The sequence below is a fragment of the Squalius cephalus genome, assembly GCF_949319135.1.
Source record: "Squalius cephalus genome assembly, chromosome: 17".
Taxonomy (NCBI): domain Eukaryota; kingdom Metazoa; phylum Chordata; class Actinopteri; order Cypriniformes; family Leuciscidae; genus Squalius; species Squalius cephalus.
The window spans coordinates 7,602,199-7,653,060 of record NC_137138.1 but is presented as its reverse complement, the minus strand read 5'-3'; the positions used below and the strand labels follow the sequence as shown (position 1 = coordinate 7,653,060).

Here is a 50,862-nt window from a genome sequence, read left to right as displayed (position 1 = left end):
CACACAGGGACTTTAAATTATTGCAGAATACTCAGTGCTGGGTAAATTACTTTTGTAGTCTGTTATTGATTCCAAATGTAGGTCCATTACATATACACATGTTAGGTAATATAATAAGACTACTTTTTGATTACTTTTAGATAACTTGTTTATCACATTGAATTGAAAAGGTTAATACTATACCATATTGATATAAAAAAAGCACAGAGAAAGAAACCATTTTTATCAACATTAAGTGCATTAAACATTACATTACAGCAGGATTTCCCACATGGGGTTTGTGAAGCAACTGCAGGAGGTTTGTGAGTGACAAGCTAAATAAATAAATAAATCATAAAAATTTAATTAAATTATTTTAAAATAATACAAAATTATAATAAATGTGTTTGAAAGACAAAAGCCTTCCATGGCTGGTCTTTGTGTGCAATTTCACAGAACTTGCAGACTTTCTAAATATAGCGATAAGTGATATGCTTTCTCAACATTTAAAACATAAAAGTAAGAATTAGGGAGAATTAATAAATTATAAATGATTTACTGTCATTATGTGAATAATATGTAACCATGCAATCAATTAAAAAGTAAGTATTTTAAAACATAAAATAATTTCATTAACATCCAGATTACATGTAATCAGTTACTACCTAGGATTGATAATACTTTAATGTTTAAAAGGATATAATAAAAATTCTAGTGATATATAGTGTAGTATAAAAAAAATATAGTGATATAAAAATATAGTGATATAAAATTCTAGTGATATAATATAATATCTAGTGATATAATAAAATTCTAGTGATATAATGAAATGCTGTTCACCTGTGTGAACCTGAGGAAAGATGACTTCAAACCCTATTCGGACGGGACTAGTTTAACATGGAGAGGTGGGGTAAAGTTAGCCTGGAAATCCAGACCTAAATCTGAAAGATTAATGGTCTGGCGTCGACTAATGAAAATCGTCCAGCTCGAGGGGCGGCGCCAAGCATGCATTTGAAAATCTCACTGCACGCAATTGGATAACACTACAACCAATCACAACAATAAACCCCATACGCTTAGCTACCAGCGGCGCTAACTGGTAGATTAGACTCTTGCCGTATCCGGTCGGCAAAACAGCAAAAACGTCCTTCTTGCAAAGGAACGATTCGAGCGTCGTCTTCTGTTCCTGTTTTAGATAAAAAGCCAAGTCTAACTCGTTCATTGTAGCAGCCAAAGCCGTTTCAAACAACTGGTGTTCATCCATAGCCATCTTGCAATGTTTACTAATGACTTCGACGTCACAGCGCTGTCGTCATCTCGCCTCTGGCCCGCCTACATCAGATAACCCGATGTGATTGGTGCAGCTCGGATACAATAGCATATTTAATGAGCATCATTACTCGACACCAGAGTAACTCGCTGAGCAAATTCAACTTGTGCTCTCGCGAGAACTCTGGATTACCAGGGTGGGGTAAAGGAATAATTACCAGAGCTTCTCTGTGATTTTAGTCCCGTCCAAATGTGCCATCTCAGTAATCATTACGGACAATGTCTGTAAAGATTACGGCGACTTTTACCATCAGTAAAAAGGTCCGGAAAAATGACCTCAGCTAAAACTAATCCCGTGCGAATAGACCCGCTGTAAATATTATCGTCATTTCCTGTTTAAAAGTAGTTTTCCGCAGTTTTTCAAGTATGGAGACGCTTGGAAAAGCATTCAGAGTCTGTGGCAAAACTCAAGTGTTTTACTGAGATATCGTATCTCGTGCGAATTGGCCATTAATATTACAGATGTCCTGTGGTAAAATTACATCACTCCATCTACCCTTGTAGAGTTAATCCCGTCCGAATAGGGTTTATGAATCATTAATTCAAATTCAAAGACATTAAGCACAAATGATGAAGAAAAATTAAGCTAGTGAAGAAAACAGCTGCATTTGAGCAATTTAATTCACACACACACACACACACACACACACACACACACACACACACACACACACACACACACAGTACAATATAAAGCACATTTTTAGATCTGATTCGTTTTCTCTACTATGACATCACCATCTTTCTGTGTGTAGCCTACCACAGTCGTTTACTTTTTGTGTAATGTTAGCTGTGTTTTGCCGTCCTGTCTGAAACTCTAGCCTGTTCACCCTGCTCCATATTACTTCTTCAAATAAACTGCCTACAGCTTCTTCCTCTACGCCTCATTGCTGGCTGGCTTAGTTGGGGACACTTAATATTCAGCGATTTTACAGATTTGACTGCACTGACACTATTGCATGAGAAGTGAACTGAGCAGGATGATGACCTCACTGTTTTCTACAGAGCTGCTTTATAGCTGAACGAACTCATTTCATATTTGATGCTACTTCACGTTATTGAACAGAATCAACACTGACCTCAGCTGAACAATGACACTCTTGTCTTTTTAGAGGTGCTTTACAGCAGAGCTGAACTCTGTTTACATCATTGAATCATTCCTGTTTATTTCTGTAAAGCTGCTTTGAAACAATCTGTACTCTATAAAGAAAAAAATCCACTGGTTTGGCTTTTCGCAGATGGCGAGAACTGGGGATTTGAAATGTTGTAAAAGAGACATAGAGATGAGTAAGGTATTTTATTGAACAGATAAAGCTCTCAAACAGAGTTCATTGTAAAGCATTTATATATTTATTATGAGGGTCATTTCATTATGGTTGTTGTAGCTGTGCTGGAATAGCGTGTCTATGAATGCGTATTAGCTACAGTAACATCTTCAGTCAGCTTGAGATCCTTTCCATCTAAACTGGTTATATCTCTTACGCCTAATATTGAATGTTTTATGAGCAGTAGGAGAACCATATTCAGGCACAAAGTTTTTATTTATTTAGTTTTAGTCAAACAGCAGATTCCCTCTTCTTACAGTAAACTGATAACGTGGACTAGAAAGCGATTGGCCGCTGATCAGTGTGGGTGTGGTTTAGGGTGCAGGACTGTTGGCCACGCAGGGGAGCAGTAGCCTAATGCTGACATCACTTCCCATCTTTGTTCCTGACATTATTTTCAGGTTTAGGAATGTAATTCCTCAGAGACTGGATGTGAAGGCCCAGAACAGAGTCTAAACTCTGTGAACATCTTGTTTCATTCTTGTCTACCTCATTCAATACCTCATACAGTTGTCATGTAAATGAAATATGGTGTTTGAAGATGTTTAGGTCAGCATGACTCTTCTGCATGTGTGTGTGTGTGTGTGATGGTAGGAAACTACTGTCAGCAGTGAAGGGATTTGTGGGTTACTGCAAATTTTCCACCCAACATCAAAATCACTGTGTGTGTGTGTGTGTGTGTGTGTGTGCATGTGTGCATCTACTTAACTGTATTTTAGAGAAATTTGTACCCAGAAGACCAAAACCTGACAAAATCCAAAAACCTCCATTTAGGGACGTCCTCACTTGTAAATATGGTATAAAAAATAAAGTAATTAAAGTTTTTTTTTTTTTAATGTAAAAATGCCTTTTTTTGTGATGGGTATGTTTAGGGGTCAGGTGTGTATGGGGTTAGAAAATACAGTTTGTACAGTATAAAAACCTTTACGTCTATGGAACGTCCCCATTTAGATTAGCTAATTAAAGGGATACTTCACAGCATTATTAAGCTTTGTATCAGTAGAAACCCGGTAGTATTTTCGAATGACCGTGCTTCCCTCCCTCATGTCCTCCTGAGACGAGAGATTTCTGTATTGTGTGTCTTGAAAAAAACCTCTGATGACGCAAAAATCACCATTTTGTGTCATCTGAGGCTTTTTTTGCCAGAGGCTAGAGACTACAGTCATTTCTTCCGATACTGCCCTCTGTAACCGGTAGGCGTGGCTTGGGAGTGGCCTCTGGGATTCTGGGAGTTACATTTTCATTTTTCAAAATACATTTTATGGCTTTTCTCAGTCTAGAAGGCACCAACTTGTAAAATAATTTCACATTTCTACTACATAAATGACCCAATTTAAATACACATTCATCTTTCCAGCGGTGAAATATCCCCTTAAATGTGTGTGTGTGTGTGTGTGTGTGTGTGTGTGTTTGCTCCTGGTAAACCCTAGATTACGGGGAAAGAGGACGATATGAAAATGAATGTAAAAATGCAGAAAGTTTTCTGTGATGGAGAGTATTGGGGGTAGGGTTAGGATTAGGATTAGGGAACAGAATATACAGTCTGTACACTACCGTATAAAAATCTTTATATACTGTATATATACAGGGTTTCACATTAACTTTTTTTTTTGCTCACCAGCCACTGTGTTTAGTGGTTTTCCAAAGTTACTAGCCACTCAGCATTTTCACTGGCCACAATTTTGACATTGATACCATGGGGAAAAGCTGCTAAATAGATATATTAAATATTATCTTATAACTTGGAAGCAGGTATTAGGCTGCTGTCACTTTAAGACCTGACACACAGATCCATTATACTGTTACACGTTTTCTTTCTCAACTGTTTATGCTCACTTAAAATGTAACTGACTGTGTTTGCATAAATACCCAATAAGATCTGCTTCTTTTTTTTTTTTTTTTACATTATTATGTGTGTGTATTTGACTGTTTAAGTGCAATAAGTCACCAAAAAGAAGTCAATTTAGTACCGAAAGGCAGCTTTATGTCTGAAAAATTGTAATAATTTTTTTTTTTTATGGATTTCTGAAGTGCAAAACACTATTTGAAATGCACATTTTGGTCAAATAATATTCTGCTTTAATATTCTGTACTGATATGAACAGGTTTATGTGAGAGTTTACAGCTTGGGTTTAGCCAATGTATGATTAAAAAACAATAAGGTCCCATTTGTTAACATTAGTACTTATTATTCTTTGTTAACATTAGTTAATAAAAAAAAATACTGTTCATTGTTAGTTCATGTTGGCTCAAGTCCATTAAATAATATTAACATACAACTTTGAACAATTTTAATAATATATATTTTATGTATATTACTATATTGTAATTAACATTTTTCATTGTTTGTTAACTGATGTAGTTACCAAATGCAACCTTATTAAAAAAAAAAAAAAAAAAAGGGTTTAATAATTCTGTCACACACACACACACACACACACACACACACACACACACACAAACACCAGAAGAGTGATTGAAAAATAAGTATGCATTCCCCTAGCATGAGCTAACTTGTTAAAAACTACATGTTATTTGCTTTGTTTCTTCATATAGTTGGACTGATGTAGTAATTCAACACTGGCAGCGCAAACTGAAAGCAACTGAAGGCCATCAATACTAATGTCCCTCAAAAACACATTCACACACTGTGCACCTCATGAAGTCCCATCCAGGGTGCGAGGTTCATTTAAAACGTGTCAGAGCTGTCACCATGTGTGACTTTCGGTCAGCAGAACTATTAACTAAAATAACACGCGTGCACTCACACCTGGGGTTAATTATGCTAATACATAACATACATCACAAACACAAATACACAAATGTTAATATCAGTTGTTTAACTGAATAAAATGAATGACATAAGTCCAGTCAAGCAGATATTTGCATAAGAACACTGATGAACCTCTGATTGGTTCTTTATAGAACTCACAACAGTGCAGTCAGCCAATAATCTGTGAGAGTTACTATTGAAAAGAAATGCCTGACCTCTGATTGGCTGTGTCAACCTGAGCTGCAATAACAGGCATGAAGGAAAACTGAGCGGCCAAACACCAAACATATGTCTGGGATGACACTACCAATTGTATCTGAAAGCAAATTGTAGTGTATATTACTTATGTGGAGTGAACAGAGTTTCTCGGTGGAATGCAAAACATTTGCTAGAGAACGCAAAAGCATTGACTTTTTTTCCTCCCATCTCATATTTTTGATGTCTGCCCAAGAAAAATTGCCATCTTCACCCTTTATTCAAATATTATTAAACATTTCTTAAAGATTTTGTAATGTAAGAATATTGTGGAGTTGTGCTTGAAGTCAATTGTTTTCTTTGTGATAACGCAATGAAACATAATTATAGTGCAGACATATTTTTTGGCCAGACTGTCATACAAAGAAAAAACGAATAGATGCAAAAACAAGAGAGAACCAACAAAATATGAATAAGTGATATGTTGTAGTCAATGTATGCTTTTTCCTGTTAACGTTTTGTTTTTCTATGCATTTATTTTGCATTGTAAAATAAAACCTGTATCTGTCGTTTGCCTTTTGTCAGATAAATTTATATTTTGCCAGATAAAATACCTTAACCAAGTTTAGTGTTTTGTTCTTTTCTCATATGTAAAATATTTTTTTAAAAAGTCGTTATATTTTGATGGTTTAATCGAACTTTAAACAAAAACCCCACTCCAGACATCCCTTTTGGCCACTACTGGACTCAAGGGACGAAAACTGAACTAAACACGTGAGATCATGAGACAACAATTCAGCACACTGTCAAAAAAACTTCTATACTAAGTACTGTTTTATATCATATTTGGTAGGCAGCATATATAGCCACAATGTAGTATAAAGTACAGTAAATATGATGCACGTATTTACTTCAGAACAAGTGAAAGAAACAATGAGAGAGTTCAAAAACCACACTCGTCACAAATGGAAAAATTGTGTGTGTGTGTGTGTGTGTGAGTGTGTGTGTGTGTGTGTGTGTGTGTGTGTGTGTGTGTGTGTGTGTGTGTGTGTGTGTGTGTGTGTGTGAGTGTGTGAGTGTGTGTGTGTGTGTGTGTGTGTGTGTGAGTGTGTGAGTGTGTGTGTGTGTGTGTGTGTGTGTGTGTGTGTGTGTGTGTGTGTGTGTGTGTGTGTGTGTGTTTTGAAGGGAGTTAGTGTTTAAACAATATTCAATGTCTCTAACGTCCAGGAGTCAATATGAGTTCAGGAACAGCCGACAAATGTTCTACTGTATGTAACATAGTTTGTTTCTCTTGTCTCCATCTCTCATTTTCTACCGTCCTCTCCCAGAGGATCATTACTCAGATGTTGCTCTTTAGTTTAGATAATGACATTGAGGAAAGTTCTCTATTCCTCTCTGAAAATCAAAACCGGGACAGATTTTCAGGTCATAATCTGAGGGTATCAGCCCAGATGACTGTGAAGTATTATAAGTGTATTTTTGATGTGTGTGTGTGTGTGTGTGTGTGTGTGTGTGTGTGTGTGTGTGTGTGTGTGTGTGTGTGTCTGTCTGCTGTTCCACTGCTTCCCTCAGCACTGAGGAATTTTTGTTGCTACAATAAATGAGCCAATTTGACATCTTTCCACAAACACTTATACATGTAAAACCATATGTGCCATCACACACACACACACACACACACACACACACACACACACACACACACACACACACACACACACACACACACACAGATTTCTCTTTTCCAGCAGTGACACATGACAGCAAGTTCCTGTTTTTTTCTGTTTTACGGGATTGTGCAAAACTGCTGAATCCTGGAGGACATGTAAGGAGTTTAAACAGTCAGATAATAATAAATCACTAAAACGAGATCTTAATTATATCTGAATGCAGTCCAAGATCAATAAACATCATTTATAAACTATACCATTCAAATGTTTGGGGTCAGTAAGGTTTTTTGGCCAAAAAAATGTTTGGAAGTCTCTTATGCTCACCAAGGCTGTTTTTATTTGATCAGAAATACAGTAAAAACAGTAATATTGTGAAATATTATTACAATTTAAAACAACGGTTGTCGATTTGAATATATTTCGAAATGTAATTTATTCCTGTGATCAAAGCTGAATTTTCAGCATCATTCCTCCAGTCTTCAGTGTCACATGATGCTTAATATATTTTTTGTGGACACCGTGAAACTTTTTTTCAGGATTGTTTGATGAATAGAACGTTTAAAAGTACATCATTTATCTGAAATAAAAATCTTTTGTAACATTATAAATATCTTTGCGGTCACTTTTGATACATTTTTGCATCCTTGCTGAATAAAAGTATTAAATTCTTTAAAAAAAAAAAAAAACATTGACTTTTGAATGGTAGTGTAGATAGAAAGAATATACAGTGCTATGCATACGTTTAGACACCCATGCTAAAGTTGACTAAAAAGAGGAATAAAAAATCATCTTTTGGAAATTGAACTTAATGCCTTAATTTAAAAAATTGGGAAAAATCCAACCTTTAAGGACACCAATTTTCTTTGTGAATGAATAATGTATCGTAAATAAATAAATGTTCTTCCTTAAAATACAGGGTGCATAAGTCTGGACACCCCTATGTTAAATTCCCATAGAGGCAGGCAGATTTTTATTTTTAAAGGCCAGTTACTTCATGGATCCAGGATAATATGCATCCTGATAAAGTTCCCTTGGCCTTTGGAATTAAAATAGCCCCACATCATCACATAGCCTTCACCATACCTAGAGATTGGCATGGGGTACTTTCCATAAGATCATCTCTCAATGCAAATCAAACCAGCTATTAGGCTAACTGAAATAAAACCATGTCAATCTCTAGGTATGGTGAAGGCTATGTGATGATGTGGGGCTATTTTAATTCCAAAGGCCAAGGGAACTTTATCAGGATGCATAGTATCCTGGATCCATGAAGTAACTGGCCTTTAAAAATAAAAATCTGCCTGCCTCTATGGGAATTTAACATAGGGGTGTCCAGACTTATGCACCCTGTATTTTAAGGAAGAACATTTATTTATTTACGATACATTATTCATTCACAAAGAAAATTGGTGTCCTTAAAGGTTGGATTTTTCCTAATTTTTTAAATTAAGGCATTAAGTTCAGTTTCCAAAAGATGATTTTTTATTCCTCTTTTTAGTCAACTTTAGTATGGGTGTCTAAACTTATGCATAGCACTGTATTTGATTAAATAATTATATTTCATTAATAACACTCTGATTATTTTAATAAAATGAATGGCATATAACAGTATATGTTTAAACTTGCTAAGCGAAGACCTGAAATGAAAATCAAAGTAAATCACTGAAAAGATTTTGGCATTCTGACAGAAAACGGGCTAATATCTGTAGTTATTATAATTAACCATAGTAAATGAACATTTAGCCCAAGTGAGCATCTATAGCATGATCACACTGAACATTAAAACCATACGAAATCTTTCTCTTCAGCTCTCACTCTCTAAATCCCCGTCCGCCACTTTCCCGCCCTGCTCTCACGTTGACGCATGACTCTTTCCTTTAAGTTCTTACTCTCATTGTTCCCCGTGACCCAAAGCACAATCTTCCTCTTCCACACACTTCCTGCTTCCTGATTCCCAGGAAGATCTGTGCAGAGCCATTTCCTCAACTTATTTGGACTAATATATTCACAATCAGTCTTTCGTTCTCTAACACGCACTTACTCAAATCAAATAAAAGCTGAAATCTTTTTAATACGGTCTAATGCTGTCACACACAAAATACTATTTTTGTGTGTGTGTATCAAAACACACACTTCACAAACATTGCACTATCAATTTGTCAGGACTGGAAGCATGAATGCAATGTCTACTAGACCTCTTTTCTGGTCTGATTTAATCTGATGGTTCAAATCACCAACCCATAACTCATAACCCCCACCCACATCCATTAAACCAGCCTGAAAAGAATAGCTCGCACAAAAATGGAAATGCTGTCATCAATTACTCACTCCTTCAGGTCGGTATGACTTTCTTTCTTCTTTGGAACACAAAAGAAAGAATTGAGCAGAATCATGGGGACTTCGCGGGGAATGATGTGGTCAAGAAAAAAAGAAGACAAAATAGCATCATAAAACAGTGTAAAAGACTTGTACATTATTCTCTGAAGCCATAAAATATAGCTTTGTGTAAGAAGCGAAGATTTTTGGAAAGCTGTATCTGTTCGAGTCTCTTCAGAAAATTTGGACTAAACCACTCAATTCATTTGGATTAGTTTTACGATCTCTTTATGAACTTTTTGAGGTGTCAAAGTGGTAGTTGCGTAGCTGTCAATGGAGGGATAGAGAAAGCTCTCAGATTACAACACAAAGATCTTCATTTGTGTTCTGAAGAACAAAAGTCTTACGGGGTTGGAATGACATGAGGTGAGTAAATGACAGAATTTTCATTTTTGGGTGAACTTTCCCTTTAAGGTAACACCTGCACCGTTTCACTTTCCATTTTTGGGTAAATAATCCTAATATATATTTCTAATATAATAGGAGACTAAACTCACAGGGCCAAACTCTCGCTGTTTCTACAGTTAATCATAGTGTGTTTGCGGTCCTAGATAGAGACGTGATTACCCGTATTGGGACTTGAGGGGCACAAGGGGAGTGTTTGTGCAGGCCAGAGAGGTTTATCAGCTCCAAACACTTGCAGGATTTCCGGTTTGGGATTGTCCGTCCAATTCCTGAGTTCCACAGGAAGCGCTGAATAAAAAGCAGGAGAAAAACGCCCAAAAGCATCTCATTCCTCGCCAGTCGGTTCACGGGGAGCACCGAGACGTTGACCACACGCCACTCTTTATCAGAGAGAAGAAGAGTTTATAAGAAATGCTGGCGATGGAGAAGCGCGTCAGAGCGCGCGACAGGTGGATCGAATGGCCTCGAGCTCAGCGCGAGATCACGTGATTTTATTAACTGGGTGAGTGTGAGGACATTACTTACATACTTGGCATGGCGATTTTCTTTGGTTACACTTCAGTAATAAGCCATTAAACATTATATATAGAGTATTTCACTTACAATCAAATGAGGAGATTAAAATTGCTTGACATAATAAACGATGTAAAATAAAAAATGAGGGAAAATTAAGGTTCAGTGTGTTCTGTCTTTCTGGCAAAACTTTATAAATATATAAATAATGTTTAAATTCACGACAAAAACGTTCCGGCCTTTTTACTGGTAGTAATGTTGGCTACTGATCAATTAACACTAACAGTAAATAATATTTGGTTCAGGATGTGATTTTAATTTGAACTACTGCGCGTTAAACAGACAGGGTTTAGCTTCATAGCATTTCTATTTTTTTCCCCCTGCGTTCTTACACGTTTCCCGGTATTTCACCCTGTGTTTTACGTGACCCGGTAAACTGAGCCGTTGCGCGTGAATTCCTGCAGCGATGACGTCACGCGGAGCGAGGGAGAGCTCTTGCGTGAGTGTTTCTCTCGGGACGTCCCGGTGAAGGAGGGGCAGTAGTGGTGTGGTTACCCCCCTGCACGCTTTGACAGTTGTGAGGGAACTCAACTGAGTGTGCAAAAAAAAGAAGAAGAAAAAAAAAAAAAGACTCCTAAACACGGAGAGCTGAGCTACGGGAAGCGCGCGCAGGAGTTTCGTGCCAGTGCAAATTTGGGCACATGCGTGTTTTTTGGACTATTTATAAAATTATTCCACGTCTGTCCTCAGAGTTTGCTGGGAAACTTCGTTTTTGGCAACCGCTGGGGGACCACTCTCTTTCTTTCCTCTTTTGCATCCACGCACGAGCGGTTAATCTCGTGAAGAGGAGTAATCCAGTGAGTCATTGAACAAATATATGTTTTTAATAGTTTATGTAAATTCATGCATGCATCATCCATCATTATTATCTTTTTGCTCATGCAACATTTTGGTACAGGTCATAATGTGTGTGTGTATTACTATAATTGTCATTAGATTAGACTGAACTGGATCAACACTGGAATCTGTGAATGGTCACAAATAATGTTGTGAAAACAGCGCCACCTGCTGGTCGTTTACCGTTAAAGCGGCCAGACTGCAAACTATACTTAGTACACACAATGTTCAGAATAGCATACTATATCTGAATTATTTAGCATGCATACAGTGCATAATGTGCATAAAACACTCGGATAACCTACTTATCCAAAATGCTTGATCTTAATTTTCCAGTGTGATGAAGCGAAGGTAATTGCTTTTTTAGGTAATGGAATACTAGTTTACTATGAATACTGCTCAGTAAGGGTTTTTTTTTAAACCCCCCACAGTTTTAAAGTAAACAAATATGCCAAATTTATGATCACTAGATATCACTTACTGAATTGAACATATAGGCATTTCATTGTAGTGATAACATTGTAGCCAACTACTTTTATAAATGCATAGCGTATTGCATGATATATTGCACATTGTTTCACATACTACTTTTTAAGCAGTAGTATGCAGTATATACTGCACACTAAGCAGTAAGCTAGCATTCCATTCCAAATATAAACACACACACACACACACTAAAGGCTGGGCCTCCATTAGTCTTAACTGCTTCCGTTTCTAATTAGTGCCATTATTTGTGATTATATGCAGTGATGTGGATCTAAATGTCAGTGTGTTTATATACAGAGTTTTACATTCATGTTGAGGCTTTTTTGTGGTTTAGCATTTGTGTTTAAATGTACACTTTGCACGTACGCAAATGTACTACGCGTTGCTTTGTGATTCAATGATTATTGTTTGGCAGAAAGTGCTGAAAGTTTGCAACACTAATACCCTTTCTCTTATTCTTTTTATCATCCTTAACCATAACTAATGGACAATTAACTTAATGCAACATCACTAGCAAGTAAACTAAAGTTTATTTTTGATGGGTTACGCACACTGCTGCTCAGAGACCGGGAGTCCGAGATCTGGCAGCGTTTATATAAGACACGTGGCAAGTGTTTACATATGACGGCAATCAGATGAATTGTGAGAGACACACACATATACAGTTTCTGTAACTCATACAGCCTGCAGGTATGGACCTGTAGAAACCATTAAGTGTTTGGCAGGAGATCAGTGTGAAAGTCATCCAGAAGTCTTAAACCACTTTACTGCCTCATTGTGGTGTCAGACGTTCTGCGGTGGGTCGTCCGACTCAAACTGCAGTCATGTGAAAACACTATCTGACCCACAATCCTTATGTGGAGATTTCAGAGCTCACCAGCTGCTGTAGAGGATGCTCAGCGCTGTGGAAAGTGTTGTTATCTTAACAAATCCCATATTAACAACCAAACACAGTAACAACAGTAACACACCCAAACACAGTAACAACAGTAACACACCGGAGATGAGAATCGCACATGATTGGCAGTTGTGCATCAGTCCTGGCAGGAACATCAGACTAAATTCATTTTCAGTTGAATTTCTGTGAGAATGTTGCTAAGCTAACACAACAATGCTCAAAAAAGCATTAAATGCAGGGTATGATTTGTTCCAGAAACATTTTTTGTTATGCTGGTTGAAAGTGTCCACATCCATAGCAATCACTAAGTTATGATCTAAATGTATTTTATATATCGTCTGTGGAAGGCGTAGGACCATAAAATGTTTGTCTAATCATTGAATTCGGTCCGAATGCAATGATACAATGTCCTACCTGCCTGTCAGCGTATGTCCCAGACCCGTCACTAGCGCGTTTCATGCTCTGCAGAATTAGACAGACGTCAGTCACCGAGCAGCGCAAACGAAACAGCAGACGCCTTTTACAGTTCCTCCTGAACCAAAACAACCAGCTTATGCTGCGTTCACACCATAACTACTGGAAGAGATTAAATGCAAATAGTTTAATTTAAGAATGTTTTTTTGGCATATAAGGACTTAAAGGGATAGTTCACCCAAAAATGAAAATTGAAGCCCGTGATTTACATCCTAGGTGTATATGACATTTTTCTTTCAGACGATTATAATCGGAGTTATATTAAAAAATGTCCTGAAAAAAATATATATAAAAAGTCGATGTGTACGGCCGTTTGCCGGAAGCTAGGTATTTTAGTCAATAAAGTTTTATATATGAATATTTTTGTTACATGAACAAAAGCTTCACTTTAGAAGGTCTTTATTAACCCCCCGAACCGCATGGAGCACTTTTATCAGGAATGGATGCGCTTTGAAGGACTTCCAAAAACAAAAATCCATTCACTCCCATTATAAAGCTTGGAAGTCTGAAAGAAGAATGTCATATACACATAGGATGGCTTCAGGGTGAGTAAATCATGGGCTAATTTTCATTTTTGGGTGAACTATCCCTTTAAGTACATCTTTATTCGTAATTTCATAATTCTGTTGTCTTTGAAATATCCTGCATGGGAAACAAAAAATTTATGTAATTTATATTGAAACTTATATGTCATGTATTTAAATATGTTTGTAATTACACATTTGCAATGATTAAGTTGCAATTTAGTACATTTCAAATATATTTACTTTAAATGTAACATTGGATAACACACTAGAGCTGAGCTTCACTGAGCTTCTTGCCTTGCATTCTGGGATTGTTTTATCTGAATTATGTGATTCTGCCTTAGCATTTGGTCAAAATGTGGTATCTTCTATTCTGTTGCCTCATCTGAAACAACCTTTACATCAAGAGCAGTGATGTCTAACAAATTCTGTAAAACTTTAATTGGGTTTAATCTTGTTAGTCACATTTGGACAGTATCTTTTTTTTTTTTAAATGTACTCACCAAGTTTTGCTTGCTAACTTGCTCTGTCACTGAAGTAAAAAAAAAAACCATTGAGTACCAGATCCAGAGTTTACCAGCCTACATACACACAGGTCAAAATCATTAAGCACATAGATCAGGGGTAAAATGGGTCATTAATCTCCAGAAAACATGACAGACCTCGTTTAAAGTGTTTCTTACACAAACACAATGCACACTCATATTCACAGCCTCTTGTTTCACTATTAATGAGGAGGATGTTGCATAGACTTCCACTGATTTTATAACAGGTTAATGATATTTCCTATGACCTAACCCAAGCCTGCCCCTGAAAGCCCTACCACTAGATTTAAATAAAAACATGTTTTGGCTGATTTATAAACCTTTTTAACTAGTGAGGACCAGTAAAATGTCCTCACTTGTCGGTTGTCATAATGTTTCACTATATAAGTGAGGAAATTTGGCTTTCTCATTTATAGCCACACACAGACACACACACACACACACACACAGGTGTGGTATAATAGCTGTTGTCAAAAGCTCTCTAGGGAACCCTGAGACCTGTTTTACACCACGCTTTAAACCTGAACTCATTAAACCAGCCATAACCTAATGATTACTGTAAGCTGTTCAAGATGAGAGAACACACACATGTGTGTACATGTGCATACAGGTTAAAATGAACTTCAAGAAGAGAAATGACTTTTAATATAGTTGACTTTGTAAAGTCTCGTTTTCATCTGAAGCGGAGGTTTGTTCATGCATGTGTGTGGCGGGACGACATGCTAAGTGCTGTTTCAGTAATCGAAGCCATGTTTTTAATAACATGTTCTTATTAAAGTTATATTTAAAACCTGTGTAACCTGAAATCTCCATGTTACAGATGGAAACACAGAAATGTATCTTCATTACACCCAGATGAAAATGAAACCACTTTAGCTGCGTTATGAGTTATGATCACTGTTATAAAGCATGCGAATATGTGTGTACTTATGAAAACACACATTTCTTAGAACCGTGTTTGATTCAATCAGCTGTGATTTGTAACAAATCCACTTCTTGATGATTAATTTTCTGCCTTTAAAAGTGCATTAACTCTCATGTTTAAACATGAAACAGGTTATAACTGTGCACTTATGGGAAATGGTTACAAATTGCATGGGTTTTTTTAATTCTTAATGTCTGTTCTGTGTGTTGTATGTACAGTATGATGGGATCCAGCTGTTCAGTAAGGAAGTATAGTAGAAATAACATTTCATAAAGACTAGTTCAGTGCTCTGTGGGCAAAGATCTTAGATCTGAGGTAAAGACAAGACACTTATTTCTCAAGTTACTTTAAACAGGGTACATTCTTCTTAAAATAGATTATTAAAGTGTCCTACGTTTTAGAAAAAAAACAATTTTTTTTATTATTACTGAAGGGGGTGGATTCTGGAATCCACTGCCGTAAAAAAAAAAAAAGATGTATATATATATATATATATATACTTTTATCAGCATTTGCAAAAGTGAGAAAGTTTGCCATTTAAACCTTCTATACAAAGAATTGGATGTGGTTTCAAGAGGAATATTTGTGATAAATACTGTTTCCCCTGTATCGATCATCATATACTATTGCTATTATTATACTGTATATTGTTTTAAATGTACTATTAAGGATTGTTTTATATTATTAGGTACTATTGTATACGACTCTGTATATAATGTAATGTTTCCTCTCTCTCTCTCTCTCTCTCTCTCTCTCTCTCTCTCTCTCTCTCTCTCTCTCTCTCTCTCTCTCTCTCTCTCTCTCTCTCTCTCTCTCTCTCTCTCTCTCTCTCTCTCTCTCTCTCTCTCTCTCTCTCTCTCTCTCTCTCTCTCTCTCTCTCTCTCTCTGGTAGCTGATTGACCTGGGTGTACCTGAGGGGGACAGACACTCCTGAAAGTCTCTCTTCCTGCTGTCAGACAGACCTGAGAGAGAGTGACAGATAGACGGAGAGAGAGAAAGAGATGTACACAGCAGTCCTGCTCTCCTCTTCTCTGTTTCTCCTGCATGTGACCTGCACGCCTCAGATTCATGGTCACCACGGGTAATGGCTCACATAAATACACACACAGTAGTGACTATACATTGTATATAGTATGTGAAAAACAGTTTGCCAAAAGAGTAGTATGTCCGAATACATAGTATTTGAAAAAGAGAAGGTGAAAAGTACCCGGATGACGTACTTCTTCTGCCGAGATTCTGAAGTGCACATTCGCTGACACTTTCCTATCCCATGAGGCCACGGGAGAGGATTTATGAATGGCATTGAAGCATCATAACTGATGCTGGTAGATCACATGACAGTTATGGCAAATGTAGTACGAATACTAGCCATATTCATACTAGTAGTATTAGAAAGTGTCAATTCACATGCTCTTGGGCCTCATGGGGTCATAAGGTTAAAGGTCAACGCATATAATAGCAGCTAATTTCATCAATCAGCCACGTCCCGTTAGAACTGATGGACAGCAAGCTTTTATACACAAACGACAATATAATGTCTTTCCAAGCATTATATTTAACGCACACTTTTAAGATATTTTAAAGGTATTTATAATGTTGCAAAAGATTTTTTTTGATTAATATGTATTGGTTTCCACAAAACTATTAAGCAGAACAACTGCTTTCAACATTGATAATAATAAATGTTTCAGCAAATCATCATATTAGAATGATTTCTGAAGGATCATGTGACTCTGAAGACTGGAGTAATGATGCTGAAAATTCAGCTTTGTGTCACAGGAATGAATTGCATTTTTTAATTATTATTTTAAATTGTAATAATAATATAAACTATCTTTTTTTTACTCTATTTTGATCAAATAAATGTAGCCTTGGTGAGCAGAAATTTAAAAAATCTTACCGAGCCCAAACTTTTGACTGGTAATGTAAATGTAAGCAATATTTGTGTGTAGGAGTGTGTTTGTTTATAACTGTGTGTCTGTGTGTGTTTCAGAAGGAGAGTGTGTGTTGGAGACGCATGGAGTCATCGTGTGTCCTACAGCACAGAGTCGTTCCTTCAGCCTGTACACAAACCCTACATCACCATGTGCCAAAACCAGCGCATGTGCAGCACATACAAGTAAGATCACACAAAAACACAAGAAATAGATAATACACTGCATAAAGTATCAGCATTTCACTAGACTATGTGTTTTACAGGACAATCTACAGGGTTTCTTACAGGCAGGTGAGCAGAGCGGCTCCAAATGTACACATTTACCCAGAATGCTGTCCGGGGTGGCGACGCATGCATTCACACAACTGTAACCAAGGTAACCGGAGGTCTACAAGTCACGTTGGTCAACGTTAGCTCTGAATGGGTTTTCACATTTGAATTCATACATGCATATGTGTGTGTATTTCAATGTCTCTCTCTGTAGCGGTGTGTGAGAAGACGTGTGTAAATGGAGGGTCATGTATAAGACCGAATCACTGTTCGTGTCCGAGAGGATGGACGGGACGATACTGTCAAATAGGTACTCACAAACACACACTAGCATTCATTTACTGTTATGTTCATGGTGCGTGTTTTATAATATGAGTTGCATGCACAAAGAATTGCATGCTTTATGAGTAGGGATGCACAATATATCGGCCCCCATATCGGTATCGGCCGATATATAAGCGTTTTTAATGTTATTGTTATCGGACCGATAGGAAAATTTGGTCACTGTATTAAAGCTGATAAATAATGTATTATTTCCTTCAGCTGAGACACTTTAGCTGCACGCTGTTCGCCATGATGGTTTTGAATTGCTGGAATTATGATTGGAATCACTTAAAAAAAGGAAAATACAGTTATGAGCAACATGTGCAGTGCAAGTCTGTCATATAGGCTACATAAAATTATAATGAGAATATTAATCTCATATGTGTGTATAAATATGTGTGTATATATATATATATATATATATATATATATATATATATATATATATATATATATATATATATATATATATATATATATATATATATATGTGTGTGTGTGTGTGTGTGTGTGTATGTGTTTTATATTTATATAATTTTTATATATTATTTTATTTTTAATAAAGAGCAAGGAAAGTCCTGTTTTCCTCTTTTTATATAAATATAAAAATAATTATGGGTGGAAAGTAGTTGCTTTGTACACTTATTTTCAAGGGCTCATGAAAAACCATTTCACTGCTCCTTAAAATTATATATATTTGTAAATTAGTTTAAGGGTGGAAAGTGGTCATGAGATACTAAATTTGAATGTTATTGGTGCACGACAGCTTTACTAACAATATAAATGGGCTTTAGGGGAAAAAGAGTGGTTCTTTTAAAAGACGTCTTTCTCTCTCAGATGTGGATGAGTGTAAGGAAGCTCATCGCTGCTCACAGAAGTGTGTGAATACGCTGGGGAGTTATCGGTGTGTGTGTCAGGAGGGATTCAGTCTGGCTGAAGATGAAATAACATGTTCAAGAAGTCCTCCCCCCTCCCCCCCGCCCACAGCTCCTCCAAAACCCGACGATCGCTCATCCAGTAGCGATGCTGGTAAGACATATATACATTATAATCAGCCGCAGACATACTGAAGTAGATACTCATCATCAGCACTCAAGATTTAAGAACCATGAATCTCCACACACACACACACGATGACATCAGGACAAACCGCACACTTTTGCGTATATAAGCATTGGAACACACTACTTTACTTTTAAAATTGCATTGCAATACCACAGATCCCTGTTCGCATCCATCTAAATTCATTATTCATACGTTCATACATTTATAAACTACTGTGGCAGTTTTGGTCTCACATTCCTGACCACTTTTCTGCAACTGAAAATGTGGGAATAGAACGATCTCAGATTCCCCATTTCCATTGCACAAGGGGTTGTGGGCAATATTAACCAAAAAAGCATGAACAGATGCATACTTCACAAATCCACTAGAAAAACCCGGCACTTTTGGCATACTGCTGGCAAAAATACAATGAATAGAGACAAAACTCGCAGACTATTTAGGAAGAATAGTACAGAAAAAGCATTTCGAAAACAAAACAAGTAATAGGCTTAAGTGGTAATGCAATTACAGTGTGTGAAAATATGTCATAATGGGTAAGTGTGGGCTTTTATAGCGCAGTGTATAAGTGTGTTTCCTCTCTAGCGCCCCCTGCAGGTGGAACCCTGACCAGCCTCACGGTTCATTATTACTTTTGGTACGCGCTATGCCACTCTCAACTCGTACCGTGAGTAATAGTGCACTGTGACTGGTGACCACAGCGACCACAAACCTGGACCACATCCGTCTGCCTCCAAACACCAATAACAGACCACCTGAACAACCAGTACCTTATGTGACCCTGGACCACAAAACCAGTCACATGGGTAATTTTTTTGAAATTGAGATGTATACATCATCTGAAAGCTGAATAAATACGATTTCCATTGATGTATGGTTTGTTAGGATAGGACAATATTTGGCTGAGATACAACTATTTGAAAATCTGGAATCTGAGGGTGCAAAAAAATCGCAACATTGAGAAAATCGCCTTAAAAATTGTTCATTTATGTTTGCGATTGTGCTGCATTCACTCACAAAAATAAATGTTTTATATATTTACGGTAGGAAATTTACAAAATATTTTCATGGAACATGATTTTAATGTCATTTATATTTTTAGTTTTAATGAATTATAAATATTTTAATAATTTTTTTTTTATTTATTATTAAATGATAATTATTATTCAAAAAATATAATGTTACTCTATGACAACTAAACTAGTTTATTTATAAACGAAACATTACTGATTTGCTTATAATTTCCAACCAAGTGACTCTCTTGTACTAGTGTTATTTTTGTATTATTTATATACTATTATTGTTTTGTTTATTAATATTTCTGGATTAGCTTTTATTTTATATATTTCACAAGTTTAAATTTGAGTAATTTTGTTATTGTACTTTTGTTATTTTTTTTGTATATTTTTGGGCTTTTTAAATATTACCATCTAGGATTAAATGATTTCTTATTTTAAGTTTTAGTTTTAGTTGAATTTATTTTATTATTATTTTTCAGTTAGTTGCCTTTTATCACAAGAAGTTTTTCATGTCATATTTATATTTTATTTTATTTCAGCTTTTTCAGTTAACAATTAAAAAAAAAAAAATAGTTTTAATGTTATAAAATAATAAAGCTGTTTTTGTACCAGCAATAACGTAATTAAAGTCACAGTCCCTTTAATGCAAGTCCTTTCACTCACAGCCAAAATTTCCAAAGCTGTTCTACAAACGTACGATTAAATTTCATATTTGAAATCACAAATGAAATCTGACCACAACTGTCTAATAAATTTGGTTTCTAAATGCTCAAATCATGACAAAAAAATGCATTTTTCAGGCCGGAGCCGTCAATGCGCCAGTGATGCAACTTTACCAATTGCTGATTGGCTCTTTTATTTTGAAGGCGGGATTTATTCCGCCATACTTCGAGTTGCATTTTCTCTTATTCATATTAAAATGAGTGCACCGTCTTTGTATATCTAAAGTCTTTGTTAAAGTTTGAGTTCTTAAGTGAAGTCCCTATGAGAAGCTACTGAACATTATACTCTCCCCTGTAGTCTGTAGATTGTTAGATATGCCAAAACTATCTTGTGTCTTTAAGCCTGTTGGCAGCGCTCCTCTCACTCCTCTCCTCTGTTTTCTTTCCCTAAACTATTTCATATCTGTCTACGATTTAAAAATAACAGCATGAACAGAATCTCCTCTGGCCCTAAATAGTCATGTTCGCTGTTTCCTAGCGACAGGCTTAAATAGTCGCCACTCGTTCTGATTGTTGGCTGGAGCTCAAACACGCATTCCTGGAGTTTGCTTACTAGAAAGTACATGAGAGCAGCACATTTTAAAATCTCAGCAATAATGTATGAATCCAGGCAGTTGAAAGCTAGCAAGGCAATCTAAATGTAAACCTAGGTTTGTTGATAACCTTGTTTCTATAGGACATGCTTAGTTTCTTTATTCATTTTTAGATATCAAAGGACAAATATTTCAAAGTAAACCTTTAAGTGACCCCACACACTAGTTTCTCTGTTCCCACACTAGTCAGACCTCAGCGTTGTTGAGTTTGACCCTGTGCCACATCTGTCTGGTGGGACGTCCCCTGAGACTCGAGGTGCAGAAGCTCAGTTTACTCTAAACCTGTCATCAAGTAGTTCCCTTACAAACATGTACCATGGTAAACACAGTTTACACCAAATATCTTACTAGTTACAGTTACAGTTGCTACAGTAAAAAAAAAAAAAAAAACTATACATATATATATATATATATATACATAGTTTTTTTGTTTTTTTACTGTAGCAACTGTAACTGTAGCTAGTAAGATATTTGGTAATATATATATATATTACCTATTAATTTAACCTAATAATTTATGGTTTAAACTACTACTAATAATTAATATAAATATTAATTATTTAAACTATAATACTTTGAGATGTCTTTCAAAGTGTAAGCATTTTTTTTCAGTCTTACAGACCAGCAAGAGTAATTCCTTACACTTAAACATCTAGCATAACCACAGTTTATGTTATTTGCTACTGTTACTGTAAAAATAATTCAGTTAAAACACGATTATTGTAAAAAATAATAAAAATACTAATTGTTTAAAATATTTTTTTAATTAAATGACAGTGTAAGCTTTAAAAATGTGTCATCAGTCTTACTGACCAGCAAGAAGTTTCCTTACAAACATTTACACCAAATGTTATTGACCAGTTACTGTTACTACAGTAAAAATAATCAAAAGTAAATGATTTAATAACAAATAAAATTTATTAATTTAATAAAAATATTTATTTAAAGTATTTAATAAAAAGCTTTTTTTATGACAGTGATAGCTAATACCAGATGATTACAGTTTTCTGTAGTATAAAAAACAATCTGTTATTTATGATATTATTCAAGGTTTTTATAAATAATTTTCAGCAGCTCATTTAGTGTGAGCATGTCAACAAACATTTTAAAAAGTCATGTTTTTCTTGCATTAACTGGTTTTTAGTTTTCCATCCATTGTTGTGCCTTTCTACAGCTTGCTGATTTAGCATATTTTTGCTTTTTTTTACTTAAAAAAAAAAGACATACTTCCCCTTTAAGTAAAATATTTCATCGTTTTATTTAAGTCTGAAGGATCAGAGAAAGACAGACATGGAGAGCGAGAGAGCCCTGATCAGTTAAAATTTCATTTTGACCTCATCAACTATTGGACAAATACTTTGTTGAGTTTATGGGGCCCAAAGTCCCTGAAACCTTGAGTTTCAGATAGAAGAGCAGGAAGCTGAGTGTTTAGCTGTACGATGATGGTGATTTCGCATTTAAAGAGGCCACTGCCGGACACGATTTGTAGCCTCTGTTCCCGTTTTCGTTTTGGCTCAATCCGTAGCTCGCATTCCATATCTATCAAACTCAGACTGCTGGGGGTCACTGTTTTCCCTCACACAAATCTTCTCTCGCTCTCTCTCTCTCCCACGTGTCTTCATAACACACACATCTGGGACAGATTGACTGAGCTTCAGTGTGCGTCTGTGGAAACAGCCAAATCAAACGCTGAGAAAAAAAATGTGTGTGCGCGCGACCCATTGACTAGTTTTAAGACTGATAGAGCTCATAACCTAAAACATTCAGAAAAACAGCCAACGGGCGGGACTTACTGGGCTGAGCTCTGATATGATTGGGTCTTAATCACGTCCATTTACAAAACAACCAATCACAGTCACTGTTATCTCATACCGAAGCTTGTGATTAAATATGACCTGATTTAATCTACTGTGGAGTGCAAATGTCTCAAAACACTGGGATTTCTTCATTTTAACCTGGACATGAACAAAGTTGTAGTTTAAAAAAAATCATTTTAAGCAAAGATCTGATGTAACACGAAGAAATGTTTCAGATTCTGCACTCTTTCTAGGTCACAATAAACCAATTAGTGACATGTGACTCTGCAAAAGCTGTCAGATGTTCCTGCTTTCACTGACGCACGCACAAGATGCTCTTTTAGACACAATCATGCTGAAAAATAAGATTTTGATCATCAGATCTGAGTGCTGCTGTCATTAAAGCAAAGGGGGACATGCAAATAGCAAAATAAGTCAATAAATAATGTATTATTAATTAATAACAAATACATAGCAAATAAATAAAACAAATAAATAATTCAATAAATAAAATACATTATTTATTTAAATAAGTGAATAAAATAAACAAATAAATAAATAGCAAATAAATAAAATACATTATTTATTTATTTATTTATTAAATAAATATATATTTTTTTTTTATAAATGCTTAAATTCATATACATTTTGAAGTTAAAACTTTTACTCAAACTGTATAATATATAATAGAATTTGAAGAAACACACACACACACACACACACACACATATTGTATTAAATTGAAAAACAAAGAACAAGAATTTCCTCTAGTTGTCTCAGACTTTTGGACCCGAGTGCATATCAAAGTATTTGCATCATATTCTTGCCAAACCTCAAACTTTCCTCCTTTGTCACCCCCAACACTCAATTTCTCTCTTTCTCTTTCTATTTCTGTCAGTCTTTCTACTCTTCTGTGATCTTTGGTCTGCTCTGGGAGCGCTTTGGATATTAATCATGGATTCATGCAATCAGAGAACATGCACAAATATAACGTAAAACACTGCTTTTGGAAGTCTTACAAAAGTCAGTTTGTGCGTTTGCATATTGTCTGAATAAAAGCGTTATGTTCAAAGCCTGGGATTTAATGAAGGCTGAATGTCAGTGTGTGTGTGTGTGGTCCGTCTCTAATTTATGTGTGTATTTCTTTTGTTCTTAAAGGTGGAGGTTTCGGATTGGTGGAGAACGTTACCGAAGAAGTTCAGATGCTTAAAAACAGAGTGGAGCTCCTCGAGCAGGTCAGAAACACACACACACACACACACACACACACACACCCTCAGGACACATCCTACTTCAAACGACAGGAAACTGTAGCACGTTTGCCAAGAGAGGTTATTGGTTCAAAGCCTTGCTAATGGTTTAATTAAAAGCAGTAGTCAACCTCACACATCACAGGTTCGGAAACATGAAACACACATACAGGTTTAACCGTCTTTGTTTGCCAGGAAAAGAGCGTGTTCGGCAGATATTTCTAGTAGATAATAGTTTGTTTGTTTTTCAGTCAATACCACAGGAACTGGAGGTATTACATAGTCACATTATTAACAACATTAGTTGCCAAAAAAAAAGTTTTTCAGCACTTCCAAAAGGTTTATGCGTAATTTAAAGTTATTGAAAATGTTAATAAACAAGTTTGCACTCATTACCCTCGCTCAATTAAGATATGAACAAAACAATATTCACATACTCTAGAGTATGTACTGTAAAACACTCTAATTTAAATGTAATAACAGTATGTGACGAAGGATATGCATTATGTAAGGATAAAACAGTAGTATGCATATTCAATTTCATATTCCTCATTCGGTGACAAGCAGTTTTCTGTATTATATTTTTTTATAATAATAATAATAATATAATGAAGACATAATTTCAGTGTCTTTAAATGTAAGAATACCTTTCTCTCTCTCTCTCTGTAGAAACTAGAGATGGTTCTGGCTCCCTTCACCACGCTCTTCCCGTTGGATGGCGCGGGAGACGATAACAGCTTCCTGTCCGAGAGGACCAACTTCCTGTCGCATTCTCTGCAGCAACTAGACCGTATCGACTCGCTCAGCGAGCAGGTCGGGTTCCTGGAGGAGCGTATCGGAGCCTGTAAGCATATGTGTATGAAACTTATCTGTACAATATGTTTCAATAGATTAAATAACAAAAACATCTTATGTGTGTCTTTATCAGGTGCCTGCCAGGAAAACTAGACGATCACTGAAAGATGGGCTGGATCCAAGTGAAACCAATATGTGATGTCTAAATGAACAACTGCAGCACTGATCAAAGGGTCTGAACCATGTAAACATGTTCAGTCCACTTAGAGCATGTACGGAAGCGCAATGTCAAACAAACACAATTCTCGGAGTTTTATGGTGGATGACCGGGTGCTTTGATTTTTACGTAATGTTTTTCAACGTATTTCTCTCATTTAATCTTGGTGTAAGTGCAGCTGTATGGGTCTCTCCATGTGTAGGTTTGGGTCAGGAGATATGTAAATTTATATATTTATAATTCCATGTGCTTCTCCTGAGTATTTCTATTGGGAAAAAAACTTCAACATTTTCTTTTTTTTTTTAATATCATTTTTATGTTTACATTTTTTAAATAAAATTGCTTAAACTTTGAATGTTTCTAGAGTTTGTTGTTCACAAAGTTTACAATTTGTTAAATTTCTGTTTTTACTTTATATAGTTTGGAATTTTTTTTTGTTGCTTTTTACTATGGAGCTAAAATAGTCTCAAAATTAATGACAACATTTTACAAAATATGCAAACAGTAATTCAAAAACACAATTAGGTTATATATATAGCAAAGTCCGATATTGTGGGAAGGAGGAGGCGGAAACCGGCCAACATTCACAAATACAAAACAAAATGTGACTACTGTCACATAATAAAACAAACAAAACACAACATAAATCCAGACCTGTTCCTCTCTTGATCTTCACTGTCGTCGCTCCTCCTTTATGCTTCTGCTCCTCCGTGAGAGATTCGAGACCGGAGTGTCGCTCATTATCAATCCCGCCACCGCCCTCGTCCTGCTCGCCACCATGTGTGTGTGTATATATATATATATATATATATATATATATGAAAAATTATATCATTTTTTTTGGTGAATATGAATTTAGCATTTGTTAATCATATTTTGTAAGTACGTTAACTCATGTTTGCACATGCACAACCAAATTTACATTCAACATATTTATTTGCATTAGGTAATAAGTTTGTGAATTGATGTTTGCGGATATATAAACTTTTTATGTGAATTAGCTTACACATTTGTGAATCGCATTTTGTAAATGCATTAATTTTGAAACCATTTTAGCTTCATACTTTACGTGCATTTTGGAACATCCTCAATTGGAAAATGATTTACTATATATAGAATTTTTATTGTACAATATAAAAACCATGTCTGTGGAAAGTCCCCACAAAACATGGACACCTGTGTTGTGTGTAAAACGATAACGAAAAACAAAGAAAAAGATACACACACAGATGACATCAAGAACAAATCCTAACATTTATATTGGAAAAACAGACGATTTTATTAACTCTTTGTCCTAGATGTTTTTAACAGTTCGCATCCAGATTCTACCACAATCAACATTTTTATATATAATCATCGTCTTATATGACTTTACAGATTTTACAATGGGCTTTAGCTCATTTGTGTGTCTGGTCACCATACAAACACATTCAGCACACACAATGGACCACACACACACACGCACACATTCATACACACACGTACACAAGGCTGCCCGTGAAATGTCTGACAGGTTCGTCTAACGGATCTTAGAATCAGAGCTTTTACAAGCTTTCCCCTGTTATACATCCTTAATAGCTTTGGTGAAAATCCCACAACACCTTGTTACACCCTTTCGTACATTGATTCGTGTACGCAGCACGGTTTTCAGTCAGCAGGGCAGAAATTACACTGAAAACAAAGGAAAAGGCCTTAGAAAATCTGTGACCTAATACACAACATAAAAGGGTTCCATAATTGCATCAGTATTTAAATTTGTACAACTAATGGTAATAATTATAATAATAATAATAATAATCACTGGGTTTTATTTGGACATTTAGCAATAACCAACTCAAACATTCGTTCAAATCAAGTTCTGAAAATGTCTTTCAGCTCAGCGAGCCATTACAATGTAATGCGTACAGTTCAGTCCTCTTAAATAACATTGTACATATTATAGCAAGGATGTTATACATTCTTAAACAATAAGAACCGCAACATCAAGCATTAAATATAAGATTCAAAAATGCAGCGCGATTAGAAATGTCTTTGAAATAATTACAAATATTTATATTATCATCATCCTGCCATAAGCTGGTGATACAGTCTGGTTTAATAAATAGATGTTAAATAATTGGTAATTTTGAGATTAAATTGTGAACATTTTTCAAATATATATTTCATCATTTTTCATATGGACTTCCTTGGTAAAAACTTAAAGTTTAAGATAAAGTGTAATATCTGATCTAAGAATGATCTGCGAATATGGTTCATTTCTAGAGTGCAATCATTTTTCTATACGTCAATATCCACTTAAAACATTACAAACCTCAGTGATTTACATTAGAATCATTTCTTGGGATCATATTATAAGAGGTGTTGGAAGAACAATCCAGGTTTTGATGCTACCATCTGCTGACATGTAAGATAAATTCTGATTTTCAATTTCATCCATCAAAAGTCTGAATAATAATGACTCTTAAACACATTTTAGTTAAGTTGGCTCCTTGTGCCATAGTCTATATAATGTGTTAGATAATACTTATTCGATCAGTTATTACAATAATAGTTCACTTGTAAATGGTTTCTACTTTAAACAATAAGATTGAACAATGTTAAATACATCTGTATGAATGAAATCTGATATTTCGTAGCCTGAAAATAAACAAAAACAAAAGAAACGAGCAAAGCAATGAACTTAAGCCAACCGGAACATATTTCTATCCCTAAACGCTAATCAAACTGATCACAGATCAATAATCAATAGCGTTTCTCACAATATTCTAGCATTACGCAGCCACCGGCTGAGACACTTTGGACACATGGCACAGGAAGAAGCCGCACTTGATAAAGCTTCGTTATGAACTAACCTTGAAAGCAGCGAAACGATCTCTTGGCATTTTTTCGAAATCCTTGGTTGTGACGACACAAAAAGCTTTCCTCTGGAGTGTATTGGGACATTTCCGAATTCACTTTTTGGTCAGCAATTTTCCTTTAAATCTATTATCTTAAACAATAAAAGGGCATCTTTGAGCGCTCACCCTTGAAAAATACTCTGGCAACCAATAAGACTTGCATACGAAAAAAAAAAAAAAAAAAAAAAAACGAACAGATATTTGTCACCGATCTCCCATAATGCAAGCAGAGTACCTCGAGAAAAAGCGAGCTACACGAACCAATGAAACGAGTCCTTGTAAAATCAGTGAAAGGAAGAGAAACAGAGAAAGTCAAAAAGGCATGCATGTCGAACGCACATCCACGACGTTCTCAGGGCGTCGCTCCAAAACTCAACCCGTCGCCGACTAAAGCAGTCCGACGTCGAAAAGGACACGGAACAAAGCGTCGCACCAGGCCAGGTGAAGAAAAGAAAAAAAACCCTGTTCCGCTGCTTAGCGCCCCCTGGAGTCCAACGGGAGATCAAAACTTGGCTAAAATGACATCTGTATGTAGTCAACGTGAATGCTTGTGTGTTTTTGTTTGTATGGACATGTGTTCCTGCTTCACGGGCCGTCGGAGAGGATACTAAAGCGCCTGGTTGTCGCGGTTACCGTCACCGCGGCAACGACGTAGTCTCGAGCCATCCTAGTTGTCGGAGCGAAAGAAAGGGCGCGACGGCAGCGCTCAGTGGCTGGAAGGCCCGTTGCACTGGGCGGCTTGGCTGGAGATCTCCAGGAATGCCGAATGCATGGCGCCGAATGATTGGTCGGAGAGAGCTGTGACATCATCTGCCGTCAGTCCCTTTGTCTCGATCTTTGGAAGAATTTTCAGAGTGATGGTTCCTGTTAGAAACAATGTGGAAATGTTCATTAGTCATACATTAATGTATATAGATATTATATACATTAATTGCCTAAATGTTTTAAAATGTAGAAATGGCGGCAATTGTGGCTGTAATGAACATTTAGAAATTGCTTAATTTGGAGTTTCAGCTAAATATTTGTAAAATATTTAAATATGTGAAATATATGCAAAATATTTGTAACCTTTCAACATGCATTTAAAAATTTACACTAATTTATAATTTAATTATTATTATATATATATATATATATATATATATATATATAGTTAATTATTATTTCTTTTATCTTTTTTTTTAAATAAAAGAATAATATGAAATAATCAACTACTAATTTATTTATAAATTCCAAATAAACCAATACATATTTAAAATGGTTTAATTCATGTTTAAAAATATAGTTAAATATATGATACATGAAATTACATTTTAAAATGCATTTCAAATTTATTTATGATTTAACGCCATATAAGCAATGGCTATAAAAAGCATTTTTAAGGTTACAAATAGTTGCCATTTATTTCACATATTTAAATAAATATTTTAGAAATAATTTGCAGAAACCCTAAATTAAGTCATTTCTAAATGTCAGCCATAATCGCCATCACCACTCATAAACACGTCCCACAATGCATTTCAAGGACTAGTTCTTAAAATAATAATTCACTAAATAATAATAACAACAACTCATATTTTAGCTTTCAGAGGACATGGAATAAAGTGCACCAGTCATATGGACTACTATTTTTATGCTTTTTCATGAGCATACAGGTTTAGAACGACAGGAAGATGAGTAAACAATTTTTTTGTGAATTATTTCTTTAATTTACAAAAAAAGGGCTTACTGTAAATTCCAGGGTTTTTTCATTTCAAAATTCCATACTTTTTCAGACTATATTTAACATCTGATAAATGGTTTTAAAGTCCAACTGTTAACATATATGTTACATTCGGAAAATGTATTCTATTACGTTGACAAATAATTGGTGGAATATTGTTCCAAATAACTGGCAGAATATCACACTAAACCAATGTGCAGCATTTTATTAAAACTGCAATACTAAAATACAGGATTCACTTACTTAATGTATTTTAAATTTAATATTGTAAATTCATATAAGTTATAAATAATATTGTCAAAATAATAATAAAATAACATTGATTATATTCACATTTTCAATGACTGCATACATTCTACATAAATGTAATAACATATGTTAAATTTACTCATACATTTTAAAATAATATCAGCACTGATTACATTAATTCAGAAAATATTATATTCAAAATAATTGCAAGATATGCCAGAGTAATAATGTTTGCTCTTCTATTAATTTACTGATGAAATAATGTATTATTTATGTGTTTAATGAAGATATGCGTCTTGAATTCATTTAGTCGTGTTAAACAACCACTAAACTTTTGGCTGCCTGCTCATACAATACATTTGTTTTCCGAAATTCACATTTTTAGAGTTTATAAATCAGAATAGGGGCAATAGTCTGGAAACACGAATCATTTCAAATACTTTTCCAGAACTGGAAATGACATTCCATACTTTTCCACACTGCGCAGGAACCCTGTGTTTCTCTGTAACATACATTTGTAATGTGCATTACCTGATTTGAACTCTTTCTGTTTTCGTAGGTAGAAGTTACTGTAGGACGAGAACACGATGGGTATGATGGGAGCCTGAGAGAGAGAGAGAGAGAGAGAGAGAGAGAGAGAGAGAGAGAGAGAGAGAGAGAGAGAGAGAGAGAGAGAGAGAGAGAGAGAGAGAGAGAGAGATAGAGATAGAGATAGAGATAGAGATAGAGATAGAGATAGAGATAGAGATAGAGAGAGATAGAGATAGAGATAGAGATAGAGAGAGATAGAGATAGAGATAGAGATAGAGATAGAGATAGAGAGAGATAGAGATAGAGATAGAGAGAGAGAGAGAGAGAGAGAGAGATGGTTGGTCGATGTGCAGTAGACAGTAAATCAGCAGGGATTAGAAACGCTCTCACACACAAGAATATGATCAGACACAGACTCAACTATCCTCCCAGACTAATAATAGACGCAGAAGTGGTCGGTTCTCATGACGACACAGCTGGACAGTGTGTGTAAACGGGTGTCTGATAGAGAAAGAATTAACTACTCATTTCTATTTAACAAATAGAAATAAATATAAAATGACAAATACATATTTAAAATCTTCATGTTTTAATTCATTTTTTTTTATTAAAGTTTATATATATATATATATATATATATATATATATATATATATATATATAAAAAGAATATGTATAACATGAAAGAAAAATACATATACATTTTTTAAATACTTATTTAAAATGTACTTAAATGTAACAAATTTATATATTTTTTTATTTTAAATAGCATTTTGAGAGGTTAAAAAATATTTTTCATATATTTTTATATTTTAGTAAAATACACATATAATCAATAAATGAAATAATATGAATCAACTAATTGATTAAAAATTCTAAATAAATATAAAAAAAACACATTGGCAAATAAATATTTTAAATGTTTTACTCCATGTATAAAAAAACAAATAACAGCATTTTTAAAAGGTTAGCAATATTTTGCATGTATTTCACATATTTATGTGAATATTTTGCTGACACCCCAAATTAAACAATTTCTACAAAACATCTCAAAGTCTAGACCAGGTATAAGACTCCGTCAGGTCACATGTGGTGTAGCTGCATAAAGCCAAGATGTTAAACACAGATAAAGAGAAGAAAGCATAGACTGTTCACATATTTTGCCTTAACTAATGAGAACCATCAGGGCTCCATTACTCTGGTCTAGATTAAGTGATGTCTGTCCGCCTTCACGCACATGCTCATCTGGTTTTGTTTATGTCAGCCTGCCATTTTGATATCAGTATGCATCATCACACAAATGTACACACACACGTAGTGACTTTAAGTTCAGAATAAAGTAAAATGACTATTAATAACAACTACACAGACTCACAGCCACATAATACGCTTTCTAAAATATTCGTTTACTTGCACAATTAATGTTACCTCACATGAACTTGTTGCGATTAGAATAATTTCACGTTTCTAATTCATTCCAAAACCTCTTTACACCAACAACAACAACTCTGAGGGGAAAGTGCGGACATAAACCCTTTCCAGCCCAAAGTCAGTCTCAAATATTCGGCTATTGATAGGTTTGTCTAAACATTACAGCAATTATCCAAAATATTTTTTTGTGGCCACAAAAATGTAGTTTTATTATTAGCCTTAAGGCTTTGTTAGCATTGAGCCTAATGTATATGCTAGTTCACTCCTAAAAATGGACAAAATAGCATTTTAGCAGATAAACAGATATACATATATCTTCCGCTTCAGAGAAAATAACCAAAAATATTGATTGTTTAGAGGCATGTAAAAAAAAAATTGGTTCAATCAAATGCTCTCTAGATTGACAACACAATAAAGTAGTTTAGCTATTACAAAACAGGAAAAAAGAAGGATTTTGTTAACATGACTAGCCTAACTTCCTCTTTCGAAAGAAAGAAAGAAGAAGAAAAGAAAAACGGGAAGAAAACTTGCTTTAAAACCATTTCATGAGGTCTATAAAGTAGTAACTCAGTGGGAATAAAAAAAAAAACCTTTGTATAAATAACAGATTATTTGTTAACAAATAAGATAACTGGCAATTGCCTCTGTTTAGCACTCCATAGCTAACTAGCAAGTAAGAGACATTTTCCAAAAACATTCAAAATCTTAATTATTAATTAATATACAGAAACACACAAACACACACTAGTTTCCCCCATTCAAAATAAAGCCTATAAACTGAAACAGGAAGTAGTTTAAGTGACCAAACCGCCATGGGTTTCATTCGTCCAGTACAAATATAATCCAATTGGCTTCAACTTTTTTCACAAGCCACAAAGGAAGAAATGCTGAAGGAATGTTTCATGTGGCTTTGGAAATGAGTTTGTGCAGATCAATTGCATAAGAGTTAAAGTTTCTATGTGGCTGCACTTGAACAGGAGCGAATATAAGAAACAACGGCTCCCTCTGTTGGTGAAGATAACACACAACACTACAAGGGTAAAGCCAGAGTCTCCCTTACGACCTCTGACCCGTGACACAGGTTTCATGGGCTGATGAGGGACCTTTGAGCTCAAGCTGGTAAATTACTCAAGCTTTGTACTTTGCACCAACCCTATGGCACCAACACGTCAGATTAGATCAGGTCAAGTTGTATCCCTTAAAACTCATCTTTGACAATCAAAATGACATTTTTAAAAGTCTTTTCCTGTGAAAACAATTGCTTCATGCCTTCTTGAACTTTAATGTAACTCTACACCCTTGCCTTGTTTAGTATACGCGGAAAAATGAATATGCAAATTAGCCCCGCCTCCACACACTCACACCAGCTCAGAATACCTGATCCATTGTGATAAACGTTAAACAACGGCAAGTGGAAATACTGGTTTAATTCAGCCATACATGTTTGACAGTGAATTATACAGGCTCAATGTATTAGAATGGGAATGCGCTTTACTGTATGTATCACTCCTACAATGTGACACATAACGGTAATTCATACGATTAGCCTTTGCCTTGTCTATGTTATCAAATGTCTAATAGTGTGTTGCCCAAACCATGTTGCTGTTCACCATCTCAGAGTCAGACCACTGTCTTCTAAAAACACTTTGAACATCATCGAATGTCAGTGGAGAAAAGCCCCGGATTGGTTACATGTTTGTAACCGCAGGAAACAGGGACGTTTCAAACCGTGTTTTTGAGACTGTCTATGGTTCGCTGCAGTTTTAAGGAGAAAATACTCAGCAATGGTGTTGACTGGTGAATTTGCACATGGTTTGTCTTAAAGTATATTTTACAACACCAAACAGACATATACACAACATTAAGCTTGGGTCTTTAAACACAGGTGTTCGGGAGTAACACTCACCTGTGCTTGAACGGCCAGATGAAACGCTCCCTTTTTAAACGGCAGAAGCCCGCCGTTCTGATTCCGTGTGCCTTCTGGAAACACCCACAATCGGATCTACAGAAAGTTTAAAACACAAAATGAGATTCTTTGCAGCACCGACTGAAAATGACTAGCAATTAATATATAGATGGATAAATAGATGCAACAAAGTACCAAATCACAATTTAGTATGCAAAATATTAAATTAAATCATTGCTGATGTTAGAATGTTTGGTATTCAGAAATCAACAGAAGTATTTTTACTATTCATTTTCTCAACATGGATTTAAAAAAAAAACAAAGAGGATTTGTGGATGGCAGTGAAGCGACGCAACTGATGCTGGTGGGTCACATGACAATGACAACATGTAAATGTGATTTTTTTAAATCAAAAAGGAAACTACACCTCAATAGGAGCATATACCATCAATTAACATGGTTTGAGACTTAGTAAAGACGAGACCTGGTCGGCTAACATGGTTTTAGCAGCTTCACTCATGACATTCTTGGCGTCTCTGGTCTTTTGGCGGTTGATGAAGACGATTCCTCCCAGCCAGCAAATCATGCCCACCGTCCCGGCCCATACCAGCTCCTTCTTAGCTACCATCGTGCAGCGGTCCGGCAATATCTCCATCATGCCTGCAGAGATGAGGAGAGAATCAGTACACAAGCATGATCATGTGACATCTGGGTGTGCATGTAGAAAGAAGCTAGTTCATACATGATTTTGACCCAGAGCTTTTTCTGCCAGATTGCGATCCCAACCATGTTTTGAAAGGCAAGAGTGGGTTACTTGACTTGACTAAGTGTTGATTGGTTGTGTGCAGAGATGTAAAGTCCAGGGGTCAGAAAGTAAAAGTCCTGCCATATGTTTACTCCACCCATGAACTCAGCCAGCTGTTTTCACTAATTAGTTCTGTCTCCTGGCTGAAAAACTGGGCTAATTAGCAAATCCAGGTAATTGGAACAAAATACTGAGGAGGACTTTTACTTTCTGAACCTGGACTTTACACCTCTGGTTGTGTGTGTTGGTTCACCTAGCACGTCGAGAGATGATTGGTGGTTGGAGATGATGACGTAGGGTCCTTCTGTCTGTAGATGTTCCCAACCGCTGACCTGATAGCGCAGACCCAGGAAATACTTCACATGACGAACCATGAACCGGATTACCCTGCAGGAAGTAAACAGACATTACAATCCAGAGCACGACTGATAACGGTCACTCAATCCATTTTCACAAATATGGCTTCTATATCTCTTTCAATTTCCCACCATTTTATCATTCACCAGGCAGAAATCAAACTTTTTTAGTAGTATATTGTTTTCTCGATTTTAATCATAACAGCCCATCTAAAATGCACATTTTGACGTATTGCTCATGTCCGTAACTTGTTTTTCAAATCACTAGCTTCAAGTACAAGCATAAAGAAGACTATAACACTAATAATATCCATCAAGCACCATTATACAGATTTTCTGCATTCCAAAATGGTTTGGTCAGAAAGTTTATTTTAATCTCTAAAAAACAACAACATGTTCAGACAAATGCAATAATTATCCAAGCTAACATGTATGAATGCACTTGCATGTGTGTAAAAGACAAGGTTCTTATAGTTAACTTAAACTAAAACTACTTTGTTATAAATATAAGATGAAAAACTTTAAATGAAAATTGGCAACTAACTGAAATTATGTTGTTGAGTAATTGAGTTGACATTGAAGAACTAAAATTACTAATTGCACATACATACAAATGAAAAGTAAAATTGATGTGATGTTGCGCGATAGAACAGAGAGATTAAAGATGTAGTATCTGTGAGACCTTTGAACACATAAGAGCTTCATATCAGTAATGTGAATAAGTGGAGCAAATGTGGGCTAAAGACATCTGCGGTTATGCAACACCGCAGCTGAAGCGAGTCAACAAAACTCATTCATTCAAACATTTCAGGATCCTGAAAGATAATACAATGAATCGTGTTCAAATACTTAAGGTTAGTGGTTTAGCACAACACTTCACCCCAAGTAATAAGTACCAAGTATGAGCAATAGTAAAGCGATGCTTGATTTACCAAACAGTAAATCAGGGTTTCTGCAGGTCTCTTCAAATTAGATTTAATGCTTTTCAATGCCCCTTTTAATGCCATTTTTTTATTTTTAATGCCATACATGACCATGACTAACCACAGATTTTTTTATATATATATATATATATATATATATATATATATGCATATATACAAGTATGCTGTCAATCAAAAAAAAAAAAAACCTCTATTACCACAATTTTTGTGTGATTAAATCACAATTAAAAACACTTACATTTTTGTATATATTTAGTTTATATATTTTATAATGTATTAATTTCACAGTTAATCTCCAAATTAATGTAGAACCAACATAAAGACAGTATATTAACTAGCCTGAAAAATAACTAGCCTTAAAAAACAGATGCTGCGTTAATAGCGTTAAATATTTTAACGCTTTAAACTGTCTTCCAGCCACTTCTGCTGGAATTTTTACTTTTTCCCATTTTTCTGGTCTAGTTTTATTCCTGTCCAAAATGCCAGCGTCATCTCCGCATCATGGCAATTTTGCTCCAGCCGGAAGCAATTACCAAACCGGTTCCGCGTTTTATCACACTATCGTACAAATTTTGCAACAGCAAATAAAAATGATTAATTATGAAGGCTATATTCAAATAAATTGATAATATAACATTTTCTTCAAAACTATATCTACATTTTTAATGCCTGTAGGATTCAAATTGAATGCTTTTTAATGCCATTTAAGGCCTTCATTTTAGCAAAATCCATTTAATGACTTTTAATGCCCCGCGAAAACCCTGCTAAATATAAACATTTACTGTTCATTTGATTTGATTTAGCTCTGGTTCAATAATGCACAAAAATGCATGTCTGTTTCCAGAGTTTACACAGGCATTTCCTCAACAGTGATGGTTGTGAAATTACCCTGAGGGTTTGAGTTTGACATGTTGTGAATGGTAAACAACAGCTCTCGCTCTTAGCAGTCACTGCATGTGCGTTTTGTTACAAGAATCTGAGCCAGTTCTGCAATAAATCTGGAATGCTATTTTTACTGTAAGTTTATTTGAATTGTTTGAATTCGTTTAGCTTAACAATCTACCTCATCATTACACAGAATAAAAAAAAAAAAAAATATATATATATATATATATATATATATCGAAAATTGTATTTACTCCTCTGCTCACTCAGCATATATTTGATAAAAAAAATAAAAAACAGGATAATTGTGAATATTATTACAATTTTAAATAACAGTTTTCTATTTTAATATACATGTTAAAATGTTATTTATTCATGTGATGACAAAGCTGAATTTTCACCCTAACAGCATTAACTTGAAATTGATTTTTTGTAACATTATAAACATTCACTTCGCTTCACATTCGCTGAATAAAAGTATTAATTTCTTAAAAGAAAAGAACTTACTAATGCCAATCTTTTGAACTGTAGTGTTTTTATTTTTATAAAAATGCATTTGCATCTTATACTTTCACTGCACTGTTCATTATGCATTCTTATTCAAACAACAAGAATGTACTCTGACAAAAAGAAAAGTACCATGGTACTACCAAAGTAACTTTATGCCACATAGATTTGGTCATCACACATTGGCACATATTTACATCTTCATCTAAACTTCGCTCTCAGCAGTGTGGTCAGGGGCGTATGTTCGCTATCACTGGTCACGTATTTCGAATTTCGTTTTACCCTAAACGAAGAACTAAAAAACTAACGCGAGTATATCAGGGCCTTAAAGGAAACCCCGGGTATTAATATAACGTAAATGATGTCTCTTACTGAAATATGTAGTAGAAAACCCATGAAAGATTTACATTATTTTAAAAAATCCACATCGTTTTATACATATTTTGGACAATGGGGGGCGCCATTTTAGGTGCGCAGTGCATTCTGCGTCGATGACGTCAAATGGTTGCACTGGATGAGCTAGCCTACTTACTGTTGCTATTTTTGCCGCAACACAGAAAGAAAAAAAATACTGATATATTTTGATATATTTTCAGTCAAAGGGCAACAAGAGAAGTGATGTAAGTCTTCGCTGCTTTCCTAGAGATAAGAAGAGGAGAAAACACACAAGTGTATGAAACTTAAATCCATCCTAAAGTGCGTTTTGGTCTAATAAGAAAAGGTCAAACTGAAGGATCCATTGTGTCACAGTGGGATATTGACTGCTAGGGGCTTGTGACGGTTCACTGGGACCATTATAAAGAAAGTGCTGAAACTGTTTTCATTTCACAATAAATATCACAGAAAAACTAAATATCGCAATGTTATTTTTTTCCAATAGCGTTCAGCCTTACACCACAGACTTTATTTCAAGCATTTAGCCTAACCAAAAACACCCTGACTTCAGGACGACGGAACAGGAAGTGCTAAAAAAATACTTACTTGTTTCTAGGTTTTGGTCTACAAAAACACATCATCCTCACACTCTATTACCACCAGCTATGGAACGGCAAACATATTTTATTTGTTACTACACACATCTTAAATAAACTCTGTTATCATAAATGTCAACCTGTGCTCTGACACGTTAACCCTAGTACACAAGCACAAAGGAACAAGAGTTTAAACCCTGCCAAGCTTGGCTGTTATCATAGATGATAAATTCACGAGTAGCTCATCAAGAACACACAACAACTCCGATTGAAGGTTATACTACAGTCTTTTTGAGAGGTTTATTTTGTCTTCATGTACCCTCATGTATTACTTCATTTCTATTGTGAAACATTAAAGGAGATATTCTCAATAATGCACCGGCCAGGGTTATTACAGTTAATAAAAATCATATTCTTGTTTGAAATAAAATAAATGTTAACTAAAATATTAAAAAAAACCTTGAAACTTATTTGATATCAAATAGCTGCAACATTTTTCATTTTCATTTAGTTTAACTACTGTACTAAAATAACTAAAACTAATTAAAATAATAACGAATAAAAATTATAAAAACACGACAAAATTACTAAAACTAAAATAAAAATAAATAAAAACCTGTAGTATCTTAATGATACTAAGGTAAAACTGGTACAGGCCACGATGAATGGGGACTGGAGCTTAAAATCACTGAAGTATTAATAATACAACATGTACAACATATTTCAAGTCTTCCGAAGTTCTAAAATGATGACTTATGTAATAGTCATTTTTGAGTCAGATCTTTCCAATTACTCTATTACAGTCATAAATCAAACTCATTTGGTTCTCAAACTCACTGACTCGACGAACAACTTGCAAAACTATTCAATAAAAATAAATAAAATGATCTGGTCGCAGCATTTAAGCACTCACTACAGGGGAAAATAATCAGTGAATAACAAATAAAAATTGTTCCTAATCGCATGACTTCATAAAACTTGAACATCATTTTTTTGTGTCCATTGTGAAGTTTTAAATCCCCAATCCATCTCCAATACTGTAAGCACATGTAAAAGAATAAACTGATTGTCTCTAGATGGTGTTGTTGGTGATGATAAAACAACACATTTTCATATTGTCGCTGAAGGGCGGAAAACTCGTATTGTTTAAATAATTAAACACTGTGTCGTCAAAGTTGGTTTTGTGGCTTTATATATGGCCAGACACTTGCACTTGTCATTATAATATTAAGATTTGATGAAAATCAAGATCAAATGATCTTGATCAAAGATCAATGAGGTTTTTGACCAGCGAATGACAGAGATATGCGTTTCGTCCATCATTAGAATGGCCGCCCCTGAAGCAGTAAATGCATCACATTAGGTTTTCATCAACTTACAGGTTATAAAGTTTATTGTTGATATGTGGGCGCTCAGCTTTTCTTGTTGAATACTTTGGACAAAATATCATGATATAAAAGATTAAGCGCTATGCACAGGATATGTTGGCTACGCCAGCATATACCAGACTAAGACTCTTCTCCATTCTTTAAATACAAAAAAATACAAAAAAACATTTGCCATTATAGACAGTATAAGTATAGACAGTTTCTTGAGTAAAGAAAATGCTGTTCTTTTTCAAACATCAGTTCTGTTTACCTTTGCATTGCAAACAATAAGCGATCTATCTCCATCTGTGTGCATCACTTCATTAATAATAGATGTAGGTGGAGTTATGAGGTTTGACTGACAGTTTGAGGATCCAATGGAGTTAGCCTACTTCGTTTAATCACAACAAGCTAATTTTAATACTTTTCATTGGTTAATTATTTAGTAAAACCCACATACAGGCGTAAAGGATGACCAGTAGCATTGATTCTTAAAATAAACGACGGAATATAGAGATTTCCGTCCGACAGCGAAAATATATTCTTATTTGTAGCATTTATTTTCATTTATATTTTTCTTCTTTTTTTTGGAATTTGATCATTCTCCACGGCACACCTGACAACCTGTCACAGTGGTTGGGAAACTGCTCTGACTCTCTCTCTATTAGCCTCGTCAGCTCTCCCCTTTCACCCAATATAAGTTCAGAATCCTTGCATCATCTCTCCATGTGGAACAATCACTCTTTCCTATCACACTGATAAAGAAAGAGAGAGAGAGAAAAAGGGTGTTAGGTCATCCTGTTAAACTCTTTATTGCCATGACCAAAACACCTAAGCTTGCATAAATTAGTTTCCACATATTTGCTAGTGCTGTCAAACGATTAATCGCATCCAAAATAAAAGTTTGATTTTACATAATATATGTGTGTGTACGGTGTATAATTATTTTCTATATATAAATACACACACATGCATGTATATTTTTAAGAAATATTTGCATGTATATACTGTGTATATATATTTATATTATATATAATTTATATTATATATAAATATTTTATATATAAATAACACATTTTTCTTAAATATATATGCATGTTGTGTATTTATATATAGAAAATAATTATACTCCATACACACACATATATTATGTAACACAAACTTTTATTTTGGATGCGATTAATCGCGATTAATCGTTTGACAGCCCTAATATTTGCCGCGATCAGATTCTAGTATGTACAGTGTTTTGCACGCATGACAACACTTCAACACTTGATACTCGAGGTACGGTAAGTCAACACTTGACACATGAGCTCACACTCTCCTGGCGTAATTACCGGGTAACGTCGCACCCCCACATTCAAACACTGTCCTGAACAGACTTGCTCATCTGAACCGGTTCACCTGGGAACTACAAACCCTACACATGATGGCACTGATATCTTGAATCACTAAACAGGCAGTATAAAATATCAGTGAACTTCCACTCGGGAAAGATGATTGCATTAATGACTGCAATAAACCGATGTCTGTTATTCTATGGCGCCCAGTGTGTTCATTGTACCCTGCGCGTGAATGAACCGACTGTTATGAAGAGCAGCAATAGATTTTTGTGAACGTGAAATAGGCTAGTCTCTTTCAAACATATTTAAAAGCTGCAGAACATCGGGACAGGCGCTGACGGGAACTTTTGTGCATATGCAGACGGACGTCAGGTCTCTGATTTTCATATCCCATGCACACTATTAGTGAAGGCCACAAACACAAGGCTGCTTTTCATATCACACAAGAGATCCTGTCTGTGCCAGTCTGGCTGGCTTAGCTGGGGACACTTAATATTCAGCGATTTTACAGATTTGACTGCACTGACACTATTGGATGAGAACTGAACTGAGCAGGATGATAACGTCACTGTTTTCTACAGAGCTGCTATATAATTTAAATATTTTTTTTATTTGATGCTCTTTAGTCTTTACACAGTTATTGAACAGAATTCACAATGACTGAATTGACCTCAGCTGAACAATGACACTCTTGTCTTTTTAGAGGTGCTTTACAGCAGAGTTGAATTCTGTTTGCATATTGATTTTACTGTTTATCACTGTAAAGCTGCTTTGGAACAATGTGCTATATTGTATACAATACAGTATTTACTGAAAGTATATTACTATATAAATAAAAGTGACTTGACCATGTGTGCAGTTGACATAAACTTGACATGGCATATGGTGTGTGACAAGGCATACTCCATTTAAAACAGCTTTTTGCTTTTATTTTTAATCATTAGCATGCATGTAGATTTTATGGCCTCCTAATTGAGACATGAAATATTTTTACTTTTAAAAAAGTTTGCACTCATGCAGGTTTATATACAATTTCCTGAAAACATTCATATCAATTATAATTTAACATATTGATATTCATTATACACAATGATTTTGATCAAAAAAAAAAAAAAGTTCTCCAAACTTACTTCTGTCGAGTGTCGAGGACCCCAACTTGTAAAAATGCTTCAATAAAGGACTAAATGTCCTATTTAAATGAATGTTCCAGATTCAGTTCTAGATTAAGAAAATAATTCTGACCCACACCTCAGTTTGTAACTTACAATGGAAGTCTAGCCTACAGGACAAGTCTTCTGGAAAGTTAAAAAGCAGTATAAAGCTTCCAGATCGCTTATAATTTTCCACACAGCTCATGTTGTCTGAAGTTTTTTTGTCTACTGACATAGGCGTCGATTTCGGGGGGGACGCATACCCACCAGATTTCGTCATGAGTCATTTTGTACCCACCACTTTTAACTTCCGTCCATATTAATTTGACTTTTGGTTCGATTTTTTTTACTGTTTTCAGTGGTTGTGAGGAGCAATATGAGAGAGAAATGTGGTAATCATTGTCTGACCCAACAAAAAAACATTATAATATTCATTTTATTTTATTTTCCGTGTTCGCATTTATGAGGGAAAAAACAACGTGTCAGTTCTCGGTTACGGACGTGAGCGCTCTGAAAGCGGCACTAAAAGACTGCTTTAAAACTTTCACAGAGACCTCAAACAGAACAGCTGCCTTTCTTTAAAGTGAATTTCGTTTTGTATTAATTATATCTTAATTTTAATCAATGTTTCATGAACCAATTGCCTGGATTTAATAAATAAGAAGTAAATATATAGCAGAATCACGACATGGAGGCTCCGGCGAGTGAACTGGAGTTCGTCTCATAAATGAACCGAAACTCAGCAGCGTATAATGCACATTCACATTCACAGCGTATTTAGACACATTTAGACACATTCATAATCATTACTTTTACCGGTTCTTTGTGGCAAGCTTTATGCGTGCGGTCGTGTGCTTGAGTGCGGTTATATTACGTAAGCTCATTATCCTGTAGGCTATATAAGTAATTAAATTAATATAAAGGGGCGATTTGTCCACGAATGACTTAAATGAACAACTAGCCTACTACTCGACTAGGAAAAAAACTTTTAGTTGGAAGCAGCCCTTATTCCACATATTTTCGAACCAGGCAACAGGACATCTGGGTTGAGCAAGCGACCCTGCGGAATGAACGAGCGGAGCAGAATATTCAGAAATGCGTTCTCCACTCACGAGCTCTGATCGGAACAAACCCGAACCTCAATGTCTGCTGAACTTGCGCAGAAACATCAAAATATAACCAGCTTTTTAAAATGGTTTTTAAAACTAAACACTATTTTAGCACAAATTATGAGCTTATTGGCGATTTTTTTTTATAATTATTGACAAAATTAGAATAAAGTAAAAGTTTTTTTTTTTTTTTTTTTTTTTTTGAAAGTTTTGGGTGGGCCTGTTCAAAAGTGGGGCCGTGCCTGAGCTACAGGACATCGTCTTTCAAAACATAACCTGCGCGAAAGAGAGAAAAAAAATGAATGCGTTATTGTACCCATCTGAAAATGCACTTCCGAATGCGTCTCTGTCCCCAGCACATTTCAAACCAAACTGACGTCCATGTCTACAGAAATCTCTTGGAAAGATATTTTTGCAGTGTTTCGTCAGCAGAACAATCCAAAAACACATTAAATAATAGTACAACCCACTGAAGAGATGTAGCTATGCCTATCCCTGACAGCCTCGCTTTCATACCCGTTAAAAAAATCAAAGATGGCGCATCAGTGAATATGGGAGGCCAAAAATAATTATAATCAAAATATTCAATGAGAGTTACAAATACATTCCTATTTACATTCCACAGTTGCATTCTAGAACAGTGGCTACCAAATAGGATGGTCATGCAATAGTAAAATAATTATTAATACAATTAAATCAAGTAAAATAGCTAAAAATCACTTCTGCGGTCACTTAATTATCAAGAAAACCACTAAACTAAAAAAAATATTTTTAGGTATTTGCTTTATTCTATTTATGTATTAATTTCATTGAACAAAACTACAAACACATAATCACAATTCATTTTAAAGGGTTGGTTCACCCAAAAATGAAAATGATCCCATATTTACTCGCCCTCAAGCCATCCTAGGTGTATCTGTATATGACTTTCTTCTTTCAGCCAAACACAATCGGAGTTATATTAAAAAAATATACTAGCTCTTCCAAGCTTTATAATAGGAGCGAATGGTACCTTGTTTTTTGAAGGCCAAAAAAGTGCATCCATCCATCATAAAAGTAATCCATACGGGTCCAGGGGGTTAAAAAAGGCCTTCTGAAGCGAAACGATGCGTTTTTGTAAGAAAAATATCCATATTTATAACTTTATAAACTATAATGACTGGCGTCCGGTAACGGCCGTACACAAGTCCATTTCCAGCCGAAGAGTGACCTCTGACCCGACGCATGGCGCATTGACGAACGAGGATAGAAGAACCAGAGGATAGAGCAAAACAAAACACCGGTCAAAAAGTCTAAAACAAGCATTTTTAAAGAGAAATGTCAGAAGAGATTTAGTCTCTTGGCCAGGCCTATTTGTTTAAACCATGGCGTCTACTTATACCAAAGTTTACACTGAACTTGACTCTCTCATGAACGTGCAGACGGGCATTACCGAAAGCCAGTGATTACAGTTTATAAAGTTATAATTATGGATATTTCTCTTCAAAATCTCAGGTACCATTCACTCCCATTATATGCTTGAAAGAGCCAGGATATTTTTTTAATAATACTCCAATAGTGTTTGTCTGAAAGAAGAAAGTCATATATACACCAAGGATGGCTTTAGGGGGTGAGTAAATTATTAATTATTTCAATTATTAATAATTATAATTCTTAAAAAATGTTCATTTTTGGGTGAACTTAACCCTTTAATGTATTGACAGTCCTAGTTTATGTTAATCAGTTTAAATGTTGACTTTGACAGGAGCACCTAGGAGATTCTGTGTAAGTTAAACATCCGATGTTCTAGAACGTCCGTTACCATGGCAGCGACATTCTAGACCGTTACGGAACGGTCATTCAAAATTATTTTCGGCGCGAACATTGATTCTAAACTGATGGCATGGAATCCGCAATTCCATCGATCATCTGTCCACTGTGTGAAACGTGTGACTGTTGGTTTAATCTAGCACCATCGACCAGGATGAACTCTGCACCAGCTGAGCCATGAAACCAATCCATCATGGCCTCATTAATACAACTAGGAAGTCTTCTATCTGACAAACTAGACCATGTAACTAGTAAAGCAAGCGTTTCACACCTTTCCACTACATCATCAGAAAACAAACACACGCTTTGGTCGCCATATCTGGCTTGCACGAGACGCTAAACCAGATAGCCTTAAACACATACAAGTGGAATATGCACGCGCTCTAACCGCATATTTACATTATCTTGTGTAAATAAAACATACAGAGCTTAATTAATTCTTATTTCGAGTTAAATATAAGATACACAGGCCTGTTCTCGCGTACACTGTTCTTAGCGAGCTGGCTAAAGATTCACTACCGTGATCCGAACATCTGTCCGGGGTAAACGGATGCAATGCATTCCTTTACAAATGCATTCACATTTCAGTCATAAAAAACATATGTGGGTACTTAAACAAGCAATTTGACCCATGCATCGGACGTGTAAATGATAAAAAAGGAGATTGCAATATGTTCCAGTCTTAAAATACAATTTAATCTATACTATGATAGCCACATTTTCGGTGTAACATCCAATAACCACATATAATGGCCGCCCAGTGTCCCGAATCAATGCACGAGAGTAGAAAGGAAACATTGTGTGACTTGCGTTGTTGACAACTCACCTCATATTCTCAATGTCTCTGCCGCCGCTTTTCAGAATGCACATCGGTATGGTGGCAACGGCCAGCAGCATCATGTACGCCACATAGAAGCACTTCTTGAAATAGTAAACGAACGTGCTGCTGGTCCATAACAGAAGCGGGAGCACCAGCAGCACAGGCAGCATCCACAGGGCATCCATACCCGCGACCAGCGCCTCTTTCCCGGCTGTCGAGAAATTATACAAGGCCAGCGGTGTGGAGCGGAGGGGAGACCGTACGAGACCAACTCAGAACCGAGTCTACATCAGACACCACGTCCAAGTCGCACACTTGAGCAACTTTACCGATCCTCCTGCTTGTCGTTTACGTAATATAACGCGACCGAGGGGGATGTCAACCAGAACCGGAGGTTTATAGAGAGAGCCAGGCGTGGGTTATCCACTGAGAGCGCCTCTGAGTGTAACCTTTGGCCGTATGGAGTGTGTGTCACTAGCTGTGTTCGATTCGCGAATCGTTCGTTTGAACCGATTCTTTGAAATGATTCTGTCTAGAGTTTAATGACTCCCATTTAACATCAACTTTCCAACAGTATTTTAATTACTGTAATTCAATTACTCTCCCGTGAAAAGTTTTACTGTAATTTAATTTTTTACTTCTGATGTAATTGCATTAAATATTGTATAGACTACAACAATTCTATATAAAACAATTTAACATAAAAATCATATGTTAAAAATTATGTTTTTAATGTAACCTTCTCCCTTTACACACTTTGGTCAGTTCAAGAATAATTTATGCAATTGTAGGCCTGTTGTTTATTTGAAAGAAATGATTGGGCAGTTTCGTGTCTATCCTTGTATTGTTCAACTGGTCGAGGTTGATGGGATTTTAATTGCGCTGTTGAAGATGTAAATGGTAGTAATTAATTACTTACCCAACACTGCAAACTACCATAATACTACAGTTAGCTTGATAAAACTGTTAAATAGAAGTTGGCCTGAATAAAGTAAATAAAAGTGTATTTGTTAACAGTACGGGCACTTTATTTATTTTTTCTGTTGCTTTGTGTGTATACTTATGCTTTGGCAATATTGTATGCAAAAAAAAAAAAAAAAAAAAAACTCTTAACAATATGCAATAATACATAGTTTTTTTGCATAAAATTATTGTTACAAACACTTTTAAGACATTTTATGACACTGACAAAAAGTACATATAACTGCAATGTAGGCTAATAATAATAATGCAATGTTTTTATTGTTGTAGTTGAATGATTATTAAGTTATCATTCATTGTGTCAAAAAAGCAGAATAAAAAAATAATTTAAATATGTTCACGACACATTGTTAGTATGAAAAATATTATTCACTAGGCTACTGAGTGAAGATTTGGTTGAATTGATCGAACCAGTGAACCATTTTCTTTGAACCAGTTCACTGAAACGAACCGATTCTCTTAAATGATTCGCACTACCCCACGCTCTGTCTTATGCACAAAAAAGCCTGCTGTAAGTTTGAATCCCTCCCATGTGTGTGTTTCCGGGTACTGGTTGCTTGCATTTCCATGTCATGTGTGTTTGTTGCAAACTACAGTTTACTCAACATATTAGATTGTGGCAACATTTGGAGTGTGTATTCAATACCTCAATGGAACGTTCTGGAACAGTTGAGGATGTACTGTGTCTTATGAAAATGCTCAGTACTGTTAACAGGACGATCCAGCTGGGACAAGTCTTGAGCACGGATCCCATCGAACTAAAGTATTTACATCTAATTTGAATGTTAAATTACTATTGGAAAAGGTGTCATGCTGTGCATACTTTTTCCTCTAAATCTTTGTGGTTATTTTATAGGCTGTTTAAATAATAAAAAAGGATATTTTAATAAAAAAGAGAGAAAAAAATCCGGTGTATAAATAAAATGTCTTTTATTTTATCACTAAAATAAAAATGAGTTATTCAATAGACCAGTCAGTATTATGTTATGGTGCCTTCACGTGCTATGGTAATTATGGTAAATACCAAAAGCCGACGTGGAAAATGCACATGAACACCCCCTCATGTGGTATTTTCCACTGGGCAGCTCGTAGAATATTTTGATGCAGGAGTTGCCGAAATGAGATAACCTTTGACCTTTTCAAAATGGCGGAGAGCAACGCAAGAGTTGTGAATACTGTTAGCGGATAGTTTTTGTAGCCTATACAATGTTGTGTCATTAACAATTATAATATAATGCGTTAACACTCAATTTTCAACTTCGCCGCAATTTCCTTGGTTCATATTTAATAATTTTATGTCATTTTTGTAAAATTATTAATTATGTTTTAATAATCAGAATAGCACCACATTTACGTTTTTTTTTTTTTTTTTTTTTTTTTTGTAAAGATAAAAAAGATACTCTACTGACACAGACCTTGCGGGTACTACTTTACGACAACAAAAGCACTTGAACACACTGGTTCACAAGTGGAAAATATCATCTTTTCCATAGCACATGAAGGCAGCATTAGTGTCATTGATATTTTAGTACATTAACCCTGCCATACCCTACAGTAGGCTAAAGTTTGATTTGCACAATGTGCTGTTGCAAAACTATTTGCCATAAAATGTATCTTGTCATTTTAGAATGCTAGGTAGGAAAAATCATGATGCCAAGTGTTGAGAAGTGAACAGCCAGATTACCGATGAAAGGAGTTGCAGTTAACAAGATTAAATGATTAATCAGGGTGTGTAATCTGATCCAGCAGATCTTCAGTGCTACATGTGGTCACACACACAGAGTCATTTAGCTGTTTAAATGTGACCTGACCACAGTCACAGCTCTGGGCCAGTGTGTGTGTTTATTCCCGGACAAAGGCTATTTCGTCCTTTTAGTGCCATTGCTTTAGTTTCAACAAAAATGCTGTAATGTGTGAAATATGTGGTCTATGATTATGTCAATATGAAAATTGTTGCCTCCAAAACACATTCTGATTCACTTGAAAGTGTATATTTATTATCGATTAATACATGGAAATAGTTGTCTTTTGATGTCACAAAAAGACTAATAAAAATCGACATTTTCTCAGCTGAGCTAAACAGCCAATCACAGCAGAGCTTCTGCGCTCCCTAGCATGACGTCAGAGAGTAACGGTCAAGGGAGCACATCATGTCATCACCAGCTACGGTGACAATTTTGAGCTAAACTTTGTCCCCGTAGAAGTTGCCACACTGATGAGACCACTGTGACATTTTATATAATGGAGGTTATCCAGAAATTTAGCAAGATGAGTAGTTTTATTATATAGATATTTCTTGTGCATTCCTTATTGTTTCTGATTTATTTTAGCACAAATTTCCAATGAACCTTTACCGCACTCTGTTGTCCGTAACATGAATTGCAAGAATTTATTGCACATCATTTTGCATTTAACTTCCTTAGAAAGTAAATATAAAATATACAATACTACAAAAAACTGTTTTTATGTAATCTATTTGTCACATAAGAACTAAGCACACTGTGAGCATGCACTCACAGCTTTAACTATATTTGCACTGCAGTTTCACTCTCAATGTGCAGCATGCAAGACGAAACCTCTGCAAGTACAAGCCTAACTGGGGGGAATGTGAAGGCTTGACATAAGACAAGGACAACCAGTGGGACACAATCAACAACAACAGCCTGAAAGTGGCCTGCACATTTTATACACATGCATACAGGTATGTAACTTTTTCATTCAAAGTGAACAAAATATAAATAATGAGTCAATACATCATCGATCAGTCTTGTTTTTGCCTTTCCCTGATGGTAAGCCTTTTATATGGGGATAAGCGGGATGGTTTTCGCAGGAAATTGCATTCATACGTCACTCACCTGTTTGTGTCTCGTCATATCCGTAAACAGAGAAAAGTGGCTCCGGCTACTTTGACACATGTATAGGTTAGTTTTCACAACGAGCAAGAAAGGTTGACACGGAGCAGCTAAATCTCAAACCTCAAACCAAAACGCAACAGAGCTTGTAATAAAACAAGAACCAACATAGGTTTGGCTTTTTGGAGAGAATTGAGGGATTTGAAATGTTGTAAAAGCAACATGGAGATGGTGTTTTTATACTCAGCAGGTGAGTAAGGTATTTTTTTTAACAGATAAATTGCCATATTATGTAGCTCTCCAACCGAGTGCAGTGTAAAAAGCATTATATCTTGTGCAGGGTCATTTCTCATTTCATTATGGGTTGCTGTTGCGCTGGAATTTATGTTCAAGTAAGTACCTTGTCTATTAATGGATAGCTACAGTAACATCTTCAGTCAGCTTGAGATCCTTCTCATCTAAATTGGTTTTTATCTTTTAAGCCTATGAATGTTTAATGAGCAATAGGGTAATTAAATCTCTCTTTTTTTAGTTATGAGAAAGAACCGTTCATATAAACACAGCCATATTCATCCATTTGGCTTTGCCAAAGCACAAAAAAAAAAAAAAAAAATTTCTTCCGCAAAATAAATGTTTTTTTGGTTTAATGGTTTAAACGTTTTTTTTTTAACCGCTATGGCCATGTACCTTTAAGAATGTTTATATATGAATGTAATATATATATAACTGATAATAACTAAAATATAATTGCACTTAAGTGTTTCATTTTCTTTTATTATAAATGTTCTAGAATTATTATTCAAAATGCATTTGACACTTCAATTACTTTTAGACTACAAATGTACTAAATGTGCAAAAAACAGCTGATTTTCATGATAGATTTGTCTTTTTCTGTTCTATTCTATTCTATTCTATTCTATTCTATTC

General features: G+C 35.4%; 2 protein-coding genes across 9 annotated transcripts; one reads left to right on the top strand and one right to left on the bottom strand.

Annotated features, from left to right (window-relative positions):
* The first annotated feature begins 9,602 nt into the window (after positions 1-9,602).
* On the top strand, positions 9,603-25,653 carry egfl7 (EGF-like-domain, multiple 7). Of its 8 annotated transcripts, none has more exons than XM_079847963.1 (10): positions 9,996-10,013; positions 10,291-10,558; positions 16,207-16,395; positions 17,308-17,433; positions 17,514-17,626; positions 17,735-17,830; positions 18,682-18,873; positions 24,195-24,271; positions 24,956-25,130; positions 25,215-25,653. In XM_079847963.1, the coding sequence occupies exons 3-10, from the start codon at positions 16,316-16,318 to the stop codon at positions 25,232-25,234; spliced, it is 879 nt and encodes a 292-aa protein (XP_079704089.1). In that variant the 5' UTR covers positions 9,996-10,013; positions 10,291-10,558; positions 16,207-16,315; the 3' UTR covers positions 25,235-25,653. The 8 variants fall into 8 exon arrangements, with proteins under 8 accessions (XP_079704094.1, XP_079704095.1, XP_079704089.1 ...); XM_079847966.1 differs by lacking the exon at positions 9,996-10,013 and adding an exon at positions 11,316-11,426 and having other exon boundaries at positions 10,198-10,554; XM_079847968.1 differs by lacking the exon at positions 10,291-10,558 and having other exon boundaries at positions 9,603-10,013.
* An 881-nt stretch (positions 25,654-26,534) lies between these two features.
* agpat2 (1-acylglycerol-3-phosphate O-acyltransferase 2 (lysophosphatidic acid acyltransferase, beta)) lies at positions 26,535-46,599 on the bottom strand. The gene is made up of 6 exons (XM_079898196.1): positions 46,109-46,599; positions 35,094-35,227; positions 34,520-34,695; positions 34,036-34,131; positions 30,699-30,771; positions 26,535-29,059 (listed from the first exon to the last, which is right to left on the bottom strand). The coding sequence occupies exons 1-6, from the start codon at positions 46,285-46,287 to the stop codon at positions 28,902-28,904; spliced, it is 816 nt and encodes a 271-aa protein (XP_079754322.1). The 5' UTR covers positions 46,288-46,599; the 3' UTR covers positions 26,535-28,901.
* Between the last annotated feature and the right edge of the window lie 4,263 nt (positions 46,600-50,862).

Bases quoted from the DNA above. Each gene is read 5' to 3' on its own strand.
- egfl7 (XM_079847968.1), top strand. From the start codon at position 16,316: ATGTACACAGCAGTCCTGCTCTCCTCTTCTCTGTTTCTCCTGCATGTG. The intron at 17,831-18,681 runs GTACTCACAAAC...TTTCTCTCTCAG, and splicing joins GGGACGATACTGTCAAATAG to ATGTGGATGAGTGTAAGGAA. The intron at 25,131-25,214 runs GTAAGCATATGT...TGTCTTTATCAG, and splicing joins GGAGGAGCGTATCGGAGCCT to GTGCCTGCCAGGAAAACTAG.
- agpat2 (XM_079898196.1), bottom strand. From the start codon at position 46,287: ATGGATGCCCTGTGGATGCTGCCTGTGCTGCTGGTGCTCCCGCTTCTG. The intron at 34,696-35,093 runs GTGAACCAACAC...TCATCTCTGCAG, and splicing joins ATCATCTCTCGACGTGCTAG to GCATGATGGAGATATTGCCG. The intron at 34,132-34,519 runs GTCTCGTCTTTA...AACTTTCTGTAG, and splicing joins AAACCATGTTAGCCGACCAG to ATCCGATTGTGGGTGTTTCC.